General features: G+C 52.0%; 3 protein-coding genes across 5 annotated transcripts; 1 reads left to right on the forward strand and 2 right to left on the reverse strand.

Moving 5' to 3' along the window:
- Nucleotides 1-7,563: 7,563 nt before the first annotated feature.
- Nucleotides 7,564-23,592, forward strand: EXTL1 (exostosin like glycosyltransferase 1). Of its 2 annotated transcripts, XM_004741122.3 has the most exons (11): nucleotides 7,566-9,653; nucleotides 15,702-15,792; nucleotides 16,049-16,156; nucleotides 17,214-17,333; nucleotides 17,931-18,063; nucleotides 18,261-18,367; nucleotides 19,166-19,255; nucleotides 20,052-20,138; nucleotides 20,540-20,700; nucleotides 21,923-22,094; nucleotides 22,254-23,592. In XM_004741122.3, exons 1-11 carry the CDS (start codon nucleotides 8,881-8,883, stop codon nucleotides 22,422-22,424), a joined length of 2,013 nt encoding a protein of 670 aa, XP_004741179.1. In that variant the 5' UTR covers nucleotides 7,566-8,880; the 3' UTR covers nucleotides 22,425-23,592. The 2 variants fall into 2 exon arrangements, with proteins under 2 accessions (XP_012902858.1, XP_004741179.1); XM_013047404.2 differs by lacking the exon at nucleotides 21,923-22,094 and having other exon boundaries at nucleotides 7,564-9,653.
- A 1,153-nt stretch (nucleotides 23,593-24,745) lies between these two features.
- SLC30A2 (solute carrier family 30 member 2) lies at nucleotides 24,746-32,137 on the reverse strand. Of its 2 annotated transcripts, none has more exons than XM_013047408.2 (8): nucleotides 31,980-32,137; nucleotides 31,108-31,328; nucleotides 30,278-30,424; nucleotides 29,391-29,544; nucleotides 28,504-28,660; nucleotides 27,663-27,768; nucleotides 26,432-26,566; nucleotides 24,746-25,930 (listed from the first exon to the last, which is right to left on the reverse strand). In XM_013047408.2, exons 1-8 carry the CDS (start codon nucleotides 32,039-32,041, stop codon nucleotides 25,734-25,736), a joined length of 1,179 nt encoding a protein of 392 aa, XP_012902862.1. In that variant the 5' UTR covers nucleotides 32,042-32,137; the 3' UTR covers nucleotides 24,746-25,733. The 2 variants fall into 2 exon arrangements, with proteins under 2 accessions (XP_012902862.1, XP_004741181.1); XM_004741124.3 differs by having other exon boundaries at nucleotides 24,746-25,935.
- Nucleotides 32,138-38,053: 5,916 nt separating this feature from the next.
- Nucleotides 38,054-49,352, reverse strand: TRIM63 (tripartite motif containing 63). Its single transcript, XM_004741121.3, has 9 exons — nucleotides 48,954-49,352; nucleotides 47,949-48,121; nucleotides 45,696-45,864; nucleotides 44,844-44,939; nucleotides 43,433-43,666; nucleotides 42,653-42,675; nucleotides 42,209-42,333; nucleotides 39,922-39,996; nucleotides 38,054-38,660 (listed from the first exon to the last, which is right to left on the reverse strand). The coding sequence occupies exons 1-9, from the start codon at nucleotides 49,110-49,112 to the stop codon at nucleotides 38,650-38,652; spliced, it is 1,065 nt and encodes a 354-aa protein (XP_004741178.1). The 5' UTR covers nucleotides 49,113-49,352; the 3' UTR covers nucleotides 38,054-38,649.
- Between the last annotated feature and the right edge of the window lie 19,615 nt (nucleotides 49,353-68,967).

Consider the following 68,967-nt stretch of genomic DNA (forward strand, 5'->3'; position numbering starts at 1 on the left):
GGATGGAGGCCTGCTCAGTGGGGAGCCTGCTTCTCCCTCTCTCTCTGTACCTGGCCCACCTTGTGCTTTCTCTTACTCTCTCTCCTACTCTCTAAGTACATAAATAAAATCTTTACGGAGAGTTGCTGGGCGGGGGGGGGGGGGGGAGAGGGTGGTGGGGTTATGGACATTGGAGAGGGTATGTGCTATGGTGAGTGCTATGAAGTGTGTAAGCCTGACAATTCACAGACCTGTACCCCTGGGGCTAATAATAATACATTATATGTTAATAAAAAATTAAAAAAACTTTTTTGAAATCTTTAAAAAAATGCATACATTAAAAAAAGAAAAAGAAAATTGGAGCATAAAATTCAGCCTCTGTTAACAATGGCAACAATAACGAGTAATTACAAACTGACTCCACCCCAGGAAATAAGGTGCTGTGGTTCAGGGCACCAGAACTCTGGAAATGAGCTGCCACGTTCGGGTCCCAGCCCTCCTGCCTGTTAGTTGTGAGACTTGGGTCCTGTCACTTAACCTCTCTGAGCCTGTGACCTCACTTGCAAAATGGAAATAATAATAGCACCTCCCTTCAGAGGCTTGCCATGAGAATTCAAAGAGTGAAAACACGGGAAGTGTGAAATGGTATCTGGCATGTGGGAAACACCCAAGATGTGCTACTGTTATGATTCCGCGATGGTCAGGATTCAGAGAAGGCTTCTCCGTGAAGGCGACGTGTACACAGAGCCCTGGATGGGGGAGCCCCTGCTAAACCCTGGGAGAAGAATGTTCGAGGCAGAGAGAAGAGCGAAGGGAAGGTCCCAAGGTGGGAAGTGGCTTTGCTGGGTCTGAGAAGTAGCAATCAGGCCACGGGCTGGAATGCGATGAGTCCAAGATATGGGCCGGAGACAAGGTCCTGGAGGGTGGCAGTGACGACATCACACACGGCCTGTTCTAGGCCATGGAAGGAAGCTCTGATTTTATTCTGTGTGATGCGAACCACAGGGTGGTGGGGGGAGGGGTTGTTTTATTAAAAAAAAAAAAAAAAAGTTTTATTATTGAGGTATGGCAAAGCCTACAGATTCCCAGATCCCAAGAGGAGGGGCCATCCCATGCTCCAGGGGATCACGTGGGAAAGCACCAGCTCTGTCAGGAGGCAGAGGGAGCAAGGGGGAAAGCCTGGGCAAGAGCCTTTATTTCGGTTTCTGTGGGAGGAATGGATAAGGTAGGGGAAGGTGTGACTAACGTCAGCAGGCTCTGAGACAAAGGGGCGGTCCCCCCTGTTGTCTAGCACAGGCCTTGGGGTGAATAGGGCAGGGGGAGAGTGGCCCTGAGCCCTCCAGGAGGTGTTTGGGAGTATGGGCCCTGGACTGGTCGGCTTGCCTCAAGGCAAACTCAAGAGTCACTTGCTTATTATCTCCAGGAACCAGCTAGCCTTGGGAGGGGCAGTCCCTCCAGGGTCAGCAAGCCACCCCCTCCCCCATGTCAAAGCATCAAAATACAGAAAATAAAAAGACGTGGTTAATACAGAGTTACCAAGGAGGGATGGGGTTTATACTTTAACAAGATCCTCTGGCTGCTGTGAGAAAATAGAAAATGTGATCGCAGGGATTAAATGAGGCAATGTCTCCATGTCTGTAAGGGGCCCAGCCCTCACATGGGCTCCCATCAATTACAGCCATAATCGATTACAGCCATAATCATCGGGTCTTTAGGAATGTCAGCTGAGCCAGGCTTTGAGGTGGGGCCGAGACTCCCAGAGAGATGGGACTGAGCCCCCTTCATCTCCTCCTTGAAGCCCATCTCCCGCCTGATCCTGCCCCTAGCTCTCACTCCTCTGCTGGGCATCTCCTCAAAGAGCCAACAGAAAGCTGTGTTTACTCTGCCAAGTGGCATCCCTAGGGAGGGAGGAGAGGAGAAACAAATCTTCCTGCCTTGGCTTTGAAAAGCAGGCTGTTAATTACCTGGGGTTCCACTGCTATGTAAACACTTGCCAAACTGGCCTGTCAGTTAACCCCTTGGCACCCAGGACTGAGGTCGAGGAGTCTGGGTGTGAGCTGATCTGGGACCATCGAAGAACTTGAGGAGGCTGGGCCGGGCTTTGGAGCCTTCGGAGAGGGACTAATTGAAGGGAAACATTCAGGAGGAGGGAAGAGAATGACTCGGACCAGGGTTTGAAATTTACTTTATTTGACCAGTCTGGTCCTGCCGTCCTCCAGCGTCTACCCTGAGATCCCTGGAATACAGGCCCCAAAGGAGTAGCCAGGGCCGAAAGCTCAGCCTGCAGTTTCAGGCAAGGATGGTGCCCTGTGGGTAAGAGGTTGGCCCTGCTCACCCAAATCCCTTCTGGCTTTCTCCAGCTTCGAGACACCTACTGTGTAAGAAGCAGAGCCCCACCTCCCAGGGGTGGGGACCCAGGCCTGGGCTGTGTCTAGGTGTGGCTGGTTAGAAGGTAGCCTTGGCGGACAATAATTATTTACACGTGCGTGTGCCCGTCCAGTTGGCCAAGACCTTTCCCACGCGTTGTCTCCTTCAACCAGCTTTGTAATAAACCTCCCAAGCAGAAGGGAGCGGCTCAAATCTAGGCCCTGTTACTCACCAGCTGTGTAGCCCTGGGACAATCATGTCACCTCTCGGAACCTCACTAATCTCACCTGTTCGATGGTTGCAACAGATACTCATGTGGGTGATTTTACCGTGAGGCTTAAATGGAATCATGGATCCAAAGAGTTCTGTCCGTGCCTGGCACTGGGATCAAATGTCCTGGCCCCTCCCTTAAATTCCCTTGAATTCCTCTCTTGAATTTTACAGAAGAGGAAAATGAGGTTCACTGAGGTATCAAATTATAATCTTCCAAGTTTTCATTTTTTATTTTTTAAAATATTTTATTTATTTATTTGACAGATAGATCACAAGTAAGCAGAGAGGCAGGCAGAGAGAGAGGAGGAAGCAGGTTCCCTGCTGAGCAGAGATTCCCGATGCGGGGCTCCATCCCTGGACCCTGAGACCATGACCTGAGCTGAAGGCAGAGGCTTAACCCACTGAGCCACCCAGGTGCCCTCTTCCAAGTTTTTAAAGAAAATGATCATACAGCTGCATAGCGAGTGCCTGTGGAAGTTGTATTTCTCTCATTCATTAGGAAACTATAGGATGACAGAGCTGGTTCAGGGGACCAGCTCCTGACAAAGTCAAGTGCTCTCAGGATGAGAAAGGGAAGGATTGGGTTTCCAAACTGTCAGAATCACTTCTCAGTAAGAATTTCAGATCTTTTTGCTTGAAAACGCAGTCCTGCGACTATATTAGGGTGATGGAGAGAAACTGAAGGTCCAGGGAAAGGATGTGACTTGTCCAAGGTCACACAGCTATACCTAGGGGACTGGCAGAGGCCAGATCTGCATTCCCTGACTCCCATCCCCAGGGCCCCTGGGGGGCTTCCCTGGGTCTGCCCCAGGTCTGTGTTCCAGGTGCGAGTTCTCCGCTATGGCCAGAAATCACTCTGCATTGTGGTGGTGGTGGTGGGGGGGGCTCAGGAGGAAACTCACTTTGACTGGAGCTGGGTCGCTATCATACAGCCCTGTGGGGATGTGCTGCCGCTTGGGGGTCATCAGTGCTCAGGCAAGTGAGAGTTGAGACCCTGGAGCCTACCATGACCTCCAGCCCCCCACACGTGTGAATTCTGCAGTGAGACACCCAGGAAGCTCAGAGCTAGAGGAAAAAACAGCAGCAGATGAGAAGCAGCAGATGGTTGCCATGGTGATTACCTCCTGGAGCGCCAAGTGTCTTTCTTTCAGAACAGCAATGGAGGTGCAGCAGGAGGAACATGGGCACTGGGGAGAAAGTCCAAGTCTGCACCCCGATCTACCCCATATGGACAGCTTGGGGCAGGCCGGCTCATCTCCCCGGGGGTCCGAGGAGGACAGAGGATGCATTTATTAGGTGCTGGCTTTGTGCCAGGCATAGTATGTTGAAGGTTGTCCTTTGATGATCTCACTGAATCTTCTTCCCAGAAAGTGTTGCAGGAATGTGCTACACTCAGCATTTTGTAGAGGTGGAAACAGCAGCACAGAGAGGTGAAGTAACTTGCACAGGAACACACAGCTTTAAGAGCACCTGAGTTAATGCTCCAGGTCCCTTTCTCTTGGATACATTCCTTCTGGAAATTTCAGGCCCATTCCAGAGAAGGAAAGACAGGAGGGAGGCAGAACCAGGGTGCAAAGAGGGAACACTCCAGATCAAACACAGTGGTGTTAGTCCCCATTTTCTGCCTGGGCACCTTGCCAACACGAGACCTGGCACCTCAGGCAGGGAGTACCCCTGGCCCAGGCAGCCCCCCTGGCAGTGGGACACACCATAGCCCCGAAGCAGACACTGCAGCGCTCCAGCTCTGGGGATGCCATCCAGAGCACCTCCTGGTGTCCAGTCCACTCAGGGGCGGCTTCAACCCTGCCCTGCGGGAAACAAGAGGGCTGCCTTCTCCCAGAAGCCTCCCCGCTGTGAACCAGAGCCCTTGCCTTGGCCTTCTCCTCCTCCTCCTCCCTCTCCCTGCGGTCCTTTCCTCCCTGCCCTATCTCAACCTCCTCTCCCCAGAGTGTGGGTTACTGGGCTGGCCATTGATCCCAGCCCAGGCATAGCATAGGAGCTCGGGGAGGCTTTGATGAGCCCTGAAGAGCCCGGGAGCTTTTGGCAGAGCCTGGCGATGTATTTTAGAATGAGCCCTGCTCAGCCCTGACTGCCAGGACGGCCTGCCTTCTCTTCGTGCATCCAAGCCGCAGGGCAACCCTGACAGACCAGACAAACCCAGGGCCCAGGAGCCTCCCCAGGCAGGGCTGAAGGAAGGAGCTGGCTTGTGCGTATGCAAGTGTGGACACGGGCAGGAGCCATCCAGGGTGCCCAGGGCTGGGGGAGCAGGAGCAGGAGCCCCCTGCCAAGCCCCTCACCGGCTGGCCTTGGCCTCTTAGCCCTTCCAGCTTTGTCCACCAGTCGGCTCACTCACTCATTCAACAAGTATTTGTTGGCCATTTATTACCCTAGTGCTGGGATGAGAAGGGTGAATGAGACAAAATTCCTAGCCTCATAACCAGACCTCTGACCTCCCCCACCTCGGCTCCCCACCCCGGCTTCCCCATCTCGATTGATGCAGCGTCCTGTGGCTCAGGCCGAACTTCTCATCCAGTCCAGCAGCTAATCTGTCCTTTTGCCCTAGCTCAGAACATACCCACAATCCAATGACTTCTCACCCCTTTCGCCCCTGCCACCTGGTCCTAGACACCATCAGGGCTCCCATACATGGCTCCCCCGGGCCAACAGGGCTCCCCCCTTCTGTCTCTGCCCCTGCAACAACTTCTTCCCTGGAATCCGAGCCGAGCCTCAAAAACAAGTCAGGTCTTGTCTCCCATGTTGTCACACATCCACAGCCCCCCAGAACCTGTGCCCTGGCTTCTCCCCACCCGACTGAAGTGACCTGACCTTGCACACACACACACACACACACACACTCCCTCACCTCCAATGTCAGCTTCTCAGTGCGGCCCTCGGTGCGCCCCTCGTCCCTCCAGACTTGTCCCATCTAACACTGCAGCTCCTCCCCTTCTCCACAGCCTTTCTTGCCAAATAACACGAGATAATTTATTTACATTTTGCTCATTGCCCATGTCCCCGCCCAGGAATGTGAACTCCATGAGGGCAAGGTTTTGTCTGCTTTGTTTTCTTCCCTGAGAACCCACCTGGCCCACAGTACGGACTCAGGAAGGAGAGTCGTGGAATGAGGGAATGAATGACTTGTGGGGGCGACAGTCATTAAAAAAAGGCAGTCCTTGTCTCCACTTCTGCCATTTCCTGTCTGCTCCACGTAGGTAGCCAGTGGTTCTAAAAAACATACTGTGTCCTTCAAGTGTTAGGGCAGGTATGACTGCATGAGGCAGCCCCTTGGGGAACTCCCATCCTCCCCGCCCCCCTTGTCCTGTAATTGCCAGGATCCTGGTGTTCCTCAGGGATGCTGCCTTCTGTAAGAATGAGGGTGTACCTAAATAAAATTTTTTTTTTTTTAAAGAGGGTGCCTGGTGGCTCAGTTGGTTAAGCGACTGTCTTTGGCTCAGGTCATGATCCTGGAGTCCCAGGATCAAGTCCCGCATTGGGCTCCCAGCTCAGCAGGGAGTCTGCTTCTGCCTCTGGTCCTCTCCTCTCATTCTCTCTCTCAAATAAATTAAATTAAATTAAATTAAAAGAATGGGGTGTACGTGTCTCACTCAGGAGACAGGATGGTGCAATGGGTGACGGAATGGACTGCCCGGGTCCAAATCCTTGCTAATATTTGGGAATTTAGGCGACTTACCTAAATTGCCTGGACCTCTGTTTTCCTGTCTATAAGATGGGGATAATAACAATACCTTCCTCAGAGTCCCCCCAGGAGAGGACCCAATGAGCTAATACACTTGCACTTAGGAGTTGCATGTGGGACATAGTTAGTGTTAAAGGAAAGGTAGCTGTCATTGTTCTTCAGGGTCTATCTCCAGGGCCTGGCACAAAACCCGGCCCACACTGAGTACTTAGTAAGTACTTGTTGGATGAATGAATGAATGAATGAATGAGGACAGGGATAGAAGGATGAAGAAGTGGCATAAGAACCTAGGGGAGGGCCCAGCCCCAGCCCGAGGAGAGTCAGGAAGGCTTCTTGTAGGAGGGGAGCTGATTCCTGTCGGATGGCGGGGTGGGGAAGGGGAGGTTCACTGAGCAAGGTGAATGTCAGGAGCAGCAAACAGCAAGTGCAAAGGCCCCTCTCCCCTTGGGAAAGCCTTGTTCGTGCAGGGAAAGTCAGTCCAGGACTCAGTGATGGACACTGTAGGCGAAGAGGCCAGGTTTCCCCTGTGCTGGCCATTTTGAGGACATACTTGGGTGAATGAACTGTGCTTTTCCCTCAGACCTGCTGCCCATGGACGACAAAACATTCCCACAGAGGGCAAAACATTCTCCCTGGTCAGATCAGTGGCCCTCTGAGATCAGGGCAAGGCAAGCAAGGAAAAGAGGTTGCCACTTGTTGGGGGACCCCATGGGATAGGCCTGGATTTAACCTGACAACCTTCTCACGTAAAGATCTTCACCTCCATGTAGAGATGAGGGGACAGAGGTCCCACATCATCCAGCTGAGAGGAAGAGACAGAGTTTGCTCTCGTCAGCCTGGTCCAGTGTGGCCTCCCGCATCAGACTGGCACTCCTGGCGGCCAGGGATCTGTGCCTCAGCGATACTTCAGTGGGTGACATCCCCCATTCCTAACCCCCCCCCCCTTTCAGAGCACAGACCAAGGAACTAAGCAGGGGAAGCCCTCAACAGCCGTGGACTAATGGATAGCCAAGTGTCAGGCAGAACTCTCCATATGGACTGGAGGGTGAGCCTCAAGACCTTCCCTCTAGGGATCCTGATGAGGGCAGACCTCATCAGACACCTGACCAGCCAGTGACAGGAGTGGGGGTGACAGGAGTGGGCCTGAAAAGCCTGCCGCCAGAAGAGATTGGGGGGCGGTGCTGAAGGAGGAGGGGCTAATCCTGGGAATCAGTGGGAGCGTCTTACCCAATACCACCCACCCCATCCCGCTCCCACCTACCCCTCTCCCCACTCGACACTTCACTTTCCTCCTCTGTGGGCTTCCTCGTCCTCTGACTGACAGACTCCGCACACTCGCACCACCAGCTGCAGTGACCGGTGGGGAGCTCTAAGAAGAAGGGCCTGGAGTTCAAGGTTTAAGTCCCCGCCCTGCCGCATCTTTGTCATTTTAGGAAGATAACACCTCTCTCTGAGCTTTGCTTCTCTCCCTGTGAAGCATGACACGGCTAAACCTCTGCTTTGGAGCCTTGACGTGTGGATTCAGAGACGGGCTGGGATAGCTTGAGGTATCTGAGAGATTTGGGTCCCGCCGGTGAGAATTACTGACATTGGAGGAAACTGGTTTGGAAAGGGTTAAGTGGAGACCCCGCCTCCCAGGCAGGAACGAATCAGGGCTGGCAGGGGAGGAGCCAGGCTGGGAAAGATATCCAGTCCGGCCAGATGCTGCCCGGAGAGGGAACGGGAGAAGACGCCAGTTGGGCAGGGGGCGGTGGGACTGGGCGTGGGGCAGGGTCCTCGGTGTGTGCCCCGTGATAGCTCCAAGTCAGAGGGTGCAGGACCAGCTGCTAGGGGTGGGGGAGGAGGGGACCGAGCTGCCTGCGTAGGGGACAGCCGCGGAGTGGGAGAGGACTAGGACCCAGAGAACTCCCAGCCCCCCAGGCAGGGGGCACCGGCTGCACCCAGGCCTTGACCTCAGCCGACCCTGATAGCCCACATGGGGTGTGGGGTCTAATTTTAGCTCCAGCCGCAGGGCCCACAGCCCAGGAGTGCCAGCCAGTGGGCTACTCCGGAGCCGCTCAGGCAAGGGGAGAATTGGAGAGGTCAGCCCCCCTTCTGTCCAGCCCTGCACCCTGGCCAAGCCACCTCCTGCGAGAGCCCTGACGGGTTCCCCATGGCCTGGCAGACTGCCCACCTCTCTGCTGAGGCCAAGGTCAGGGGGTGCAGCCAGGAGGGCAGAAGGACGTGGCCTTGCAGTGTGGTCAGGGGATTGCATCAGCCTGAGCAGTGCCCAGGGGCAGGGGGCCCTGCTGCAGGGGCAAAGCCCAGCTTGGTTGTCCAAAGGCCAAGGAAGCAGATTCCTGACTGCAAGAAGGCAAGGCCACAAAGTCGGGTCCTACCTGGCTTCCCGGCACCTGGCTGGTGACTTGCGGTTTGACCTTATACAGGCCGCCCGTTCTCAATGGGCCTCAGTCTTCCCATCTGTGCAATGAAGGCGCTGAACTAGAAGGCAGAGCCCAGCTCCAGCGACTCACCCTCGAGCCCCTGCTCCTCCTGCTTCCCCAGCCCTGGCCACGGGTGGCCACATGCAGTCGTGGAGAAGAAAGTCCCTCTGGCTGGCACTGTCGGCCTCTTGGCTCCTCGTCCTTCTGAGAGTCTTCCCCCTCCTCCGCCTGGCAGTGCCTGCCAGACCCCGGGCGGGTGCCCCCCAAGGCTGGCCCCACTGGCTGGACAGAGAGCTCCTGCAGAGTTTCTCCCAGCCTGGGGAGCTCCCAGAAGATGATCCTCAACCTCTTCCAGCCCCCCATGGCGGCAGCTGCGACTGGGGAGCTTGCTTTGATGTCTCCAAGTGCAGGGGTGGTGGTCTCAAGGTGTTCGCGTACCCAGTGGCTGGACCGATCTCTGACACTCAGCGTGGGATCCTGGCTTCCATTGAGAGCTCCCGCTTCGGCTCCGTCAGCCCCGAGGAGGCCTGCCTCCTCCTCCTCCTCAGCCTGGAAGCCCCAGCTGGGGAGTGCAGCCCCTTGCCCCAGCAGTGGAACGGTGGAAGGAACCATCTGGTCCTCGGTCTCCACCCAAACTTCTGCCCCCAGACCTTCCAACTGGGACAGGCGATGGTGGCCAAGGCCAGCCCCACAGTGGACACCTTCCGGCCTGGCTTTGACGTGGCCCTCCCGCTTCTCCCCGAAGCCCACCCATGGCGAGGTGGGGCCCCTGGCCAGCTGGGACAGCACAGCCCCCACCCTGGGGTGCCCCTGCTAGCCCTGGCAGAGGAGAGGGGCGGGTGGCGCACGGCAGGCACTGAGTCCTCTGCCTGCCCCCGGGATGGGCACTGTGAGCAGGACCACGGACCTGAGCAGTAAGTGGACCTTTACCTCTGCCACCCCGGGGTGGGGGTGGGGGGTGGGTAAGGCGGGTGCTGGGTGGGAGGGATCTGCAGTGGGAGTGAGCCCAGAGGCCAGGGTAGAGGGCGGATGGAGATGGGACTGGAGAACCAGCTAGGCCTGACGAACTCTGGCCCCAGCTGCCCCAGGAGGGAGAATCAGGTTAGACCGAGAGAAACCCCACTCAGAAGGTCCTTTGTCACACGGGGTATCCAAAGTAGGTTTGGGGGTTCTCCCTTAGGGGTCCGTAAACACAAAAATATGACTCACTCCTACTTACTCTTTTTCTCTTGTTCCAATTCCTCCTTCCCTAATATTTTAACATACATGTCTGTTGGGCTTGGTCTGTGCTAAAGTATAAATAATCGTTATAATAAAATAATACTAACTGCTTTCATTTGTTTGTGTACCAGACACTAAGCTCAGAGAGGTTAAGTAATTTGTCTGAGGCCACCCAGACAGACAGGGCACAGTGCTGAAATCCAGAGTTGCCCGTTTCCAAAGCCTTCAGCATTAGAATTCTGAGTTTTAACCAAGGGTGTACGATCAACCCATCAAATGCCTCAGAGCCGTGGAGATTAAGGACTAGTCACAGATGGAAGCTGCTCCTGTGTCTAATTTGGGGAATTAATCTCTTAAGGAAACAGCAAATATGAATGAGGTCAGACCAGCAGAAGAACTTCCCACCAGCACGACTGCCTGGAGACATGTAAGGGGCGTGGTGGCCTGTGGGACATGGAGAGTTGTTCAGAAACTCCTGTCCCTGGGCTAGTTGGAGTGACAGGCCTCAGGTGATAAAGCAGTTAACCCCTAAGTATCCAAACCCCTCTGCGCCCCTGGGAGGCCGGCAGTGTCCGAAGAGTGGTTGTGCAGGCCTGTATTCCATTCCTTTTGAGGTTGTCCAGGCCCCGAGCAGCAGCAGGTTCCTTCTCCATGCGTGGGGCAGACCCGAGTTGGAACCTGTCACTCTGGTGTCCTTCCCTTGCTCCCTCCCTCAGGTATCTCCCTGTTCTCTGCTAGAACAACATGGGCTGTTCTCAGCTCACCACCCCTGTCCCCCACGGGAATTCTTCACGTGGCCAAGCTCCCTTTTTGCCTCTGCCTCTCAGGGGCTTCTCTCAGCCAGAGGGCTCTGCTGGGAATGCAATTCCTCTACCTCCTCAAGGCACAGGGCCTCCAGGGAGCCCCACAGCCAGAGGTAGGAATGCAATGGCCTCTTTAGCCCACAGGCCCTGCTACCCGGACCCATCCTCGGAGTGATCTGAAAGGTCGGGGATCACCCCCACCCCCAGGCCCCTGAAGCTCAGAGCTCAGACAGAGCTTACCTTCAGTGAACAAGTTTCTCTTGTTCACCATGGCCCCGCCTGACCTTCCTAATTAGACTTTTAGCTGTTCTTGCTTATAGAAGATTTTTTTTTTAAGATTTTATTTATTTGTTTGACAGACAGAGATCACAAGTAGGCAGAGAGGCAGGGGGATAGAGAGGAGGAAGCAGGCTCCCTGCCAAGCAGAGAGCCCCCATGTGGGGCTCGATCCCAGGATCCTGGGACCATGATCTAAGCCGAAGGCAGAGGCTTTAACCCACTGAGCCACCCAGGCACCCCTAGAAGTTCTTCTTTCGGCTGACTTTAATTACTGCACTGGTGAATCTGAAAGCTATTTCGGTCTGAACTTCTTTGCGAAACTGGAAATTAGGGAGCTTCACACAGGAAGCGAACTGCGGACTCGCTGAATGTGTTCTGATGGAACCCAAATTGGCCAGAACTGGCCAAGGCTTTCTCACCCGTGCGGGCCGCCCTCTGGGTAGCATGGTGGGTGAGTTTATTTCCAAGGGGTAATGCCTGGCAGACTCTGACTGTCCTCTGCAATTTCCCCAGTTCTGTCTTTGACCTCAGCTCCCACCCCCACCCCCTGCAGAGAACAGGCCTTGTAATCTCTGGAGTAACGTTAAGCCTCAGTTTCCCTGAGGTGTCAGGCAGCTGCCTGAAGCAGCCAGACAGTAAGGAGAGAGGGAGGCCACCAGCCACAGGGCAGCCCCCCGAAGGTGGCCTGAATAAACAAGCACTGGCCCGAGAAAGAGGCAATTCCCAGTCCCTGCCACTGTCCCACAGCCACTTTCCCACATTCACTGGGCAGGCAGGGAGGCCGAGGGGGAGGGGAGGAAGTGAACACGTGGAGCCCAGTGCTGTGCCAGCCCCTTTGCACAAGTCACACACCCTCAAGTACCCTGCAAGGGAAGCATTTTCATTCCCATTTCAGGGAACAGGAAACTGAGGTTCAGAGTGGTGGAGGGAGCCAGCCAAGGCCCTTGGGTGATGAACTCCTTGACTCATCACGGCCTCCCTCGAGTTTGTGATGGGGCGGCTACGGAGCTGGGCTTCAGCCCTACACTTCTGGCCCCAAAACCCGTATTTTTCCACCTCCGGTGAACAGTCTCCTATTGCTTTGGAATAAGCCTCCACCCTTTTAAATTGTTATTTATTTATTTTTATGAATAGGGAATTCATTCACAGGCTACAAAATTCCAAAGGCACAAAAAGGGTATACAGTAAATCTCCCTCCCACCCCTGACTCTGGCCACCCAGTTTTCCTTCCTGGAGCCAAACACCGTTTCTAGTTTCTTTTCTGAGGTACTCTGTGTGCACGAACAATGCATGTGTGTGCTCTCTCCCACTTAGGGTTTTTTTTTTTTTTTAACATAAATTCAATGCATGTTTTAAGGTCTCCTTTGGATCTAGGAGGCACAGTGCCTAGGTCCTGTGGTACTTTCAGGGACCCAAGAAAATTTTTATTTTGATGAAATGATTTTCATTTCTTTAAAAATCAGAAGAAAAAAACCATACATTTAAGTGGAAGAAAATGTTTTGATATATATGTTTTTTGTTTTTGTTTTTTTAAAGATTTATTTATTTATTTTAAAGATTTGTTTATTTATTTGATAGACAGAAATCACAAGGAGGCAGAGAGGCAGGCAGAGAGAGGAGGAAGCAGGCTCCCTGCTGAGCAGAGAGCCCGATGCGGGACTCAATCCCAGGACCCTGGGATCATGACCCGAGCCGAAGGCAGAGGCTTTAACCCACTGAGCCACCCAGGCGTTCCAAGATTTATTTATTTTTTTGACAGACAGAGATCACAAATAGGCAGAGAGGCAGGCAGAGAGAGGAGGAAGCAGGCTCCCTGCTGAGCAGAGAGCCCAGTGCAGGGCTCAATGCAGGGCTCAATCCCAAGACCCTGGGATCATGACCTGAGTCGAAGGCAGAGGCTTTAACCCGCTGAGCCACCCAGGTGCCCCTTGTTATATATGTTTTTAAAGATTTTATTTGACAGTGAGAGAGCACTAGCCAGGGGTAGGGGTGGGGCAGAGGGAGAAGGAGAAAGAGACTCCCTGCTGAGCTGGGACTGCCGCGCCCCCTGCCCTGTGCAGGACTCAATCCCAGGACCCTGAGATCCTGACCTGAGCTGAAGGCAGATGCTTAACTGACTAAGCCACCCAGATGCCCCTAATATATAATATTAATGTTTTCATTTATTTTTAAGTAATCTTGACCAAGAGTTGCACACCCCACCAAATGAGCCAGCCAGGCACCCCAGTGTTTTTGTTTTTATACCAATGAAATTATCAAATGTAATTTATATATAATATCTATGGCAGAGAGACCCCAAAGGCCAAAGAGCCTATGGCACATGGAAGTCACAGTGTGGCCCTGCCTATAGCCAGCCCGCAAGAGGGCCCAAGGGAGCCACACTGACTCCATCCTTGGGCACTGAGGCCCTGAGTCTGCAGCAAGTGCCTTATAGGGTCACAGAACCCTAAGATCTCGTTGGCAGTTTCCATGATGTCCCCTCCATAACATGCACACAGACACACCACACAGCGGCAGGTGCTCATCTAGCTCTGCTTAATTAGCTCTACCGACGGGGATCTCACCATTTCCCTAGGCCACCCCCCGGCTACTGTCAGCGAAATCCATTATTAGAATTTGTGCAGAAACTGACATCTTGGACACCTGGCTCCCGGCTCCTGGGTCTGTCAATTTATCACACATCCGTTCACTGAGCATCCGTTACGTGCCCAGTCTCGGCCAGGTGCTCTGCCAGGCTGTGCAGATGTGGGCCACGGCCCTCAGGCTGCTCCATCTTGTAGGAAAGGCAGGCAAGTTCCCAGTTAAGACCCACATCATTAAGCGGAGAGACGCTGTACAAGCTGCCTTGCTCACTGACTCCTTGACTTCCAAGCTGTGAAGCCCCTCCAGGCCTCCATTCCTTCATCTGTAAAGCAGGGGACTAGCAGCGCAGACCTCCCGTCTTTGAGGGAGTGCTGTGAGAATGAAGTGAGTTACTGCCCCAAAGTACTTCGTACAGGGCTCAGTCAAGGTCAGCTGGCTCATTACTACTGCGGGCACACAGGCTGTGAGAGCAGAGAGAAGGGAGCCATCTTTGGAAAGATCAAGGAGGGCTTCCCAGAGAAGGTGAGGTTTGAGTTTAGACCTTTAGATCGAGTAGGAGGAGGGGCACCCGGGTGGCTCAGTCAGTTAAGTGTCTGCCTTCGGCTCAGGGCATGACCCCAGGTCCCGCATCGGGCTCCTTCCTCCGTGGGGAGTCTGCTTCTGCCTCTCCCTCTGCTGCTCCCCCTGCTTCTGCTCTCTCTCCTATTCTCTCTCTCAAATAAATAAATAAAATCTTAAAACAAACAAACAAAATTATGAAAAAAAAAGATTGAGTACGAAGAATCCCTTGGGTTGTAAGGCAGAGAGGGATGCTCGAGGCTGAGCAAGGACGTATGGAGACACAGAGGAGGAAACAGCAGAGGTTAGTGAGGACTGGGAAGTACAGTTTATTCAGAAAGCTCTTTGGATTCTCGGAAGCCTTGAACTTAGGGCTTCTCAGTCCCTTAGGGCTTTGTTGGAGAGGGAGGAGGGCTGTAGCTGGCTGGTGCTGTGGCAGCTTCTGTTAGAGAATGTTCTGTTGTTTAGCGTGTGAGTTCTTCCAGGAGAAGCCCGGTGGATGCCTGAGCAGTAGAGACAGAAGGGCGGGGGGAGGCAGAAATAACCCAGGGACAGGAGTCAGCCTATTTGGTTCTACTTCCAGCCTTAACCCTGTCTGAGTCCCCAAACTAGTCCTTGGGTCTCTCTGAGACTCAGTCTCCCCATCTGTTCAGTGGTTCAGACTCAGACCAGACAGGATGTAGCTGAGGAGGGTCCTGGGACCTCTGGGCCCTATTCGTCAGTCCCACTCTGAGCAGGCCTGTGAGCTCAGAGGTCCTGCCCCTCCGCACCCTCCTCAAGCCTCCCAGTAGCTAGGTCATGGGCACGGCTTCCCTGGGTGGGCAGTCGCAGGGAGGTGGCTTTGGGGAGGCTGTAAATCAAGCCTCCCCCCCAAACACACACAGCCTGAGTGTGGTCCTGGGCTTGGGGGGAGAAGATGGGAGGAACAGAGGAGGCCTGTCCTCTGGGTGAGGGGGCCTCTGGGCAGCAGCTTCCTGTGCGGTTCCAGGCTGGGGGCCCAGCCCACCTCCTGACAGAGGAGCTTTTCATGGGCCTGGGCTCTCTGGATGGGGGGAAGGCAGGGCACGGAGGCCTCGCGCAGGTGAGGGCTGCCCCAGAATCTGCAGAGCGGTGGGAGGCAGGGGGAGGTGCAAACCTGTGCCTCTCCCAGTCAGACTAGGCCTTGGAAACAGCTGGTCCCGCCCCCTCCTGATTTGCAAATGAGGAAACTGAGGTCCAGAGATGAGAAGGGGGAGATGCCTGAGACCCCAAGGGCAGAGGCAGAACTAGAACCCAGGGCTCCTGCCTCCCACCCCACCATGGGTGAGGGGCGGGTGTGAAGCTTGTGTTCATGTCAGTGTTCATGTGTGGCTGTGCGTGTGCTTGAGTGTTTGTTAATATGTGAAGCACAGATGGTGGATTTGCACACTGTGAACTGGGGAGTGTTGAGGGGGTTGCGGGGGCATGGAGGGAGCCGGTGGGGTGAGGGGCTGGTGTCTCAGGCCTCACCTGTGCGGTACCCCTCCTGTACCTCCTTAGGACCCACCCTGGGGCAACGCTCCCCAATGCTACCTTCTGCCTCATCCCTGCCCACCAACCTGACGCCTTGCACTTCCTCCAAGCCCTGCAGGTACAACCCCAACCTGGGCATGCCCTGGCCCTGTCCTCCCACACTCCTGAGCTGGCAGGCTCTCTCGGCCCAGGCCCGGGGAAGGGACCGTGAGCTGCCCACACCCACACTCGTAGAACAATCGGCTACCCAAAAAACTGCCTTTCTCTCCTCTGGGTCCCTTGCCCCCAACGGAAGCAGCAGCTAATTTGGAACTGGGGGAGGGGAAGTGTGTGCAGGATGTGACTGGGCTCCCCAGTGCCTACCTTTCCCCCAGGCCGGCTGTATCCCTGTGCTTCTCAGCCCTCGGTGGGAGCTGCCCTTCTCCGAGGTCATCGATTGGACCAAGGCGGCCATCGTGGCTGATGAGAGGCTCCCATTTCAGGTAGCTCAGGGCCCTGCGCACAGGGTGGGGACTGAACCCAGGATGTGGGAGAAGCCTGGGATCTCAGCCTCCAGGCTGATCTCATCCCTCGTTCGTATCTCCCCGTATGTGTATATTCATGATTTTGCTCCAAGCCCCAAGCTTCTGGGGCTCCCACAGGATCAAAGAGAGGCAGAGACTCCTGACGGCTTGAGAGCAAGTCCTGAGCCTTTTCCAGCCTCAGTTTCCCCAATCTGTACAATGGGATAAGTTAGACCAGATGATCTCCACGGGCCCAGCCGAGATGACTCGACCAGTTTAAGGGAAAGCCATAAAAATCCAAAATCTGAGTGCCTCCAGGGAGGTTGGGGTGGGAAAGCAAAATGCCCGGTGACTTTCCCAGCTGATGAAACTACTTTTGCCCGACAATGAGAAAACTGCGTACGCCTTGAATCTCCTGAGAAGCGAGAACAGTACGGTAGTTAGTAACAGTAGCTGCCTGCACTGAGCTGCTACCATAGGCCAAGCACTTAACGTATATTGTCTTAGTTATTTATTTATTTTTAAGACGTTTAAAAAAAATTTATTTGAGAATGAGAGAGCACACAAGTAGGGGGAGGGGGAGAGGGAAAAGGAGAGGGAGAGGAAGAAGCAGACTCCTCGATGAGCAGAGAGCCTGAGGCAGGGCTCCATCCCAGGACCCCAGGATCATGACCTGTGCCGAAGGCAGACATTTGCTTAACCGACTGAGCTACCCGGGAGCCCCTGTATAATCTAGCTTAATTCCCACAGCCGCCCTATGAGGCAGGTGCTGTTATTATCCCCACTTTACAGATGAGGACACAGACTCAGAGAGGTTGAGTAGTTTGTCCACAGTCACACAGTTATTAAGTGGCATTTAGGCTCAACTCTGTGTGACCTTGATTATTACCTGGGACTTGGCCAAAGGTGGCTGCTTGGAAAACTGTGGGGAGAAGGCTTCTGGTTCCCAGACCTCCAACCTGGGTGGTCCCATCTCAGAGTCAGTCAGAGCCTGACAAGGCCCCATGCCTTCTCCTTTCCTCCTTCTGTACCTCAGGTCCTCGCTGCCCTCCAGAAGATGCCCCCCACCCGGGTCCTTGCCCTGCGTCAGCAGACCCAGTTTCTGTGGGATGCCTACTTCTCCTCAGTGGAGAAGGTCATCCATACCACTCTGGAGGTGAGGGAGACTTCCATGATGGGAGCCATGGTGCTTGGCTCCTGCCTCATCCCCATTCCCTCTCCACATCCCTCTCTCCAGACACATCTTCTACCCTGCTGTTTGGACTTCTCCCCTGCAGGGGCTTCTGGGATGAATCTGAGGCTTGACTCTGAGCTCTTGGACAAGTTCCTTCTCCAGTCTTGGCCTCGGTTTACCCCCATCTGTAGAGGGATAGCTCTGGCCAATAGATTTCGAAGCCTGTGCCAAGGTGTCAGCCCGGGTGATGGTCAGTGGCTGCCTTCAGTGCTGTGTTAAAGGGGAGTCTGGGTCCGGAAAGAATGTCGCACTCGCAACTCGTTAGCCACATCTGCCCTGAGTGAGGAAGGACTAGGAGGCAGCAAGTTCACCATCACTGGCCACTTCTGGACACCATCACTGAGTGCCCCCTACTCTGGACTTCTGCACCTGAGCCCTTCGGACAGTGATGCAGCTGTTGCCCTCCCAGGAACCTGAAGGGGAAGGGGCGGAGGGGCGGAGGGGCGTGGCTATGCCAGATCTGAACTTCCCCAGACCCTGCCCACGACCACACCCGCACAGCCCTCTCTCATTTCACAGATTATTCAGGACCGGATCTTTGGAGCACCTGCTCACCCCTCGCTCCTGTGGAACAGCCCTCCAGGCGCCCTCCTGGCCCTGCCCACTTTTTCTACAAGCCCCTCGGACTTCCCCTTCTACCACCTACAGCGGGGTATGCCTGGGGATGGGACAACTTGAAGTCCCCTCACCAACTGTTCCCAAGACTGTCCCAGCCTCAACCACAGAGCCCTGCCATGCCCTTCCCTGATTCACCCACATCTCTCCTGGCTCCTGGAGTCCCCAGCTCAGGCCACCCTTTAGGGGGTCCTGTCCCCTCCCACCCTAACAGCCTGTGTCTCATTTCCTTAGGCTCTCGGCCTGCCGGCAGGTTCAGTGCCCTGATTTGGGTGGGGGCCCCAGGCCAGCCCCCACTGAAGCTCATCCAGGCGGTGGCAGGCTCCCAGCATTGTGCCCAGGTCTGTCCCCTTTGCCAGTGGGGGCCCTGGGATCCAGGGCGGGGGCGAGGGAAAGGGCAGGGCCCTTGAAGACATCTAGACCCCAAGCGTAACTACATGTTTTGAGGGGAGGCACAGGAGGGGTTTTCAAGGGGTTTTCACTGCCCTCTTTTTTAAGTCCCAACATTCTTGTTCCTTTCCTTCTCCCCCCTCCCCCCTCAAAGGAAACTGATGAAATCATGTAAAAGGCAGGTACCCCTTGGGGCCACTGGAGAGGTAAACAGGCGATCACGCGTGTACTCACCCATCAGTCATTTTCTCAGCGCCAAGCCCGTGGGGGTGATGCTGAGGACTTCGAGAAAAAGCAGGAAAGGATTCTGCCCCGGATTCAGATTCAGTTAGCACTTTCCGGCACACGCTGTCAGGTGTCACTTCCAGAGAAGCCACATAGCCTCCTGAGGGGACTTAACAGGGGAAGCAAGCCCTTAGCTCGGCCAGGGACAGACAGAGCAGCTCCACAGAGGGGACATTTGAGCTGGGCAGCGAATGATAAAGGACCAGAAGTGATCAAAAGCCTCTGAGAGAAGATGGGGATGGGACGAGGGGCCAGGACCCAGGCTAGGGGCTACCACAACTGGCTGTCCCCAGTTCCGATGCTGAAGGTAGCTACCTTCGGGTCACACCAGAATTCCTGCCTTCCTGATGCCCAGAGGTAAAAACAGGGCAGCAAAGGACGGACCTTGGCTCCAAGTAAACTCTCCCAAACTCAGAAATACAGCTGTTCTCCCAGCCTTCAGGAACACCCCCTTTTCCTCCTAGATCCTGGTTCTCTGGAGCAGTGAGAAGCCACCCCCTTCCAGGTGGCCCAAGACAGCAGTGCCCTTGACAGTGCTGGCCGGGCAGAGGAAGGTGAGGAGTTGGGGGGAGGGGCGTGGGAGGGAGGGCTCCAGCCCCCGCATGCTGGGAACTGGGGAGGGCACACATGGCTGCTTTGCTTGAGCCCGAGCCAGATCTGGACTTCCAGTCGGGTCCGAAGCTGGTCAGGAAGTCGCGCCTCACTTGTCCCTTAAGGATCTCCCCAGGCGGACTGCTTGTGCCGTGTGGGTGCAGCAGAATTCCGTGGAGTGGACGGTGGGCTGTCTGACGTGGGTCTCAGCTGCGGGCCCGATAGAGAGGATCCTCTCCCATGCCTGGCCCTTGTGGGTTGTGCCTCCTCCAGAGAGCTGGGGTTTTATGTGATGAGGGAAGGCAGAGGGGATATGTTGGCTGCCATGGATGAGCCAGAGGAGAAACGTGGGGTCTTGAAGAAATGAGAACAGATGGCAGCAAACGGAGCCAGAGGAGGGTGGCTTCTGAGAACCCGGGATGCTGGGAGCCCCCTGCGTGCTGTGTGGCTCTGGGCAAGTCCCTTCATCTCTCTGGACCTGTTTCTTTCAAAGAGAGGATGTCTGACAGTCCCTCCCAGGGTTGAGGCGAGCATGTGATGTGATAAGAGGAATCCCAAAGGGTGGAAACTGGAGGGGCCCCTGGATACCTTCTGCCCCATCTGCTCCTGGTCCCAGGTCCAGGCGGCCCGGCTGTTGTCAAGTCCTGCCTTCTACACCTGCGTGCCGGGGCTCCTGCTTCGTGGCTGTGTAGACTGTCACGGTGGGAGCCCAGGGACGGTTGCCACGGCTGAGTCGGCCTCACCTCCCTCCCACTATAGGCCAGCGACCGCTTCTTCCCGCACCGAGCCCTCAGCACGGATGCCATCCTCAGCCTCGACGCACAGAGCAGTCTTACCACAAGCGAGGTGAGGTCACGGCCCGAGAGGAGCCCAGGGTGGAGGGGGGACAGAGACACCTCAGATTCCCAGAGCAGTGAGGAGCCTGGGACCAGCGCCCGGGTGCAGCCTCCTGCTTTTGAAACCACCCCCGAGAGCCTGTCGGCCTCCTCCTTAGTCATCTAGCAGAAGCTTTCAGCAAACTTTTAAAAACAGTTTTCAGCTCCCAGGGGGAAAAAGCACTGTTTCCAGCTCCCCGTTGGGAACCCCCACCCCACCCCACCCCACCCCAGCGCAGCAGTCCTGGGAACTTTCATGCACGCACGTCCTCTCCCGAGTCCCTCGGCCGGGCTGGCCTGGCCTCCATGTCTCTAGATGTTCCCGGCTGGTCGGGAAGTCCCTCCTCATACCTCACTTCAGTATCTCCCCAGGTGGACTTCGCTTTTGTGGTATGGCAGAGCTTCCCGGAGCGGATGGTGGGTTTCCTGACATGGAGCCACTTCTGGGATGAGGCCCGGGGTGGCTGGGGCCACACTGCCGAGAAGGCCAACGAGTTCTCCATGGTTCTCACATCAGCTGCCTTCTACCACAGGTACGGATGGCCGGCCTGGCACTGGGAGCCGAGGGCCAGAGCCCCCACTCCCCCCCACGGCCTTGATCCTGGGCAGGGCAGTGTGGGAGTGAGCGCATCAAGCTAGGGCCTAGAGACCCGGGTTCTGGACTCAGATCTACCACACCCGAGTCGTATGATGGGCAAATCTCCTCAGCTCTTGTGAGGCCTCAACTTTCTTTGTCACCTCACAGGGCTGATGTGATAATCTGATGAGAAAACCATATGAAGGCCTTGGCACACAGGTGGCCAACGAATGGTAGCTAGTGTCATTTTAAACAGAGCTAGGCAGAGGGTAGGGATTTGAATTTGGTGATGGTGATGGCAAGGGAATGGCCCTGAAGACATTTTTTTTTTAAAGATTTTATTTATTTGACAGACAGAGATCTCAAGTAGGCAGAGAGGCAGGCAGAGAGAGAGGAAGGGAGGCAGGCTCCCTGCTGAGCAGAGAGCCCAACGTGGGACTCAATCCCAGGACTAGGATCATGACCTAAGCCCAAGGCAGAGGCTTTCATCTACTGAGCCACCCAGGCTCCCTACCCTGAAGCTTTATAAATGTGTGTGTGGTGGGCTGGGGACTGCCCTAGGCCTTCCAGAAGCACCCATCTTTGGGGTAGGGACTGAATTCTGGAAGGCCCCTTTAGAAGGGTTCTGTAGATGTGTTTAAACCAAATATGTGTGACCTGGAACCTCTAGTAGGTTTACCCAGAAGCTCTGCGAGGGAGTCTCAGCAGAGTGAAGACTACCCCTAAGGTCTGCAGGGTGGGCCTAGGTTGTTCTAGAAGGCTGCGTGGAACAAGGCTCACCCTGAGCAGCATCAGTCTGGTTAATCCACAACCTTCCTGAAGCTGGTCTTTGGGGCTGCCATTTTTTATGGCCTTGGAACCAACTGACACCCCCCCCCCCCATTCTGTCTGAATTCAGTTCCATGGTGGCCCCATGGAACTGTAACAGAGGGGGCAGGGAGGACACCATGTGCTGCAGACAAACCCACACAGTGCAGGACAGCAGAGAGAGATGTGTATTTCCGGTGTGTGCTCTCTGAGGCCGCCAGGGCTTGGGTGGGGTTGGGGGCGAGCAGCATTTTCTAAGGAGGCATGGGGATTGAAGTTAAAGGGAGAGTGAGGTCAGGAGGAGAATGGGGCCTGGCAGGGAGAAGTAGTGGGTAAATTTGACGGCAGCCCCTCCCTCTCCCCTTGCCCAGATACTACCACACCCTCTTCACCCACTCCCTGCCCAAGGCTCTAAGAACCCTGGCAGATGAAGCACCCAGCTGTGTGGCCATCCTGATGAACTCCCTGGTAGCAGCAGTCACCAAGCTGCCCCCTATCAAGGTGCCCTATGGGAAGCAGCATCTGGAGGCCAGCCCTCCCCTGGTGAGGATCCAGGGGGACAGGTCGGAACTGGGAGGGTGCTGGCCGTGGAAGGGATTCCCTCTCACTAACCCCAATCTTTCTTTGCTGCAGGGTTCATGGGCATGGGGGGTGGGTTTAGAGGACAGAGAAGACCTCCAAAGCGTTTTTCCTCCCCCTTAGGCGCCTGGGGACCCAGACCCGCAGCCGCCGGCCCAGGACTGCATCAATCAGATGGTGGCCGAGTTTGGCTACATGCCTCTGGTCTCCTCTCGCCTTCGTCTGGACCCAGTACTGTTCAAGGACCCGGTCTCGGTGCTGCGCAAGAAGTACCGCAGCCTGGAGAAGCCCTAGCTTGGACCAGCAAAGCCCCCAGTCCGGCTCCTGGGGGGCGCTGCTCCTGCAGAGGGTTGGGGGGGGGCTCAGCCCCCTCCCTTGGGAGGTCTGAAGAGCAATCAAGGCTGCCAGTTAGCCAACACGTCGGGTCCCTATTAGCCAATCACCCCAATGCCCGGAGCTGTGGGGCATCGCCCCACCCTCCAGTCCCGCCGCTTGTGGCAGGTCACAAGTGCAGGGCCCTCGCTCTGGGACTGTGCCCTCAGCCATCGTGACCTTATGCCTGGAATGCCTTTCCCAGCTTCTCTGCAGGAGCTGACTTCTACTTGTCTTTCAGATCTCCGCCTCCTCCACAGACTTGCCTGAACCCCATCCCAGACCCAGTTCCTCTGCTCTTTTACAGCCGAGCGTTCCCCACTGTTCATGCTGCTTTGCAAAGTACACAGTCAAGCCCCAGGACCAGCCTGGAATCCCCGGGAAGGCAGGGCCATGTCCTCTTCTCTCTGGCCTGGCAGGTGCTTCACAAGTATTTGATGAACAGATAAGACCTCAACTGCGTGCCTGGCCCTGTGCCATAGTCGAGAGTGCGGACAGTGTGCCAAGTGAGACAAAACTCCGTCCCCCCCGCCCCTTTCAGGGTTCTCAGTCCGGCAGTAAGGCAGCCACCCGCAGATGCCTGGGTTGCCAGGCGCGATCTTCGTACAAAGAGGCGCCGAGAAGCCAGTTTCGGGCTTCCCTCCCGAATCTGGCAGAGCAGGGGCCGGTGGGGCAGACAGAGGGGAACGCCAGGGGGCCTGCCAGCCCAGCCCAGCCCAGCCCAGCCCAGGGTTCTGCATTACCGAACATGACCACTAGAGGTCAGCGCCGCCCCGCGCTCTCTCTTCCGGGAATGGGAACGGAGTTCTTGGCGCCCCTCCGGTCAAGGGGTGACCCGGCAAGGGGCTGTGGAGTGTTGATGGGGTGCAGCCCGAGGTCCGAAAACTGGGGGGAGGAATTCGAAAGAACAGTCCCACTCCTTTGGCCCACATACTCTGGACTAAAAAGCCATTTCTAGGTGGGCTGGTTGGGAGATGGGGTGGTCCAGAGCACCCTGGGCCGTGGTGGGGGGGGGGGGGGACGACTGTGGAGGGTTCATCCACCTGGAACTAGAATTATCACTTCCGAAATAAAGTGCATGTCCTTGCTCCCTCATGCTCAGGTTATAAATAACTCCTACAGTGGCTGTGTCAGGGTGGGGGACTCAGGGCTCACAGGGGAGTGGGGGTGCTGGGTCCAGCCCAGGTCCAGGGTGTCAGGTGTTTTCCTGCTTTGACGGCCTCACCGCTTTGGAAACTTTCCTGACTAGCTCACCCTGGCCAGCCAGAACATGCCGTCCCCCAGGGCTTCTCCAAGGCCTTCCACCCCCATCGTCCAGTTTGACCTCTCGCCCCTGGATGACTTGGGTCCTCCCTGCAACCAGTCACAGCTGGGGTGCAGAGAGGACTCTCCCTTGGAAAGCATGGGGTTGCTAGCTTATTAAGGTGGACGGGGGCCTGGGAGTTAAAAAGGAGGGAAGGCATTCTGGCCCAGGGTCAAGAGCAGCTGAAGGTGGGTGAGGAAGCACACAGCTGTGGCCCAGGCAGCCTTCCCAGGGCGGGGAGGGCTCTGAGTGCCAGGCCCAGCAAAGAGAAAGAGGCTTCCCCTTCCCACTCACAGCTTCGGCACCCAGGCTCTGAACTGCCTGGGCATGGCCTTACCCATGGAGGGCACTGCCAGGCCCAAGGGCTCACACTGTACCAACATGCAGCCCAGAAGGTTTTCAGCTCCTGCTGTAGAGGGAGGCAGAAACCCCAGACCTGCTTCACAGTGGCTATGTGACTTCAGAGACTCAACCCCTCTGAGCTTTGGTCTTTTCATCTGGAAAAGTAGACCCTCTTGAGAGGTACATAGCCTCTCAGGATCCAGGTTCCTGGGGCCTGGAGGGGAGAAGGGGTTTGATACCCCAGAGAATGGAGCAGAGCAGAACACAGCCATCAGCAACCCCCTGCCTCACACTTCCAGGCCCGATGACTTCCCACAGATTTTGAGGGGCTGAAGAAGCCACTGACCTTTATCACAGGTAAGCCTGGATGACAATGCCTGAAAGACATCAAGAGGTTATTTCGTAGATGGGAAAAGAGAAGCACAGAGGAAGGCCAAATGACCAAGCCTTCCTCATCCTGCCACGAATCAGGGCAGAGGCAAGACAAAATCAGTGCTGCCCCTGGGGAAGCTAGAAACCCACTTGGCTCTTTGGCAAGGTGGCCTCAGGCTGCTACCTTTCCAGCATGATGGTCAAAGTATGCACTCTTCAGACAACACCAGGTGCTTAACAGACTTTGGTTCCAGTCCTCACAACAACCCTGTGAGGTAGGTTCACTCTTAGTCTCTCATTCTCTGAGACCTAAGAGCCACCTAATGAGTCAGGTGGCTGCTTTCTCTGTGAGACTAGGGACAAGTCTCCCCTCTGTATCTTGCCAACGCAAGCGGCCCCTAATTCAGGAATCTACATACGCCTCAGGAAGCCAGTGCCTCCCATCCGTTGTGCCACCAATGGAGCAGGTCAGGCCACACCAGCCACAGCGCTGGCCCACGGAAGTCAGGCTCTGAGATCCCTGAGACTCTTATCAGGACAAGAGAAGTGGGCCAGGGGCTGTGGGGCTGCCACCCACCCCCCAACCAACCGGGGCAAGGCTTCCTGGGCTGGGGGAATAAGGAAAGAAGAAGCCGGCCAGGTCCTGACATGGTCAGAAGCCTCCTCCCTCCAGGAAAGGGAAATGTGGCTCAGAGCTGAAATGACTAAGGCCCAGGCAGGCCTCAGGTGCCCACTGGTTTCCCATCTCAGGGGGACAGGTCGGAGAGTGCAGGGTCTTCACAACTCCCAACCCCCAAGGCCTAATCACACCACAGTGTCAGAGGCAGAGGGAGAAGGGCTTCTTCACAGATTCATAAGGCAAAGGCCAGACTGACATGAGGAATAAGGCAGGCGGGCAAGGGGACGTTGGAGCCAGTCTCCCCTCTGTTCCCCCTCACTGTGCTTCCCTGCCTTTCCAGAAGCTGGTGTAGGAAGGCATTAGATGTGGATGGGGCCCAAACCCAGCCCTGCCAGGCACCAACCCAGAAGCTGGAGGAGCAGGGTCATACTAGCTTTACACTTGCCACGTCTCCATCCTTAAACTGGCTATCTAGTCAGATGGGGGAGGCAGGGGATGGGTTCCTTCACACTCGACACAGAGCAGAGGTCAGGAGAGGGACCCGCTTTATAATACATCCAGGGGAGCCCGAGTCCCAGCTGGGCCTGGGGGACACTCAGCCCCAGCGGCTGCAGGTCCTGTCCATGCCTCCGCTGGCACCTGGCCAGGCAGTCAGTCCGAGGGGCCTTGGCATGCCTGACAGTCCTTCATGTCCTCGGAGTAGTCTTCGATCTGGATGGTCATGGTGTGGAAGTGGAACTTGCCCTGCAGGCGGGTGCTGGCTGCCTTCAGCACAGCCTGGCCATCTGCATTCTGAGCTAGGGGCAGAGAGGACACACCAGGGGAGGCACTGGACAATGATTTACTCACTCGGGCCCTGAGGAACGATCAGGAGCCTGGCTCATTCCCTACCCACAGCAGGACATGGTACAGGCATCAGAGAGCACCCCTCCCCTCCGCCCAGTCCCATCCCTGCACTGGGCCACCCTCCAGTTCCCACACCTGGTACCATCCCTCCAGAGCAGGGGCCGCCCTGGCTTTAAGGCTGGGAATCTTGGCCCTGCCACCTAGGCACTGTCAGAGCCTGGGCAAGTGACCTGACCCCCCCACCCAAGCCCCAGTCTCCGTTTCTTCATCTATAAGCATGACTGGGATGACCAAATGAACAAGGTCTATAAAGTACTCCGCGTGGGGCCAAGTTCAAAACCAGCCGCATTGCTGCAGATTTGTGAGGCCCTCGGGCGCTTCAGGGATGGCCCCAGGCCTCCGGCAGCCTCTGTCCCTCACCCCGCCCTGAGGATCCTGGCCACTCACCGATGGCGATGTGGACAGACAGCACAGGCTGGGCCACGGTCAGGGCCCAAATGTGCAGGCTGTGCAAGGCTTCCACCCCTTCCACCGACAGCAGCAGGTCCCGGACAGCCGTGAAGTCCACACCCTTGGGGGTCCCTGAGGGGGGCGGGGATAGGAGCTGAAGGAGCCTGCTCCCTCCTGCCCCTGCTGGTTTCTGCTGAGCACCCTGGCCAGCAAATCTGATGTTGCCCCCACACCCCAGATGATCTCCATCATACTACCCTTCTGTATTTTCCTCCTCATGCCTGACACTGTCTGAAATGACCTTGTCAGTCCCTTCCTCATGTCCCCCTCTAAAACGGAAACTCCACGAGCACGGGATGGTCTGCTTTGTTTACTGCTGTATCCTCAGTGCCTAGAACAGTACCTGGCCCAGAGCAAGTGCCCAATGACTGTTTTCCCGAACAGAAAGGAGAAGGAAAGACGGGCATCAGGGGACCCCCGCGCCCACACGGGCCATCAGCATCATCACTTTTATCTAGGGCTGGGGGAAAATGCTCTGAATCACAGCCAAACACTCCGGCTGACTCCACATCAGCACCCAACTTTGGACGGCACCCTGGCCACACATAGCCCCAGGGTCCCGTGACCCTGGGGCACAAGAAAGCTGGTGACTGTGGCAACTCAGGGTGGACCATTTGCCAGTGCAGAAGAAGACCCCCTGCCCCCAGCTGAGCCAAGTGCTCCTGAGCAGAGGCCTCAGAAAAGAAGTCAACGAGCTGGAGGGGTTTGGGGAGTTTTGTCCAACACCCACCATCCTTTTTTTCTGAGCCTCAGTCTGCCACCTGTGCAACGGGAGGCAGAATCCTCGTCCCTCTCTGCCCAAGGGGAGGCAGCTAGAGACTGCAGAGATGTATGGGGGAGGGGCGGAGCAGCTGTTGGTATACACCACCTAGAAGTTAATCTGACTAGACAGGGAGGACACACCCCAGCAGGGAGGGGGACACCTTGGGGCTAGAGGGAAGGGAAGGTTCGGTCAGGGTCATATTTCCAGGAACAGTCACACCTGAGGGCTCCAGTTGATGCCAAGACTGGCCTGGGGCCCCAGGAGGTTTTCCAGCCTATGCAAGGCTCCAGACCATGGCTCCCTGCCAATGTGCTAGGACTCTCCTGCTCCCCCCACCCTGATCCCCACCAAACTTGTTAGTACTGGAGAGCCCAGAGCAAAAAGAGAGCCCCAAGCCCAGGTTACCTTCCATCAGCACCAGGATCACATCTCTCAGAATGGTCAAGGTTGTCCCCAAGACCAGGATGGAGAAGAGGAAGGTACAGATGGGGTCTACGTACTTGTACTCTGGCTACAGAAAAAGGGGAAGACAGAGCAGCGGCTCACCACCCAACACCTCAGCCTCTCTCTTCCTTCCCACCCAGCGCTGCGGTGGGGAGAGGAGCCCTCTGCGGGGTGGGTACAGGCCTCACCCCGGGCTCTGCCTCCCAGTTCTCTGCCTTTTATCCTGTGCTCACAGGAACAGGCAGGAGAGATCACAGCTCAGGATAAGACAGGCCCTTCCCACCCCTCCTTGCCCAAGGGACTGAAGTGTGAACAAAACTAAAAGGAATCCTAGATACCAGTGGTCCACCATCTCATTCTATAGGTGGAGAAACAGGATCAGTGAGTGTAAGGGACTATCCATCATGTCGCTCGCAGGGGCTGGAGCCAGGCCTCAATCCCAACGCCTGGCTCTTTCCACTACACCACTCTTCCTCTGTGCGGTGGGCAATGCATCAGCAGCCTGCAGGCCTGGGGGTCTGAATCTGACTCCACAATTTCCCAGCTGTGTGACACCATCCAAGTCACTGAACCTTTCTGAGCTGCAGAAACACCACCAGCTGCTCTTCAGGATTACTGTGAAGATCGGAGGTGCTGACACTTGGTAGGCACTGGGTAAAAATGTTCCTTCCTCTCCCCATATAGCGGGGAGGGAGCTAGAACCTGGGAAGGGCCATGTGTAGAGAGGAGCCCCCACTTGATCTATACTCTCCTGCCCACTCCCCCCACCCCCAGCCTACCTCCCTTTGTCCCCAGCTCTGACCTTGAAGTATAAAATATAGGCTGCCACCAAGATGCCTATGCTCTGCAGAAAGTCTCCAATCACGTGGATAAAGGCAGCTCGGACACTGGGGTTCTCTTGCTGCTGGCTGGGGTCGTGGCTGTGCCAGTGGCCAGACGGGTGAAGAGTCAACCCCATTCTGCAGAAACAGAGACAAAGCCAAGGGTTCACTGACGTAGCAGGGAGAGGCCCCCCAGTAGGGCTGGCCTCCCTATGGGACAAAAATCCTAATCTTCAAACTGCCTGTTCCCTGTGCCTGGTGAGGATCCCAACCACCATGGCCTTCATTCCAGAGCACCATGGGAGAATGGGCTCAGTTCCAATGCCAGCCTAAATCCGGGCACACAGATGCTAACTCTCAGGACAGGAGGGCACCATGGAGGTCATTTTGTTCCCCCCATCCTTTCACAGAAGGGGAAACGGAGGCCTAGGGAGGGAAGTGACTTGCCCAAGACCACTGAGCCAGGAGAGGAAGCCCAAACAAGACACCCATGTTCCACCATACTCTGCCTCTCACTGACACCACTTTTAGGGCCAGCGGCTTGAAAAAGAACTTGGATTCTGCCCTTACAGACATCTGCTCCTGTAAGAGCTAGACCCCTTCCCATTTGAGGTATGAAGGCTCCCTGTTTATTCCCGCACACATATGGTGGGAAGGTGGCCGAGCTGATGCCACCCCAGACTCCCAGCTCTCAACGGCTCCAGCCTAGGCCTAAGGCAGAACTGAGGTATTCTAGAAACTAGAGCTCAGATTAGGGAAATTCTCATCCTGTGGCCTGTGCATGGCCTCCCTCTGCTGAGAGCAGGCACGCAGACATGTGTGTGAAAAGTGGGAAGGAGGACTCACAGGGAACAGAAGCGACACTCACATGATATTCACTGCCACAGCACAGCCCGATGTGATCAGCATGGTCCCCCCTTTGATCTCATAGTCCCCAGAGATTAGCCTCTCCACCGCCAGGAACACCAGCACTCCAGTCACGACCCAGATGGACAGTACAGAGAGCAGGGCTCCCAGGATCTCTGAGGAAGAACCCAACACCCATCTTAGCATGCGGCCCTAAGACTGAGGCGGCCTCCCCAGCCCTCCACGATCCTCCTGCCCCATCCCTGTAAAGTCAGGGTCTGGAGCCACCTGGGCTCTGCCGAAGGTATGGCTGGCATGGTCACGCCTTACAACCTCACCACTCATCCCTCAGAGGACGTCAGAGCTAGAAGGAACTTAAGTCACCCAGGTCAACCCTTTTTGTTTTACTTGTGAAGAAACTGACTTACTAAAATATGTACCTATTGCTCAGCTGAAGAACTGAGGCTTCTGAGGAGAGACTGGGGCATCTCCCACCAAGAAGAAAATGATAGTGTGGCCCAGAGATGAACTAAAGGGGGCTTAAAGCCTTTATCTTCCAGTAGGCTTTGCTGACCCTTTCCCTGCCCCGGAAATTATTCCACATGCAATTATGTACAGAGTTAATGCCATAGTCATTTGTTCTTGAAGTCTGGCCATTTCATTTCTTAGAAAGGTGAACTCTCCTTCCCTGTAGGTTCCCTCCGGAGGTTCCCAGAGAACAGGGGACCAGGGCTCTCCCATCAGACTGGGAGCTACCAAACGACAGAAGCTAAAACTGACATTCTCTTCCCCACCCCAAGTCACCCTCCCGGCCTCACTCAGGGATCTACCTGCTGTAGCCACGAAAGAACCCACATCTTGACCTGCCCCCTCTTCCAACCCCATTCCCACCCCAACAGGGGTCCTCACCAGCTCGCTGCCAGCCGAAGTTCATCGTCTTGGTGGCTGGTCGGGAGGACATCCAGAGAGAAAAGAGGCTGACCAGCATGCTGGCAAAGTCAGTGAGCAAGTGGGCTGCATCAGTCATGACCGCCAAGCTGTGAGCTAGGTACCCACCTGCAGGGGCAGGACCCGAGACGGAGGGGCCTTATCAGCAACCCATGGAGCCAACTTCTCAGACTGTGTGTGCAGCAGGCAAACCATGGGGTCTGGAGAAAAATCATGTGTTTGGGACCTCTCCACCCATGAGCTGTGTAACCATGCACAAGTCACTAACTTCCTGTGAGCCTCAACTTCTATCTGTGAAATGGGACTGACACGATCTACTGAGAGGGGAATTGTGAAAATCAAGTTCAAATAGGGCCTGTAAAGCCTAGGAGGCACTCAGTAAATGCTCTTTCCTTCTCGGCATCCAGGCCATCCCTTACACACTGGTTGTGCATAATCTTGGGCAGATTACTTAATCCTAACTGCCTCCGTTTCATCAACTATAAAATAAGACCACCACCCATGATAGTATTAGTGTGTCATGAGAACTGGATGAGATAACCTGCATGTAAAAGACTCAGCATAGTGAATGTTCAATAAATGGGGCTATTCGTAGGTTCTTTTTAATTAAGTAGGCCCCACACCCAATGTGGGGCATGAACTCACGACCCTGCATGCTCTGGGCTGAGCCAGACAGATGCCCCAAGGCTATTAGTTAATTAATATTACTGGGAACATCCTGGAGAAAAAACTTTTAGATCATGAGACTATCCATGCACCCAATTTCGTTTAATTAGCACAAAAGTTCTTACCAACGACTTCCCCAATCATGAACACCAAGCAGATGGCAGAAGCCACATAAAGCTGTCGCCGGGCCCGCTCCTTCTTGGGGTCGAAGTGATTGCCAGGACCCTTCTGGGCATGACAGTAATGATTACTCTCAGTGACTAGATCAATGGCCTGCAAGTCCAGGCCAGATGGGGACAGAGGGATCCAGCCAGTCCCCTCCTGCCACAGAGATCCCGTGTAAGACCTGGCCAGAGAGGATGGGAGAGGCCCGACTCAGCTCTGAGTTGGGGGCAAGGAGGCCAGACTCCAGTCCCATCTCTCTTTGGGGTCTTGGCAAACGTTCCCACGCGTCCAATTCAGGGAATATCTAAGGGCACTCCAAGCTGAGGAGTGACCAAAAACTCGTGTTTGGAGTGGGGTGCTGGGGAAATGACCAGTCCAGGGGTCTTGAGGTCTTGGCCCAGGGTGTTCCTTCCTCCCCCACCCCACCCGGGTCAAAGACGGAGAAGGAAAAGACCTTGGGACGCGGCCAAGGGGCAGGGCCAGTGCAGCCAAGCACGGAGAAGGAACAGAACTCAAGCTCTAGGAGAGCAGACGCCCCTCTTGCGCACTTGGGGACACAGGGCCTCCCAGGGCAGAGCTGCCCCGGGGGCAAAGTGTCGGGCCAAGGGCGGGGCTCCAAGCATGCGACTGCCCACTAGTGGTCAGGATCCGTGCTCAGCCGCGGGGGCGGGGGAGCTCCCCCCCGCCCCGCGTCCAGGTTCGATTCCCTCTTTTCCCTCTCCTTCCCCGTCCCAGTTCAAGCCTCCGGCAAAACCGTCCACTGTAAACCGCAAACCAGGAGATGCGTCCGGAGCCGCTGAAATCCCCGCCGCTCCGCAGACTCTCGCCTTACCGGGCTCCCACCCTGGCGTCCACCAGATGCTGCCTCTCCGTGGGCTCCATGAGGCCCCACATGCCCCGCGCGGGGTCCGGGAAGGCGCGCGGCCGCCGTGCCCAGTGCGCCCTGGAAGTTGCGCGCGGGACGCTGCGCCGCGCGCCGTTCCCCGCGCCCCTGCGCCCGCGCCTCCCGCCCGCCTGCTGCTCCGCGCTGCAACTCCCGCCCGGACCACGCTGGGGGCCGTCCCGCTGCCGCTCGGGCCGTTCCGGCCGCTCCAGACAGTCCGCGCCCACAGCTGCGCCCAGCGCCCGCCCGCTTTATCCTGCCCCGGCCACCCCGTGTGAAGCCGCTCGCTGCGCGTCGTGTGCAAAAGCCCGCCGGGAAGGGGGAGGGGAGGCCGGCTGCGCAGGTTTTCCCGGCGCTGCCCCCGAGCACCCAGTCTTCAGCGCCCCTGGGGCCCGAGGAGCCCACCCCACGTGACTAGGACTAGGCGACGGCTGCGCGCACTGTCCCCTGCGCTCGGCTGGCCACAGCCCGCCGAGGCGCTCTCGGATCTCGGTTTGTTGAAATCCGCTTTCAGTCCCCTGAGAGCAGGAATGTGGCTCCTGAAGTTAGGTGTGTTGTCCCCTCAGGCTGAAGGCTCCTGGGGTTGGCTGCTCAGACTAGGGGGGGGGGGTCTCCTGGGGGCGGGGTATGCGGACCCTCGGGCTGGGGCAGGAGCCCTCCTTAGGACTGGCTGTGACCCACGGGCCCATCCCAGCCACCGCAGCTGCGCCTCTTCCTCCCCTCCCGCGCGCTCGCGCTCCGATTAGATTACTATCTGGAGTAGCTTTATCTCCACCCCTACGTAGAGCAGAGTAGCCTTCAGCAGCAGTCCCCATCTGCAGAAAACCGACACCACCAACCCCCTCCCTTCCCCGCCCTTCCGCCGCTCACGGAAGCCCCTGGAAGGTGCTGTACGCGGTGTTCCACCAGAGAAGCTGGCCCAACTGGGTTGGCTTGGTGCCCTACCCACTTTAAGCTTTGTCTTCTCGCTGGGGCTCGGCGCGGGTGTCGGGACCTTATGGCCTAGCCTTATGGGTGGACTCTGATAGGGACCTATTATATAGAAAACTCTGGACTGCTGACCTCTCAGCCCAGTTACTTCATCATCCCCAGTACGCTTGGTCTAGGGGACCATGGCTCGGCTACGTCCCTTCAGGTAGACAAGTGTTTAAGTTGCAAGCTACTTGCCCACACCATTGGGGATAAACAGGTTCCTTCAGTCTTTCCTGGACAAGAGTCACTTTATTTGGAGACCAGGTGTGCGGAGTGAGGGTGGCAGCAGCATGCCTACCCAGACTGGGTACCCACTGAGTGCCTTTCCACCTTCTGTGGTCAGTGAGTGTGAGAAAGGTCTACCTTAAGCTTTGTGGTTTTCCTGGTATAATCTAAGAACCAGAAGATCCAGCATTACCTGGAAAAGGTGTTAAAATGCAGGTTCCCAAAAGGCTGCATCAAACTAACTCAATCAGAATCTTAAAACTTGGGGCACCTGGGTGGCTCAGTGGGTAAAGTGTCTGCCTTCGGCTGGGGTCATGATCCCAGGGTCCTGGGATCCAGCCTCAGAATGAGCCAGGAATCACATGGGGCTCCTGCTCAGTGGGGGGGTGGGGGGGTGGGGAGTGGAATCTGTTTGTCCCTCTTGCTCTGCTGCTTCCCCCCACTTATCCACTCTCTCAAATGAATAAGTGAAATCTTAAAAAAAAAAAAAAAAAAGAATCTTATGACTTATTTGATGGCAAATGTTTACGGTTTAAAAAGCATATTTTGGGGGCGCCTGGGTGGCTCAGTGGGTTAAAGCCTCTGTCTTTGGCTCAGGTCATGCTCCCAGGGTCCTGGGATTAAGCCCTGCATCGGGCTCTCTGTTCAGTGGGGAGCCTGCTCCCCCCACCCCTTGCCTGCCTCTCTGCCTACTTGCCATCTCTCTGTCAAATAAATAAATAAAATCTTTTAAAAAAAAACAAAAACATATTTTTTGTGTCCCTCGTTCCCTTCAATTCAGAGCACATTGTAAGTCTTAATAGATGCAGATTTATAAGTTGGATTCAGATGTATGTATTCATTTTGTAAAAACCTTTTATGGCAATTTTCCTTTAAATTAATACTTTCCAAGATGTACTTTAATTGATTTGCAAGAGTATGACCAGTCAAGACTTTGATACAGTGAAAAAGTGCTAGGTCCCCTTATTTTATGCCAGGAGGCCTAAGGGAATGACCTAGCAATTCCTAGACCTCAACCTAAGGAATTTTATTTTTAAAAATAGAGATTCCAGGGGCACCTGGGTGGCTCAGTCTGCTAAGTGTCTGACTTTTGATTTGGCTGAGGTCATGATCTTAAGCTTGTGGGATTGAGCCCTGTGCCAGGCTCCACACTCAGCAAGGTCTGCTTGAGATTCTCTCTCCCCACTCCCCCTGCCCATCCCCCCTCCAGCACCTGTGCTTGCTCTCTCCCCTCTGTCTCTCTCAAATAAATAAAGCTTTAATAATTAAAAAAAAAAGTACCTTTACCTAAAGTATTGAAAGATAAAATGATTTGATATTTGGGATTTACACCCCAATAATCTCAGTGCTAGGAATGGGTAATGATAGAGATGAAACAAATGTGTCAAAAACTGTTGAAACTGACTGATGGGTACTTTATACTATTCCCTTTACCTTTCCATATGCTCGAAATTTTCCCAAATTAAAGGTTTAGGGAAAAATAAACTTTTTCTGGGGCACCTGGGTGGCTCAGTGGGTTAAGCCTCCGCCTTCAGCTCAAGTCATGATCTCAGGGTCCTGGGATGGAGCCCCGCATCGGGCTCTCTGCTCAGCTGGGAGCCTGCTTCCCTATCTCTCTCTGCTTGCCTCTCTGCCTACTTGGGATCTCTCTCTCTCTCAAATACATAAATAAAATCTTTTAAAAAATAAAAAATAAACATTAAAAAAATTTAACTTTTTCTGGTGATTCAAATGCAGCAGGCTATGGAACCATATTGAAGATTCACTGGCATAACCCCTTTGAAGCTTTCCTTTCTTACAGCAATGATCTTAAAGGAAGTTTGTTTGTTTGTTTGTTTGTTTGTTTGTTTTAAAGATCTTATTTATTTATTTGACAAAGAGATCACAAATAGGCAGGGAGGCAGGTGGGGGGTAGGGGGAAGTAGGCTACGGCTGAGCAGAAAGCCTGACGCAGGACTCTATCCCAGGACCTTGGGATCATGACCTGAGCCGAAGGCAGAGGCTTTAAACCCACTGAGTCACCCAGGGGCCCCTTAAAGGAAGTTTTTGATCAAGAGCCTTTCGTACTATCCTTAAGTGTTCTGGTTTTCAAGAATAAGCAGAGCCCTTTGTGTGGCCAAATAGAGACCTTCCCATTTGCAATCAAGAGATACTTCCCTGGAACTAAAACATTGTCTACTAGCTTTGACTGCCTTCTCTGTTCTTTCCGATAAGAGATCAGTCCAGAAGATAGTGGACTGTTACGCCTTTTCTCACGTAATCAGCAACCTGGAGTCAGAATGTGGACACGTTGTAATACTGATTCTTGTGATTTCAAAATGATGGAGACCTTTCTCTTTCTGTCCGGAAATTCCATCGGTCATGGCCTATCAGAAGATATTTCAGGACTATAAAGAAAAGCAAGTGTGTGATTACCTAAAAAAGGCACGACAGTGGCTACCTCCAAAGAGGGGGCCGCCTGGGCTTCCAGGGGCTGGCAGTGTTCTCTTCCTTGCCTTGCACAGTCCCAACTCAGAATAGCATTATGCAGCAGTTTCTTAAATCTATAGCCCGTTTTGTTTACTTGTTTACTTTGTGTTGGGGCCGCTTTTAGGCAAACGGGGATCCCCCCTCAAAATATCCATAGGCCTGAAGTAACCAATGGGCTACTTATTATACGGCACAAGTACCAAAAAGGGGGAAGGTTCCATGCCTCACCACACTGCCTCACCTTCCTCCTTTATAAACAGCGGCGACCCCTGCCTCCTTGCAGACAGCCTGGCCTCTGCTGTCCTGCCCTCTGCTCCCTTCCAGGTATATTCAGTAAACTTCTATCTCCTTTATTCTGCCTCAGGTGATTTTTTTTTCTTTTTTAAAGTAGGCTCCATGCCCAGTGTGGGACTTGAACTCATGACCCTGAGATCAAGAGTCACATGCTTAGGGTGCCTGTGTGATTTAGTAGGTTAAGAGTCTGCCTTCAGGGGCGCCTGGGTAGCTCAGTGGGTTAAAGCCTCTGCCTTCGGCTCAGGTCATGATCCCAGGGTCCTGGGATGGAGCCCTGCATAGGGCTCTCTGCTCAGCAGGGAGCCTGCTTCCTCCTCTCTCTCTCTGCCTGCCTCTCTGCCTACTTGTCATCTCTCTCTCTCTGTCAAATAAATAAATAAAATCTTAAAAAAAAAAAAAAAAAGCTGACCTGCTTTCAGCTCAGGTCATGACCTTGTGGTTCTGGGATGGAAACGGCGGCGTCAACGGCAGGCTCCCTGCTCAGCAGGGAGTCTGCTTCTCCCTCTCTCCCTCTGTCACTCACCCCTGCTTGTGCTCGCTCACTCTCTCTCTCAAATAAGTACATAAAATCTGAAGAAGAAGAAGAAGAAGAAGAAGAAGAAAAAGAAGAAGAGGAGGAGGAAGAAGAGTCACATGCTCTATCAGCTGAGCCAGCCAGATGTCCCGCCTCAGGTGAATTCTTGTCACGGCCTGCACCACTGACTTCCACACAATGTCACCCCACATATGGGGGCCCTCATCCTCTCAGGAGATACACCCCATTTAGACACCATAACTGGTTAAAAAAAAATAGTAACTTGAGAAAGGATTAGAAATGAGAGAAAATTTTAAAAATTCAAAGTTAGGGACTGAGTGAGCCTTGGTCCCAGAATAAGAATGGACAAAGGTGTGATGGGTTTAAAGCACTTTTGTAAAGTGAACTGCACAGGATACTAGTTCTGGATGACATCCCGTGAATGAATAAGCTGGGAAATGTTGGGTTAAATACTCAATCCACCAGGAAATATCAAGCGGTGGTATTTCAAACACCATGAACTAGATGGACCAATCACTGTCTAAGGTTAAATCGCCTTCTTTATGGCAGGACTGCTCAGAGCTCTTACCTTGCTGCTGTGTTCTCAATGTTGAAAACATGGGACAGACTCTGCAGTGTTTCTCAAATGCCTAAGTTTGCAGCATCTCAGACCCAGTAAGTCCCTCCTTGGATCCGCTCAGCCTCACCTCTCTACTGGCCCCTTGGCTCCTTGATCCTGGAGACCCTGGATGCTATTTCAGCCTTGGTCTCTGCCTCATCCATCCCCTAGCTCTGGTGGCTGGCTCGGCCTTCCCTGCATTAGGCTGGGCTCCCACAGAGCCGCTCTTGGGCCGCCTGTGGTGAGAGTAGCAGCCGCGCCAGCAACCATGTCAAGCCAGCACCCATGTCCAACCTAACCGGGGCCCGGAGGCTCTGCTCATCCCAACACCTGCAGTCAGGTGTGCCTTTTAGCCTACCCCTCCCCCCCCTGCAGCTGCCCCAAGGTGGAGGGAACCGGAAGTGAAACCCAGAAGTGCAAGGGAATTAACACTCTGGGAGGCAGACTTATATCCTGAGACAGAGACAGAATTCCCTCCCTCCTTCCTTCTGATGAACTGATTTGAGCAGTGCTGTGTTCTTTATGACCTGCTAGAAACATCTCATGGAACTGAGCAAGTAGCAGGGGGTCTCTTGGTGATGCTGTGGCTGGCTCAGTGATGCCCCACATCCCATGTCACATTTGCTTCCCTGCTTTCTTGTCCCGCTGCCACTTCCTGCTCCTCTGGCTGCCCTGGGATCGCACCGAGGCTACAGCATTGAGGCTTTGCTTCCGTCCCAGTGTTTGGGAGAACCAGAGAACAAGGCACTAAACCTGTTTCTTGGGGACCCCCTCTCAGGGTCAGTTTTCCGTGCCCCTCCCATTGGGAAATGCTATTTTAAAGAATTTCTTCTTTGGTGGGGCAGAAACCAAGTCCACAGCACACTTCTCATCAGGCCATCTGTCCATCCGCTCTGAGCTCATCTCTCCAGAACAACAGGCTGAATGAAACCCCAGCTCTTTGATAATAACAGAAAGAGTGCGCTGTGCATTTATTGAACAACATGTAACACAAACTCAGGTGCCATCCCCTACTTCATCGATGGGCTTTGACACCTGTTCCGGTACAGTATCCCTTTCTAGGCCTGTGAGTGATCCCCAGCCCTCCCTCCCGGGAAAGGAAAAGGGCAGCTTTGTCAGCCTGACTTCCCTCCCCTCTTTCTAACAATAGCTGGTCACACAATGACCAGGCATTATCATACAAAAGTTCCTTTACAAAAAGCACCAATTGGCATACATATACAAGTATATACAAAAAAATCACATTTAAAAAATGTACAAAATATTCCATTTTGCACCAACGTAGAAAAGTGTCCTGTGTGGTTGTTTCAAGCACGTTTCCAATTCTGGTTCAGTGGCTGCTGGACACAGCAGTGGGAGTCCTACTGCTAGTCCCTGCTCTCTGAGTGGAGAGAAGACACACCTTCCCATTGCCCCTCCAGGGGCCCCGACCCCTCCCACCCTGGGCCTGTCACCAAGGTGGCTGGGCCCCTCCCCACCCTCCCCGGCATCTCTGCATCCAGAAGGTCTCTCCCTCATCCAGTTCCTTACTGGTGTCCTGCAAGAAAAAGACAAAGAAACACAAGGTGAACCAGGGCACGGGGGATCTGGAGTTTACCAAACTCCAGTGACAAAATTATCAGACTCCAATTCCTGCCTGGCCTCTGCCTTCTTAAAGAAAAATAGAATTTAGTCGTCAAAACATGATGGATTGCACATCCAACACAAAACTCCGAAATTCGGAGTACCTGTATTTTTCAACTGGATTGGAATTGAGTTCCAATAGTAACTTGGCTTGAAAAATTCTATTAGCAAACATGTGCTAATTAGCAAACGCGTCCTTTCTATGCGCCACTGTGTTAAATGATCACATCTACTCTTCACCAGAACCTTTTGAGGTCAGTAGTATCGCTCCCCCGTGCACAGATAGGTAGCCTGAGACTCTGAAAAGTTGTGAGCAGCCCAAGATTATACCATTCGTTTCTGGGAAAGCTGCCATTCAGAACCCAGGCACTTAACCACGCTCTGCAGCCCAGAGAGTTTTCTAAATGACTTGCGGGAGGGCACGTGGGTGATCAGATGCTCCCGGGCCAGCGGAGGACTAGACTGAGTGGCAGACTGACAGTGGTGGGCGGAGCAAACTGGCAGAGGGGGCGGTCCCTACCCAGCGCCCGCTCTCTGGGATTGGTGGGGCGGGTGGGGGCAAGCATTGTTAGCTCTTCCCAAAATTTTACAAGAAGGTAGAGATCCAGATTCTTAGTTGAAAGTTCCTTAAAACAAAAAACAGGGGCGCCTGGTTAAGCCTCCAACTCTTGATTTTGGCTCACGTCACAATCTCAGGGTCGTGAGACTGGGCATGGAGCCGGCTTGGAATCCTCTCTCTCCCTCTCCTCTCTCTCTCTCCCTCTCTTAAAAAACAAAAAACCCTCCCCCCATTTCCTAATTTTTTAAATGTTGGCAACTAATTTTTAAAAATTTAAACATTGTGCTAGCCAGACAAAAGTTAGCCCAACCTGGCTCATAACTCCCTTGTCTTTTACGTTTTTTTTATGTTACCCTGTATTGCTTTCCACTCAGGAAGATCATTTAGATATAAAATGAGAGCTTTTTATTGTGAATCATTTTTTGGTGGTTTTTTTTTTTTTTTTCCTCTCAGGGTAAAGAGAACAGGACTTTACCCTCAGAAGGGATAAAACACATATCAGGGCCATCACCACATACTGGCCTCATCCGCCGGGGTCCAGCATAGGACTTTGCACACAGTCAGGATTTCGTGGTGTTGAATGACTGAACAAACAAACAAACGATGAATTTCTTACCTTCTTCCTTTCTCTCTGTGGACTCTTCCCCTTCCTGATCTTCTTCTTCTTCAATGAACTCTTCCTCTTCCTCATCTGTGTGTGACAAAGAACCACTGTATTAGGATGGGGCCAGCTCCTCAGAAGAGCTGCTCAAAGGGGCACCAGGCTGGAGACAGCACTTATCCAAACCCCTGCTGACCCCCAGTTGGGACCCCATTGCCATGTGGCGACATGAGTGGCCCCGGAGGTGACGAGCTTGCCGAACCTAAGCTACACGGAGACCTGCTTCCTCCTCCCCCTGGCGCCCTCCTTCCTTCTCACACCCCTCCAAAGTAGCAACAGCAGCTCCTATCGCTTGAGCTGCCAGTGTCCAGAGAGGACTTTGCGGGGAGCACGCTTTGTGCTTCTGCACGCCTCCCAGTTAGACAGAGACACACCACCTGAGGAGACCCGACTCCCTCAGGGATCAGAGTCCTTGTCTTGAAGGAATGTGCCCAGACTTTGAAATCTGCTTGCCTACCACTCCTTGTCCGGTTTTCCTCATTCCACAGCCTACAAAGGGGTGGCTGTGGGGTGGGGGATACTCCTGGGCCATCTCCTTGATAGTTCTCTGAAGCTGAACCCCAGACAGACAGACGGCGACCTATGTCCCCGCCTTCCCATCCCGGGATGTCACTGTCAAGCTTCGCTAACAGGGAATGTGCCTGTTCTCCACCCCACCCTCTCCCAAGCCACTTCCTTAATGCTTCAGGGCCGTGCGGGAATCACCAGAGAGCAGGGCATTTGTCAAGAGTGTGTAGGGAGAGGTTTGAGAGAGATCATGCCTCCAAAACATCAGTCCAGTTTCTAGCTACATAGCCGGGACCTGTGCATAACCCAGGGGGTTTTGTTGTTGTTTTTGAATTATTATCATAATTAAGTGCTCTTAGCGGCATCTACTGAGCACTTACTATGTGCCAAATGTGCCAAGCATTGTGTGTGTGTGTGTGTGTGTGTGTGCACGCACACACGCGCGCACCAAACACTTTACACATATCGTCTCATAGAATCCTCCCTAGGGTTTTGGGAGCCAAATTCCTTGGTGGAGTCTGCTTAGGCTACTTACTCGCTGTGTGGCCTCCAGCAAATTATGGACCCTCTCTTAGCTTTCTTTCCTTAACTACAAAATGGAGACAACAATAGAAACTATCTCATTAAGTTAAATGACAGAATTTAACAAGTGGGGTATTTTGGAATTCTGAGTATAGCTTCAACATCAGATTCTGAAAGCCAGTGTGGGACACAGCCCAGGAGAGTTCAGCTCTGGCTTTCCCAGCGGGTCATTGGAGCATCGCCTCTCAAATCAGTACAACACTTAGCAAAATTGGATCCACTCTCTCTTTCTAAATAGCTACCTTGCAACTGTGTGACCTTGGGCAAATCATTAAATCTTTGCTCTTCATCTGGCTTCCTCATTTCCCCTTATTACTTTCTCCTAATTATTGTTATGGTTATGTTGTTATAATTACTATAGGTACTCTGTGGTAGAGTAATTACAAACAGAAATGAGGACATAAAAACAGGTAAATTAAGGTGCCCAAGTATCAGAGATGGGAGAATTAAGAAGCGGAAGCTAAGCCCAGCCTTAGGCAGTAACTACTTTTTATCTAGTACATGGCAAACTCCCCTGCATCACTATCTTATCTGTTGCAAGAGCACCCTGGTGTGGTCATGACCAGTAGGCCCATGTTTTAACTTATTTTTTAAAGTTAGAAAATGCAGTTCAGGGGCGACTGGCAGACGCAGGCAGAGGAGCACGTGACTCTTGATCTCAGGGTCATGACTTCGAGCCCCATGGTGGGTGTAGAGATTACTTAAAATAAATAAAAATTGAAAAAGAAAATGCAGCTCGGAGAAGGAGAGGGGTTCACCAAAGGTCACACAGATAGCAACTGGCAGAACGTACATTTGAACTTAATCTGCCTGACTACAGTTGCCGTGTGCCTCCCAGCAGCGGGTCCATCTGTAATTGACTGAGTGATGACTATGTGCCAGGTGCTGTGCTAGGCTCTGGGCTCTTGAAGAACTTGGCTGTCGAAGTTTGGCTGTTTACTAGTGTACCTGCGTCCAGGTGGGGCTCAGTGGAAGGGAAGCAGATTACCAGGGGTGAAATAGACATGTTATCGGGGAAATATTATTAATATTATAATATTATTTTATAATATATAATATATTATTATTTTATAAAATATATTCTATTAATATTATAATTAATATTATTAATGTTATCGAGGAAATAGACATGTGGCACTGCCACCTCCTTTACCTGTCCCAAAGTCGATGGCCCTAAGGGCGTCTGCTATGTGATCCAAGTCCAAAGTAAAGTAGTCCATGTTTTCAAAGCCCTGTTCTGTCTTCCCCAGCTGGCAACCCTTGGAAGCTTCCACAATGCTGTGGGGGTGGGAGAGAGAGAAAGGAGGGGCAGGGTGAGATTTCTGGGCCTCAGTGAGAGAAGGGGGTATCTTAGCTCCACTTCACATCAGTGCATGTATCTACGCCCACACCCAGGCCTTGCACCTAGAGGCTCCCCCTGGAGGGTGGGGTATTTCTCTCCTGTCACAAAAAGGCAGGGGATGCAAAGGCCAGGAAAGCTAGATTGGGCTGAGACCTTCCCAGCCGACCTCATGCACAGGGGGAGGTCCACTGGACAGAGGTCAAAGGCCTTGGTGGGAGCTGGGGCCTTGGATCATAGTCCTGGAGAGATACTGACCTTTTGATGAGTTGCTTTGCACTCTGTGGGGGGAAAGAGAGAGAGAGCGCAGGGTTAGGAATACAGAAGAAGTGGCCCCAAGAAATCAGCAAAAACAGTGACTGGGCCACAGGTGGGCCCTTGGTGCCATTCCGTAGCCTCAGTGGGACCTGCTCCCTGCTCTGACTTGAACAGCATTTGGGTTTTTTCCTTCTGTTCATGGTCTACACGGGTTTTGGTCATCACTCTAGGACCTTTCCACGGTCATGGCAGGAAGCTTGGATTTTCAGGGTATCATTCTAAACACTCTTAAACCCCCAAGTCTCCAAGATGAGAATCATACCCTAATCACCTTTTTATGCCCAATGTCTAGCCCAAACCCTGGTCCACAGTATGTGCTTGGGAAATTTTTATTGAGCTGTGAAATCTTATCGCTGATCCTTTTCTGTGCTCCCCCAACAAGCTTTTCTAGGGCAGGGCTGTGTCTTGTTCATCTCTGTTGTCTCTGCTTCTGTGGTTGACCCATAGAATGTTCTTGATGAACAGTCTCTACATGGACACTGTATTTTGCAGTTTACAATGCCATTTCACAAACATCCTCGTATTTGATCCTCACAAAATCAGTTAAGAGGAAAGAAGTTAGGAATCATTGTGCGCCCATTTTACAGACGAGGACACTGAGGCTTAGTGCCTTAAATGGCTTTCCCAGGAGCACATGGGTGACCAGTGACGGAGCATGACTTGCACTTTAGTCAGACCCGTTGGTTGAAGTGACCGCCCACCCCCTCCTGTTCTGCTCACCAAGAGGAAGATGGCCCCACCAGTCTCGTCCAGGGACTGGATGGCCGTCTCCACCAGCTTAGTGGACTTGTCCAGCTGTTCTCGGTACTGCTGGATGAGAGCCTCAATGAAGCTGAGCTTCTCCTCCTGCTCCCGTGTGATCCGCTGTAGCAGCTCGCTCTTCTTCTCGTCCAAGATGGCGTACAGTACGTCAAACTTCTGGCTCAGCTCTTCCTTCACCTGGTGACTGTTTTCCTGGGGACAGAATTCTCCGAGTCGCACCCTGTGGGGTCCTCCTCCCTATTTCCGGCACTGGGATGGGTGTGTTAGGAATCAGAGGTCTGAAGCTGGGAGAGATCTGACTATGTCCCCATTTTGCAGAAGACAAATGAAGGCTTAGCAAAAAGAAAGCACTTACTGAGATCTCATAGCTACTTAGCAGACCATTTGGAGGCTGGTGTCATGGAGAAAGCTAGCCCCTTCCTCAAAAATAGAGACTCCAGGGCCCTCTGTGTGCACCTAAGTCCCTCTCTCCCTCCCCACAACCCCATTTGAGGATCATGACTGGATTCAGGAAGCTCTGCCTCAGTTGGTCCTAGCAGGGCCTCTTCTAGGCCTCCTCATTGAGGCTCCCTTCTCTCCAACATAGATGCTACCTCTTGGTTTGCTTACTTATAAAATAGGAATAATAATAGTATCTCCTCAGACTGGGGGCCTCTATTACCCTCTCTCAGACTGGGAGCATCTCATGAGTAGTAGCAATGCACCCCTCTTTCTCTTGAAGCCTCCCTTCCCACAACTCTTCGCCCACCAGGAGTAAGATGATCCTTCTCCCCACCTCCTCTCTAGCTCCCCTACCTCAAGTGGAGATGGAAAATCATGGCTGCTTTTGCAGAGATAGAAAATTTTCCTTCTGCTTCTATAGTCTTGCTACTCACAGTGTGGGCCATGGACCCACAAGCTGGGCAACACCCCAGGAGTTTGTTAGGAATGCAGAACCTCATGCCTCTCTCCAGACCTACTGAATCAGAACTTGAATTTTAACAGGATCCCAGGGTGATCTGAACCGCTTTTAAGTTTGAGAAGCTTTAGTCTACCACACATTGAAGACAACACTCTGGAAACTATTAGTGCTGAAGAAATATTGATAATTATTGCTGGGATGCTCCCTGGGGTCAGGGATCAGGTCTGTCTTGGTCACCACCCCATTCCCAGTGCCTTTGGCAGGGCCCGGCCCACAGCTGTGTTCCAGAAGCCTTTGGTGAATGAGTGGATGAATGGAACAGTTAGTCCCCACCCCACCAACCCCGCTTGAACACCCCAGCCTCTAGGCCCCAACCAGCAGCCACTACCCCCAGGTGAACCTTCACCTCAGAAACCAGGTTGCCCCGAGAGGCGTCGGACCCCTAGACAGAACTCCCTTCCTTCTCACCTTGGTCACTCGACAAGAGTCTTCCAGCTGAGTGATGATGGTCTGCACGCGGTCGTTCCCCGCCACCAGCATGGAGATACAGTTACTCAGCTCAGTCTAGTGGCAGGACCGGCGGAGGGGGAATCAGGAGAGGAGAGACAGAAATAGTCTCAGAGCCTGTCTTCTCGGGGGTGGCACCCGCCCTCCCCTCTCTGCCAGAAAGAGCCTCTTTCTGAGCTGCCGTTCGGGGCCAGAGCAGAGAACATCAGAGAGATACTGCGTCCCTGATGTTATAAATGAGGCCCAGAAAAGAGGACATGACCAAAATACGACAGCAATGTACTATCAGAGGAAGGGTCTGTTTCTAGGAAAGAAGGGACACAGAAAAGAAATAGAGTTGGAAAGTTCTAGAAGAGAGAGATCAAGACAAGAGTGGGAGGCAAGGAACAAGTGTCCAGAAAGAGGGGCCACAGCTTAGTGCATGGGAAGGATGATGGGACTCCCGCAGGCCTGGGGACCCCGGCAGGGGGTGGTGGTGGGTTCTGGGCCACTTTCTGCCACAGGAGAGGTAATGAGCACAGCACAGAGGTATCTGGGACCCAAAGCACCCTGGGATTTAGAAGTCGTGGCCTGAGAGGACCCTGGTGGCCTGACCCAGGGGTCTGGTCGCTCCCCTGTGGCCACACCCAGGTGCTCTCAAGTGGCTCTAAGTATAACCCATGAGCTCAGCCACCTCCTCCTGTGGCCTGGGAAGTCCCTCCAGAGGGACTATTCCTGAAAGGCCGGCTCAGCAGATCGACAGGGATCAAATCCACATCCTGAATCCTCCAGTCATGCCCCGCAGGCCCAGGTGGAGGCCACCCTGGCCAGTACCTTCTGTCCCTGGAAGACACTCTGCAGCGGGGCCACCTCGCAGGCCTTGTGAGCCCCAAACACCTTGCACATGGAGCACGTGGGCATCTCACACGTGAGGCAGTAGATGTTGATTTTCTCGTCCTCATGCTCCTTGCACATGGGGTGGCTGCCCTTCTGCAGGGGCCGACTGCAGTGGAGAAGAAGCGCAAGTCAGATGGGGGGAGGCCCTGTCTCCTGCCCAGCTCCAGCACCCCCTCACCCCTGATCTAGGGCCTGAGCTCTCAGTGACTGGCTGTCTCCAGTCCTCTTCATTTTCTGGAGACCCAGAAACAGGAAAGCCAGTGACACCAAGGCTGTCCTCATATCCTGGGACTCTGACGCTGGTGGTGGGCCGTAGGCCCCGCCAGTGCTGAACATGGGAAAGGCTGTAGAATCCCAGGGTTGGAACTGGACAGAAAGGTGAACTGACTTGCCCAAGGTCACCCATCTGGTCAGGGCAGGGGAGACAAGAGTGCACTTGCTCTAATTATAGCCCCTGTAGCTCTTGGTGAATGTGGGCCGGACTCTGAGCAAAGCAATTTATACTCATAGCCTCACTGAATTCTATATTTAATCCACCAGACTGTAACGGCCATCAGAGCAAGGAGACTTGCCTCTCCTCATCTCTGCAGCGTGAAGCGCGTGGCGTGGAGGCGAGCGTGACTCGGGGCAGGTGGCGGAACACATCAGTAAACACGTTGGGAGGGTGGCCCCAGGTTCAGCAACGGAGGCAATGTGTGGGTCCCAAGTCACACAGCCAGAACACGGCAGCCCAGGGATGGCTAACAGGTCAGCCTAAGCCTCGACTTCAAGTCCAGAAAGGTTTTTCCTTCCCAAACACACATTCTTCAAATGCTTTTCTCCCTCGGTGGTGTTCTCTCCTTTGGGACTCTGGCATGTTATTTGTGTTTCTCTTGGGGCATCAGTTTCTTCCCATCTGAGGCTCAGTTTTTGGGCCTCAGTCCTACCTCCCCAGCTAGACTATACGCTCATTTAGAGCCAACCCCGTGTCTACACTGCCGCTGCTTTCCCAGCCCCTAACACAGCGAGGATCTCACAAGTGTCAGCTGATGACTGTCCCCCACCCATGGCAATGCCTCGCCTCCGAACAGCCATGCACAACTGGTCACACACCAGGCATTATTATCTCCCCGTTCTTAAATAAGTTCCTTTCCAGACTCACCAGACTTACCTTCCTTTCATCCTTTAGCCCAGGGCCCCCCATCCTGGCAGGGGTCTCCCTTTGCCACCTGGCTCTACCCCCACCCTCTGACCCTCTCTGAGCCTCCATTTCTTCACTGGAGAACAAGGGTAAGAATGCTGCATGGATTACCGTCAGAATTAAACCAGAGTCACACACTGAAAATGCTTAGTATGGTGGGTACACACAGGAGGTCCTCCACAAATATTTGATACTTTTAACATTTCCCATCAAAACCCTATTTGAGAGTCACAAAAACAAGCCCTACCGTCCTCTTCTGCAGACAGGGAAAATGACTCACCCAAGTTCCCACAGTGCCTTAGTAACAGTCAGACTCGCCAATGGTTCGCCCAGTCAGGGCTTTTTCTCACGAAGATTGGACTGTCCCCTGTATTTGGGAAGGACACTGCCTGCAGGCAGCCACTGAGTGACGGTTTGGGACCAAAAGGCCTGAGGGCAGCAGCCTGGAAGACTTGTCGGAGCTGCTTCCGGCCACTTCTCTTCCCAGCTGGGAAAACTTGGGCAATTGACATCATCTCTTTAAGCCTCAGCTTCCTCATCCATGAAATGGGGCTGATGAAAGTCATGCCTGATCCACAGGATTGTGGTGGGGCAGCAAGAGGAAGCTTCCCCAGGGCCCGCAGTGATAGCGGTCACCTTCACCATAGAGAGTCCGGCTGTGTTCTCTCTGGGCACTTTTCTTTGCCTGTCGCAGCCACTTAGGTGGCCCCAGTGCATCCCTCTCCCTGTCACATCTTGCCCTTCCCCTGGTTCCTATCTCAGTCTCTGCTAGGAGGGCAGCCTAATGTCTGGGCTCTTCCTATTCCCTGAGTGACACTGAGAGCCAGGGCTGGGGGATAGAGATGAGCCTCCGCTCTACTTGAGGAAGAGGGAGATGGCTCTCTGGACTAGAGAGTCTAGCTGCTCCAGCCAGGGCACTGGACCCCAGGCAGATGGGAAGGAGCCTGGGAGAGCCAGGCACAGACCAGCTGGGGAGGAAGGATGGGCTCCTGGCTGCCAGATGGACTGACCTGGAACATTCCTGCTTGTAGATATCAATGATGTTCTCCACCAGCAGATTCCTCTGCAGGCCATACACTCCATGACGATCCATGATCACCTCGTGGCGGCAGGAGGGGCAGCGGAAACGGCCACCAGACATGGACACGGAGCCAACCCGGTTGGTCCAGAAGGGATTTGCAGCCTGCAGGTGACAAGGACAGAGGTGAAGCCTGGGACAATCTCTGATTGTCCTTCTTCCTGTTCCCCCCAACCATTCTTGTCAAACCATTTGACCTGGAGCTCCCCACCCTGAGATGAGAGCCAGCCCACTCACAGCAGGGAGCACCTGAAACAGCTAAGCAAGTCTGGGATCAGCAGACCTAGGTTCAAGTCACAGTCATCCTCTGAATGACTTTGGGCAAGCAACCTTCTCTCCCCAAGCCTCCAACCCATTCATGCAAGGGGCATGATTATTAGACCCAGCTGGGAAGGCTGCTAATTCAAAGACGAAATTGTGAGAGAATATTTTGTAAAGTGCTTCTGGAAACCTTGAGTCCTGCCTCTTCCCATTCCCTTGTGAAGCCCATATTATATGGAACCAGCCTCAAGAAGGAAGATGCCTCTACTGCCCAGTGTCTCCTGGCCACCTTCCTCCTCCCAAAGCTCTGGGCCCCTTGCCACCAGGGAGCTGGCTCCAGCCCCTGAGGTCTGGTTTCTCTCTCCTCTCCGCCTGCCTCTCCCACTTATCGCTTGAGGCATTTGACTCCTGATTGGAGAGTCAACTGCAAGCTCAGGCAGCGGTGGGGGAGCTGGGGGCAGGGTGGGGACGGGAAACACACGTCATGGAGAAGGAATGGGGCAGCCAGAGCTGCCCCTGAGCCTCCTTCAGCCCCTAGGTCTCCTCCAGGATTTTCTCTGTCCGGGAGAAAGCCAGCCCTTGTTTAGAAGCCCTTGACCAAGAGAGAATGGCTTTCCACCACAGGAATGCTGAGCCGCCACCTGGGGCCCGGGACTCAGCCCCGCCCGGCACTGACCTGGAAGATGTCATTGGCACACTTCCGGCAGAGGTTGTGTTGACAAGGCAAGATGACCACCGGCTTGGTAAACATCTCAAGGCAGATAGGACAGATCAGCTGCTTCTCCAGGTTCTCCATGGGGTTCCCATCCTGGATCAGGCTTGATTTATAATCCATATTGTTGGGAGCTGTGGGGGTTCACCTGGCTGCCTCCTTCACCGGCTTTGCTCTACGCAGACCTGGGGTTTTGCCTTTGTCACAAAATACCCACACAGAGCCTCTTTGCCTTCTTCTCCTGGTGCCCGAATTCTGTCTTGGTCTGAGGCCCCTCTGATATTTATAGCTGGGTCCCGGTCACATGAGCCCCAAGAGGGGACCAGCTGAGCATTCCAGTGCCAAGTGGCTGGCTGGGGCTTGAGTTTCCTCCAGGCCTGAAAGACCGGCCCTCTCAAATCACATGGAGGGATGAGCAATCGCTGTTCTCCTGGGAGGAGGGTCGTAAACAAGAACAGCCTGTTCGTGGGCTGGCGTGGGGGGAGGAAAGGCTACCAGAGTTTCCTCCAGAGACTAGTCTCCCAGAGCAGGCAGGTAAGCTAGCAAGGGGACCCAAGGAATGGGGCCACTGAGATTTGCAGGATTAATTGCCAGAAGTCCCTCACTGCCCTCAACCTCCTCCTCTAGAGTACCGAGTAGCTCCTGAGAAGAGGGGTGAGGGCAGCCCTTCTCTCTGAGCCCATCTCTGAGCCCAGAATATTGCTAGACATCTCGCGACCCCACTCCAGCGAGCCCATCCCTCCTGCATCCATTGGCCACTAACTTCACTCTAATGTTGGAAGGGCTTCCTTGAGACATAGTCCAGTGCCCCGGTGGGGACCCTGAGGTCCAGAGAAAGGAACTTATTCATAGTCATTTAGTAAGTCAGTGGCAAAGCCAGGAATCTTTTTCATTCATCAGACATTTCTCTGAGTACTAACTATACATCAGGCACCAGGGTGACAGCTAAATGAGTAATCCCTCTCCCTTCCCTGAGAATCTCACAGCCCAGGGAGGGAGGCAAACAGAAATTGCTCTCATGGGTGCCATGAAGCCCTACCTGGATACTTAGAGGTTATCCAGATGTTCCCCTTTGCTCTCTGCACAAATTTAAATTTTTCTCTACGTTCTTCTGGACATCTTCTGCGTTGGCAGGTAGAAGTTATTAGAGTATTTCCAATGGCTATTTTTAAGGTAGAATCTCACACAAAGGGAAATAGGGCCAGCCAGTGTCAGGTACTGGGACAGGAGTGGGGTCAGTGACAGTGGGCCTCAAGGATGAGCCTAAGAGACCATAGAACATACAGGAGTGTCCAGGGTCTCATGAAAGAAGGGTGGTAGGAGAGGAGGTTGGGTCCCCTCTGCCTGAAGAAGAGTTGATGGTTAGAGCCCTGAGAGAAGACATAGAGGAGCCAACTGTGGGGTGAGGGGAAGAAGTGAGAGCAAGAACCAGTCACAGAAAGAGCAGGAGGCCCAGAGGACAAGAGGCTAGGGAATTTTTTTTTACAATTTTATTTTTTTAGTAATCTCTGTACCCAATGAGGGGCTTGAACTCACAACCCCGAGATCAAGAGTCCCATGCTCCACGAACTAAGCCAGCCTGGCACCCCATGAGACTGCAGAACTTTAAGGAAGGGGTGGTCCCCACCAAAATGTTAATGGCTAGTTTTTGCTGAACACTTGCTGAGTGCCAGGCACCATGCTAAGCGCTTCGTAAGTGTTATTTCATTTTATCACCCCAAGAGCCAGCACATAAGACCTGTTCCATCCCCATTCCACAGATGAGGAAACTGCAGTACAGAGCATAACACAGCTGCCATGAAGTAACACAGCTTGCAAGAAAATGGCTCTAGGACACAAATGCAGGCATGCTTGACTCAGGAGCCCAAACTCCCTTTGTTATTTATTTATTTACTTACTTACTTATTTTTAGAGAGAGTGCACATGCTTGAGCAGAGGAAGGGGCAGAGGAAGAAGGAGAGAGAGAAAAAAACCCAGATTCCTCACTGATCGCGGAGCCCAATGGGATGGGGCTTGATACCATGACCCTGAGATCATGATCTGAGCCAAAATCAAAAGTCAAAAGCTCTACCCACTGAAGCATGCAAGTGTCCCCCAACCCCACCCCAAGCTCCTTCTATCTTCCTTCTCTATCTACTGAATGCAGGTCAACACTGCCAGGCCAGCTACGGGTCGGAAGATGGGGAGGGTTGGAAAGAGGCCATCCCTTCTTCCTTGCTCATATCTCAGTTTTGTTCAGATATCAGACAGCACTGTTCTCCAGGAAGGTGGACCTCTCCAAGGCCACGGGAGACTAAGGCTTAAAGCTATCATGCTAATCCCATTCTCCTTTGCCTTGGTGATATAGCTGTGGCCTAGGAGACCCAAAGGGCTCGAGGAAGTAGGGGAAGGATAAAGTGAAGGGCAAAAGGAAAGCTTCATTCTTGCCTTTGAATGGGGCTGTGAGAAGGTGGGGCAGCAAGCTTACAGCCAAGATGGGAGACAAGTCTCAGGGACACGTCCACTCTCTGAAAACAACAAGAAGGTTCCGTAGAAAGCACAGGGAACATTGATGCCATCACTGTGCTGCCAATTCACCCATCCCTGGAACTGCCCCCCACCTGACTATTTAAGATCTGAGAGAACAAATGTGATCATAGTGGAATTACTCTGTTACTTGCAGCAGAGAACATTCTGTGTACATTCAAGTCTCTACCTCCCATATGCCAACAATTCTCACATCTCTTGTTCCAATTCAGACCTCTCTTTTCCTTAAGTTGAAGATTTGTTGGAGATCTCTACTGGGATGTCCCAACAGCCCCTCAACTCCTCATACCCCCCAAACAGACCACACCATCTTCCCCCACATCTAGCTCCTCCTTGCATTTTCCTTGTCTCGTGTCACAGTGAACACCACCACCATTCACCCATTTGCACAGACCAAAAAGCTGAGAGCTGGCTTAGGGCTCCCTATCCCCTCATTGCACACCTGGTCAATCTCTACATCAAGCATGGGCCTATCTTTGCTTCCCACCTGTCATCTTACCATCATCTGTTTGTGAGTCTGATTCTCCCTCTGGACCTTGAAGACTTTGAGGGTAAAGGCTGCCTCTGTTGATTCTGTACCCCCAGTACCTGGCACACAGTAGGTACTCAACAAATACTTCTTAAATGAATGGAGAGTGAATGAGTGAGTTCAGCAAAAGGGCAACAGGGTCACTGTCAGACTAGGGAAAGATTAAGGTACTTGAGCAAGTTTTTTCAGCGGGCATGTTGGAGAGAAAGTACTGGAAGATTGGGAGGGGAGGAATGGAGTAAATGATCCAGGCTCAGAAAGGAGGAGACTCTGTGTCTTAAGTTGGGAGGACAGAAAAGAGAAGAAGGAGGTGAGAATCAAATGCTGGGAAGGGGAGAGAAAGGTGGTCCTATCATGATCTCAGTCAAGAATGAATTGAGGCCAACTTCCGAGGCTTACCCGGGGGAAGCGGAGCGTGGGTGGGCAGACCAGCCAATGCGGGCCTGCAGGAGGAAGTCCCCTAGAGAGGGCTGAAAGGGCTGTGCGAGGGCAGAGGAGCCTCGCTGGTGTTTCATAACCATAGTTTTCTATTTGCGAGCGGCCATTCACATGGTTCCGTTGACTTTGTCCAGGACATTTGGCAGTCCAGGTGCAAAAGTCACGCAAATGGACAGTGGGATCCACTCCAGCCTGGGCCTGGGCCAGGCCAGCGCTGCTGAAAGTCAAGAGGTGAGGAAGGGGAATTCCCACGTGGGCCATGCTGGGCATCAAAACATGTCTTGTCACTTAATCCTCCCAACAGCTCTGCAAGGGGGTTATTATGATCTCCGTTTTATTTCCCAGGAGGAAACAAGGCTAAGAGAGTTAATTGGTCAAAGTCACAGAGCCACAAGTGGCAGCGCAGAGCTGGATTTCACATCTAAGATGGACCGACTCCTTACCCAGTGCTCTTCATGCTGAAGCATTTACCGAGTGCTTCTTGCGTGCTGGGCATTGGGTTAAGTCCTTCCCGTCCATGCTCTCTTTTTCAGTCCTCAATATAACTCAGTGAGGCACGGATCATGATTTTCCCTGTTTTGCAGCTGAGCAAGGAGGCTCAGAGAGGTTAAGTCACTTGGCAAAGTACCCCAGCCAGTAAGTGGCAGAGCCAGGATCAAAACCAAGATGTTACAAACGAGTATCATTACCAGCTGCTGGAACATACTGGAAAGCTATGGGCTGACAGATGAAGAGACAAACAAGGAGTATCAGTGTTGCGTCTGAGTCCGAGCTTTCGACCACTGTTTTACTGTCTCCCTCTTTGCACATCTCCTTGCTTATTTATTTTTAAGCTTTAATTTATTTATTTGAGAGAGAGAAAGTGAGTGAGAGAGAGAAAAAGCATGAGCAGGGGAAGGAGCAGACACAGAGGGAGAAGCAGACTCCCCTCCGAGCAAGGAACCCGACATGGGGCTCAATCCAAGGACCCTGGGATCATGACCTGAGCTGAAGGCATGCCCAGTCTACTGAGCCACCCAGGCGCCCCAAATTTTACTGTTTATTAATGAAAAATTCAAACCCACAGAAGTAGAGAGAAGAGTATAATGAACTCATGTAACCAAATCCAGCTTCATCTGCTACCAATAGTTCCCCAATCTTATTTCATCTACACCCACACACACTTCTTTTGTCTGAAACATTTTTTTAAAGATTCTTTTATTTATTTGACAGAGAGATAGAGTGTCACCGAGCACAAGTGGGGTGAGGGGCAGAGAGAGAAGGAGAAGCAGACACCCCGCTGAGCAACTTCCTGCTATGTGGGGCTCAATCCCAGGACTCTGGGATCATGACCTGAGCTCAAGTCAGACTCTTAACTGACTGAGCCACCCAGGCCCTGAGTCTGATATATTTTAAAACAAATCTTAGACATCAAGTAATTTCATCCATAAATACTTGAGTAAGCATTTCTAACCAATAAGGATTTTTTTTTACATAATCACAATGCCATTATCATATCTAAACAAAAATAACAAGAATTTCTTGATATTATCTAGTTTCCAAGCCATTTTCAGAGGACACAGATTGCCTCAAATGTCTTCTTACAGTTCACTTGTACAAATGAGATCCAAATAAGGTCTTACACACGGCATTTTGGTGATTTTGTCTCATTGATCACTTTTAATCTATAGTAATTGCCTTTCCTCCCATTCTTCTGTGCCATTGACTTGTCAGGAAATGATTCAGGGTATTATGATTCTCACTTGGACTTATTCGGAACTGAAGTCCAGGGAAGTCAAGTGACTTGCAGAATATCACCTAGCTAAGAGACAGACTTCATTTGGGACTGCCCCAAAGTCTGTTACCCATGGGAGGAGGTACCCATGGGAAACCAAGGGGTTCCCAGCTGGGTAGGAGTTAGGCAAAGCAGTGGGGGGAGATGGTCTGGACCTGACAAGGAAAAAGAGAGTTGGAAGGTAATAATAATTAAAACACTATTATTTTTGATTGACGGCTTCCAAGTGGCTGGACATCTACTAAGAGCTTCATGGCACTATTTCATTCACGCCTCACATCAGTAGGTCATACTTATGCCCATTTTGCAGATAAGGAAACCGAGGCACAGACTGGCATATGGAGTTGCACCAAGTCCCACGACTAGCGTAGGCAGAGCTGAAAGTGGTCAACTTAACCCCAAATTCTGTGCTGTTTTTGATTGTTACCAGAGAGGGGACTTTTGGAAACCTGAGATTTTGAGGTTGGATGGAGAAAACCCTGCCAGAGACCAGTAATGTGATGCCCAACAGTCACACCCACCTTCAGTTTCTTGTTTGCCAAAGGCAGCGACCATGAAGAAATGCTCCTCGAGGGTCCCTCCATGTCCTCAGTGGCTGGATTCTTGGAGGAGCTCTTGCAGGGATGGATGACTGGCTGACGCAGGCCTGGGGGCGGTGATGCTGGAAAGGAAAGTACCCGCCATCTCCGCTTTCATTTCCGCATAGCTTGGGGCTTGCTTAAATGTTTCCTTGGTACATTGTGGATCGGATGCCCTCCACGTGTGTGTTGTTCTCTCCCCTGCCCCCATGACCTCCCCAGGAGGATGGGGGCAGCCCTGCCTCTTCCTGTGGATTTCCCCTCAGGCCTCCGTGGTGCCTGAGCACCCTCAGATGAGGGTGGGGAGGACAAAATCTGTTTTTCTTACAGCTTGAGATCTCTGTCACATGCTTCAGGGTCATCCTCAACAAAGAATCATCCCAAATCACAAGATCAAACTGGTAGGTACTTAACCCAGAGGCTAAAGACAGACCAGCTGTCAGAGGCAGGTCAATGGGGTCTTGGCTATGATGCAGTGCCCCAGGTGCAATGCCTACTGGGCCTGGCCCACATGCCATGGAAGGGGACCAGAGTGTTCTGGGCTCTCAACACTTAGGGCTCCAAGCATCTCTTCCACTGGCCTTGGGTCCAGACATCCGTTGTGGGCAGCTATGAGAGCTCTGAGCCACGGATGGCCTTTAGAGAGAAGGACTGCTCAAGGGGATATGGGACACCTAGAGGATCTGGAGGGGATTCTGCACTAATGATCCCAAAATAAAGTATGGAAAGCACTCCATGCACAGTGAGAAGCAATCGTCCCTCATTATAAGGTCTTTGAGAGCAGAGCAACTACAAAGAGGCCGCCCAGGCACCGGCAGATCTGAGTTCTGTCACCTTGAGTGGATTGCATAACCCCTGTGTCTCAGTTTGCTCAACTGTAAAACGAGAGTTGGGTCAAGTAATGGTATCTCCAGTCTTTTAAGCCCAAGAGTCTAGGATTCTAGGTGACTGTCTGCCCCCAACACTCTATGGGCTGAAAATCGATGGCACAGAGGTAGGAGTCCATTTGCCCAGCATGTGGCACATACTTGGCGCATGACAGACACTTGAAAAACACTGTTGCTAATATTTTCACAGTCAGGGCAATAATATGGGCTGGCATTTACTGAACGGTTACTATGAATAACCCCATGGTCTGTGTATCATTTATTGCTGCAGAACAGAATTTCCCCAAATGTAGCACCTTACAACGATAATAAACATTGATTATCTCAAGTAGTTTCTGTGGGTTGGGAATTCAAGGGCAGCTAAGCTGGGTGCTCCTGGCTCGGTGCGTCTAAGGACCTGGTAGTAAGGACGCTGGCTGGGGCTGCAGTGTGATTTATCTCAAGATCTGCCTGGAGTTGGAGGATCCACTTCCAAGATGGCTGACTCATGTGGTTGGCAAGTTGGCGAGAAGCCTCCATTCCTTAGCACGGGAACCTCTCCACAGGGTTGTTTGAGCATCCTCAGAGCATGGTGGCTGATTTCCCCAGACAGAGAGATCCAGAAGAGCAAACAGCCTATTATGACCTAGCCCCAGACACAACACACTATCATTTCCATCATATTCTACTGGTCAGGCAGACCAACCACAATGGAGTGTAGGAGGAGACCACACAGGGGCATGAATACCAAGAGACGAGAACTATTGGGAACCATCTTGGAGGCTATCGCGGTCTGCTTTTCGTGTTTTATAGCTATTAATTTATTTATTAATTCATGAAGTTGATACTATTATCATTCCCATGTTATAGAAAAGGAAACGGAGTCAGGGAGAGATTTAGGTAACTTGCCTAAGGTTATACTTCTAGGAAATGGCTTGGGGCATTGTTGTTGATTTAATACCCATGTCTTTCCAAAATTCGTATATTGAAGTGCAGACGCCCATTGTGATGGTATTTGGAGATGGGGCCTTTGGGCGATATGGATGAGTGCCCTTAGGGACACAAGGGAGGCTGCTCCCTATCTCTCTCCTCACACTCATGTCCGGAGGAAAGGCCATGTGAGCATGCAGCAAACTGGCAGCCATCTACAAGCCAAGAGAAGAGGCCTCCGAACGGAGCCCACCTTCACCACACCTCCTTCTAGCACCCCCAGAACTGTGAGAAATAAATCACTGTGTGTAAGTCCCTCAGCCCATGGTATTTTGTTATGGCAACCTGAGCAGACCAAAACAGGACTCGAACTCAGAGGCCTGGCTTCTCAGCCCTTGCTCTCAAACTTTCCCTCCCTCTACTGCCCAGTTAACACTGGCCATGACTTGCTCTGTTCCCTGCCTGGCCCCGGCGCTGTGCAGAGAGAGAGACTCTCCTCTGACAGTGGGGTCCGATGGCGCTGGGAAGACTGGCAAGGGGACTGGAGGAAGCCTCGTGGCAAACTCAAGGTCTAGGGCTCAGTGCTGGCCCAGATGTTCTGGCACTTGTATCCTCAGAGAGACAGTCCTGGGGGTCAGCTGCCCACCCAATCTGGCCCGCTGCTCCCCCTGACACAGCTTGAATCTGGGGTTTGCCACACACACCCTCGGGGCAATCCAGATCATAAACAGTAAGCGGGAGGAAAACAAACTATATTTAAACCAGCAGTTGCTCCATAAACAAAGCTAAAAGACAAGTGACGGTCGGGAACAGTAGAAACACTTGGGAACACCAAGTATCAATGCTCATAATACATTAAAGTTTTAGAAACAAGCGAAGGGTACAAAAAGGCAATTCACAAAACAGTAAGTGCCAATACCTCCTCCCCCAAAACAAAAACAAACAAGAGGCTTATCCTCACTAATTTTTAAAATCTCATTAAAACCACAATAAAATCTGATTTTTCCTCTATCAGATTGGCAAAAAACTCTTAAAGATTAATAATATACAAGTTTGGTGGGCATGAAGGGCAATGGACACTGGCACTACCCTTGACCTTGGGGGCGGGTGTACAGTTTTACAAAATCAAAATGTGGAGTATGTTCACATGTGACTCAGCAGTTATATTCTGAGGCATCTGTCTTATCCAAAAACTAGAAAGATAACAACCAAAAGATATATTTAGCTGTAGCTAGACAGAGAGATAGAAAACCAGCTATATAGATCCATTTAAATACAAAGATGTTTTTTGCAATCTGGCTTATAGTAGCAAAACTTTGGAAACAACCCAGCGTCCCTCAATGAAACAAATAAATAGTTTTCTGGTCATATAATGAAGACTGCACAGAGGCAACAGTGAACAATTATTGCCATGGGCAATGACGTAGATGAATCTCAAAGACTGTTGAGCAAAAGAACACATACATAATGGTTCTGTCTGTATAAAGTTCCAAAAGCCCAAACTAATCTAAGCTGGTAGAAATCAAGATTGTGCGGCCCTTGGTCTGGGGTGGGGAGGGTGGGGAGTGGTGGGGGGGGTGCGTAAGCCAGAAGCTAGGCTCTGGATGTGTTGGTCAAGGTCTGGTTCTTGATCTGCGTGGGTTATTCAAGCACACCCGCTTTGTGAGGGTGCTTTGAACTGTACCCTTCCCTTGTGGACTGTGCCCTTTTCTGAATGCATATTATACTGAAAGGAAAAGTTTATTTAAAAATAAAACAAAGCAGGGGCACCTGGGTGGCTCAGTCGGTTAAGTGACCGGCTCTTGATTTTGGCTCATGTCATGATCTCAGGGTTGTGAAATCGAGCCCGGTGTTGGGCTCTGCGCTAGGCATAGCGCCTGCTTAAGATTCTCTAGTGCCCCACCACCACCAACAAAAGATTCTCTTTCTCCCTTTCCCTCTGCCCCTCCCCCCCAAGAAAGCAAAACAAAAAACAAAGCATATTTGATGTATGCATATGTAAGCATTCCTCTAATTTAAAAAATGACATTGAGCTTTCTATAGTGAATACCAATATGAAAAGACGTTAACAATGTATTGTTAGCAACAAGCAGAAGAACAGATGCCATTTGTATGTACTCTGATTCTTTTTGGTTAAAATTATATATATGTTTACATAAATATACTTACATATGAGAAATATTGTACAGGCATAGAAATGGCTGGAAAGAGATCCCCCTGTTAAAAAGTCATTGTTCCTGTGACTTTTTAGGTTTTTAGGTCTCAAAGAGCAGAGGCTTCTTACTGAGGCTCTCTGAGGAGGCCCAGCAGGAAATCAGGGTTGGAGCTGAGTGACCTGGGCCCTCACCTCTGTCAGAGCTGGTCCCTGGCCAGCAGGCCAGAGAGGACTTAGAAGTAGGGTTTCTGGAAGCACAGTAAAAGGTGGGCAGCCTGGGACCCCTGGAACAGTCAGGTCAAGGCCTGGGATAAGGCATTTAAGAGCTCCTGCCGGGCAGGGGGAGGACAAGAGAACCAGCCCTGCCCAAGGGGCCCTAGTGGTGGTGCGGGAGGGGAAGAAAGGAGGGGACCCCATTTAATCATCACAGCCCTAGGAAGGATGTATGATTATCTCCATTTGTAGATCAGGACACCAAGGTTGAGTACCTTGCCAAAGGTCACACAGGTAGGAAATGGAATAGCCAGGCCCTAAACCCAGATCTGTCTGAACCTGGAGTTAGAGACTGTGCATGGGGCTGGGGAGGGAGGTGCCCAAGATAGCAGATATGAGCTGAGTGCTTTCAGCAAAGACTCAGAAACCCAGCCCACAGGTCTTAACAAAAGTGGGTCCTGTCTAGTACCTGCAGCCATGCCACCCATCTAGGGTCAGGGCTCAACCACTAAATCTGGCCCCAGGGGCTGCCGTGTTAATTCAGCCTTAATAACCTCCAGCTCTGGCTGCCAGCAGCCTAGAGGCTGGCTCCACCCAAAATAGATCCCAGGTGTGAGAGCGTGGTCAATCCACTGTGCCCCTGCCCACAGCCACCTGGTGAGGTCCCAATGCCCCTTCTACCCCCCTCATTCCTCTGCCCCTACTCTTGGGAAGAAACAAGGTTGGGGCAATGGGCAGTGGTAACTAGAACAGCCTAGGTCTTGGATTCAAGTCCCTGAAGAAGTCTGAGTCCAATGTCACCTGCCTAGTTGAGTAGCTTAGAAGAAGGTATTTACGGATTGCTGGGGGTAAGGGATGGGGGACAGCAGCCAGTGGTTAGGAGCCTTGTACGTAGTAGTTTTATTCAGTCCTTAGGACTGCAAGAGGTAGGTATTAGTATCTTCATTTTACAGATTAAAAAAAACTGAGGCTCAGAGGAGAAGCCATTTGCCCGAGGTCACCCACAGCTTTGGCTCTGGAACCAAGGAAGACCTAGATTTTGAGCCTGGTTCCGCTACTTGGTGGTCCTGGGCAAGTTACTTGACCTCTCTGAGCCTCAATTGCCTCATTTATAAAGATGATATAAATTAATATCCGACTTGTAAAATTATTGTAAGGCTTTTAAAAAGTAATGCTAAAATTTTTAAAAATAAAAAGTAATGTTAAAACTCTAAGCATGGTATTCAGTACAGAGAAGGTCCTCTGTCAACATTATGATGATGACCAATGCCAGGTTTCATTCTCCAAGAGTTCCACTACTCTAGGGCTAGGGAAAATTTTTAACCTTCCCAGATCAATCTGAGAGGTCTTCCTGAGAGAAGCAGCATTTCTGTCCCAGTTTACCCTGAGACCGTAAGTTCACTGGGCCTGAGTATGGCTGCGGTGGGGCTGGGGCTGGGGGTTTTTGGGAGAAGGTAGAACAGCTGAGGTAGAGAGAATTACCTCCGTGTGGTGTGTGGGGGTCAGGTCAGGTCTAAACATGGGCAGGCCACCAGACCTCGTTCTCGGAGGATGTCCCAACTGCCTGCTTGGGCACCTTGGATGATAAACAGGTTGTCACCCTCCGAGCCCCAAGTGAAACTGATAAATGCTGGCAGAGCTGAAGCGAAGAGTGGAAGCCCTTCTATAAATACTCCTGACTCGAGCTCAGTGTCCTGTTGAAAGAGCCGCTTGTGTTTATGACTCTGTCACCCTGGGGAGGCGTTCCAGCCCAGGGAGGAAAGTCTCGGCCCCCCTGAGGTCTTAGACCACCCAGTTTGCTCTCCGGGGGCAGATACGGGTCTGTGGCTTAGTGCCCAGTCCCTTTCTGGATTTGGGAAATAATTCACCTCTGAGCCTTCTTTTCTTTTTTTTTTTTTTTTAATTTAAAATTTATCTGTTTATTTTAGAGGGGGATGGGCAGAGGGAGAGGGAGAGAGAGAACCTCAAGCAGACTCCCTGCTGAACATGGAGCCCAACAACAGGGGGCTCAATTCCACGACCCCATGATCATGATCCAAGCTGAAACCAAGAGTCAGACACCCAATCAACTGAGCCACTCAGGGGCCCCCACCTCTGGCCCTTCTGTCACCTAGGAAATGAAACATGGGCTATTGGGCAGGATCATCTAGTGGTTGGGCACATAGGGTTTCGTTTTGTTTTTTAATTATTTATTTTTTGTTAATTTAAGTTCAATTAATTAACATACAGTGTATTAGTTTAAGAGGTGGAGGTCAGTGATTCACCAGTCTTATAGAATACCAAGTGCTCATTATATCACGTGCCCTCCTTAATGTCCATCACCCAGTTACCCCATCCCCCCACTCTCCTCCCCTTCAGCCACCTTCAGTTTGTTTCCTATGATTAAGAGTCTCTTATTGGGGGACGCCTGGGTGGCTCACTCAGTTAAGCGTCTGCCTTCAGCTCAGGTCTTGATCTGAGGGTCCTAAGATCGGGCCCCACATCAGGCTCTTTGCTCGGCCCGGAACCTGCTTCTCTCTCTCCCTCTGCCTGCTGCTTCACCTGCTGTGCTCTCCCTTTCTCCCTGTAAAAAAAAAGAAAAAGAAAAAGTCTCTTAGGGTTTATCTCTCTCTCTGACTTCTTCTTGTTTTATTTTTCCTTCTCTTCCCCTGTGATCCTCTGTTTTGTTTCTTAAATTCCACATATCAGTGAGCTCATATGATAATTGTCATTCTCTCTTACTTTGTTTAGCGTAATACCCACAAATTCCACCCATGTTGTTGCAAATGGCAAGATTTCATTTTTTTGATGATTGAGAAGTACTCCATTGTATATATATATACACCACATCTTCTTTATTCATTCATCTGTTGATGGACATCGGGGCTCTCTCCATAGTTCGGCTATTGTGGACATTGCTGCTACAACACTGGGGTGCAGGTGCCCCTTCGGATCACTACATTTGTATCTTTGGGGTGAATACATAGTAGTGCGATTGCTGGGTCGTAGGGTAGCTCTATTTTCAACTTTTTGATGAAACTCCATACTGTTTTCCAGAGTGGCTACACCAGGTTGCGTTCCCACCAACAGGGGCACACAAGTTTTTATGGTGCCAGAAAACCATGGGCTCAAGTCCCAGTTTCATCCCTCAACTAGCTATGTGACCTTAAACCAGTGACTTTACTTCTCTGCATCTCAGTTTCCTGAACTATAAAATGGGGATAGTAATGGAAATCCCTTCATAGATTTGTCGTGATGATGAGAAAAGAGGGTCTATAAGGCATTTAACATGGTAACCAGCATGCAGCAAACCTTCAGTTAATAGTAGGTATTATACTGGGGCACCTGGGGCTGCTGTTAGTTGAGTGCCTAACTCTTGGTTTCAGCTCAGGTGGTGATCTCAAGGTCACGAAATTGAACCCTCATCAGGCTCCATGCTCTGCATGGAGTCTGCTTGGGATTCTCTCTCCTTTCCCTCTACCCCTTTCTTCCCAATATACATAGATAAATCTTTTCATTTTAAAAAGTAGGTAGTAGGGGCACCTGGGTGGCTCAGTTGGTTAAGCGACCACCTTCAGCTCAGGTCATTATCCCAGAGTCCTGGGATCAAGCCCCGTGTGGTGGTCCCTGCTCAGCAGGGATCCTGCTTCTCCTTTTCCCACTCCCCATGCTTGTGTTCCCTCTCTCTCTGTGACTCTCTCTCTGTCAAATAAATAAGCATGTGGAAAAGCATGCATAAAATCTCAAAAAATGGAACAAACAGAATATTAAGCAGCCATTCTAAAATATCATTCTGAAAACTAAAGCCTGGAAAAGTAAAATAAAAAGGCAACCAAGATGATCACTATGACAGTTCATGTGCACACCTCATCCCAAATTTGCTAGACAGATAAAAATGGTCAGAAAAGAGAAACAATTGGTTTATTGAGTGGCATGACTGTGGGTGGCTTTTTAAATTTTTTCCTTTTTGAAAAATACCTTCTATTGTCACATCACTATTTATCTCATTTTTTTCTTTAAATCAAGAAAAAAGAAGCATCATTCCAGGCATCTCACACGGACCAAATAAGACGGTTCTCTGGTACCGTGAAGGCTAAGTGCATGAGATGGATATATCATCAGAGGGAATTGCTATGCAGTCTCAAGCAAGTTATACTCCCTCCCTGGACCACAATACTGAATACACAGGTTGCTACATTGTCTGGAACATCTGTCAAAGTGGGGTCTCTCCTAGATGAAGGCATTGGCCAAACCAAGCCACATGCTATTCATGTAACACACATTTATAAGACTACTTGTTTTTAATGGCAAGAAAAAAATGGAATCATTAATAAAAATTAGTCAGGAGAATGAGAAAACCAGTCACAGACAGGAAGAAATATTCGCAAAAGACATAGTTGATAAAGCCACTGGATGGCTCCTTGGGCTTCTGCCTTTGACTCAGGTCATGATCTCATGGTCTCAGGGTCCTGGGATGGAGCCCCGCATCGGGCTCTCTGTTCAGCAGGGAGCCTGCTTCCTCCTCTCTCTCTGCCTGCCTCTCTACCTACTTGTGATCTGTCTGTCAAATAAATAAGGAAAATCTTAAAAAAAAAAAAAAGACATTAAAAAAATAATAATAACTGTGGTCCACCATCTACCGAGAACTTTTAAAAGTCAACAATAAGAAAATGAACAACTTGATTAAAACCCAGGCAAAAGATCTGAAGAGCTCACTGAAGAAGATATCCAAATGGCAAATAAGCATGTGGAAAGATGCTCAATTTCATATGCCATCCGGGACTTGCAAGTTAAAGCCAAAATGAGAGACTGCAACATACTCGTCAGAGTGACCCAAATTCCAAACACCGACAACATCAATCGCGGGCAAGGATATAGAGCAACAGGAACTTTCATTCATTCTACGGGGAAAAGTAAAATGGCCTAGCCACTTTGGAATACGGTCTGACAGTTTCTTACAAAACTAAACATACTCTTACCATAAGATTCAACAATCGTACTCTTTGGTATTTGCTTAAATGACTTAAAAACTTAGGTCCATGTCGCTCTCACCATCAAGAACGACCAGGAGACACGAAGCAACAAGCTTGCGCCTTACCCGGATGTTTACCCCTATTTATATCCCCTCTCCTCCAATCAGCAGGCTGCACACGTGAAAGGGAGCGAGATCAACATTTAGCATGATAAAAGGCACGCAGTGTCCACGGGCTTCCTGTTCTGGGCATAGCCAATCATTTTTCAGGTGGTGCGCAAGTCCTCTGTTTAGCCGCAGGCGCAAGCGCCATGTTGCATATTATGTACGTAGCTGCCCCCGACAGGTCCACACAAAAAGCTGCATGTCGATGTCAGAGTAGCTTTACTCATCATTGCCAAAACTTGGAAGCAACCAAGATGTCCTTTGGTAAGTGAACGGGTTAATAAACTATGGTACAGCCATACACTGGAATAGTAACCTGCACAAAAATAGAGCTAGAGGGAGCGAGCTATCAAACCACATACAGACATGGTAAAAATTAAAAGGCATATTACTAACTGAAAGAAGCCAACGCTATATACCATATGATTCCAACCATATGCCATTCTGAAAAAGGAGTATGGAGACAGTAAAAAGTTCAGTGGTTGTCTGGGATTTGGGGGGAGGAAGAGATTAGTAGGTGAAGTATAGAATTTTTAGGACAGTGAAAATATTCTATATGATACTGTAATGGTAAGATACATGTTATATACATCTGTCAAAACTCATACACACCAAAAATGAACTCAGATGTAAGCTATGGGTTTCAGGCAATAGACATGTCAATGACAGTTCATTGATTGTCATAAATGTATCACACTGGCTTCATGCTGATGGCGGAGGATGCTGAGAGTGGGGGAAACAGAGGGTGTATAGGGACTGTCTGTACCTTCTGCTTAATTTTGCTGTGAACATAAAACTGCTCTAAAAAAAGGTTATTAATTTTCCAAAAATCAGTATAAGGAAACAAAGAAGACTTCATTGATCTAATCGTTAGCTCAGGTGGAGGAACGGGAAATTCCTCAAAGATCTTTGCTCCTTGAGGTCTGCCACCGCTCGCACAGGAAGGAACGAGAAGTCATGTAGAAGATGAAGGGACTGGGCTCCCGACATCTGCTCTTTCGCTGGACACTTAATGCGCACTCAGCCCCGTGATGACATGAATCATTTCAACTGTTCTTTCAACAGCTAAGAGAAAATGTTTCTATTACGTGAAAGGGTTGAAAATTATTATTTTTCCCAGAAAACAGCTAAGGATGTAGATTTTCCCTCATCACCCAACTCTGTCAGAGAGGCTGAGCTCTAAGCCAGTAGGGGAGATTGGGGGAGCCCTTGACCCCATCCACCGTCAGCATTCCACAGTTCCATGAGTGGGTCTGTCTCTTCCGGGGGCCCATTTGGGGGACCCTGCTCTCTCGATGCTAGATTCCTGGAAGGACAGCTCTGTGCCCTTAGGGGACTGAGTCTGACTGCCTGGAGCGCAGCTTCAGGCCGGAATTTCGCACCTTCCCAGACCCTAGACCACAGGTGGAGGATGTCTGGGGGATGGGTCAAGTCTGCCTGCAAGGCTAGGAAAGGTTGTTCCCACGGAGAGAGGGCTCCTTCTCTAACCCTCAGCCACCTGTTCCCCAGACCCACCCTCCCCACCGCTGCACCTCCTCTCCGGAATGCCAAATCCAAGAGCTGGTGGGGCCGGCAGGGTATTAATAACCGGAGTCTGACGTTTGTGCTGATTAGAAAGGCATTCCCTCCTGGCAGCCAAGACGTCTGAATACCTTTCAGCCCATCTCTCCAAGCCTTCCATGACCCTGAAGAGGAGGAGGGCCGCGGGGTAATAATAATAATAACAACCACCTTGGTTTGAATATCGCGCTGCCAAACCCATCACCAAACTTCGCCTTCAGTCCCTTCAGGTACTTTCGTCAGATTCCTATACAGAGACACTGAGGCTGATGAGAGAGAGGTCAAGTAACTTGCCCCAGGCCACACAGCAGGGGAGCTGCTGGGCAGGAACTCAAATCTGTCTGCCAGCAGTGGCGGAGCCAAGGACAGGTGTCCCGCTCAGGTGCCAGTAAACACTGTAGCCCAGTTTCCTTAACTTCCAGGAGCAGAGTGGACTGGTACAGTGGGGCGGGGCGGAGGGGTGGGGCGGGGAGCAGGGGTGAGTTTCCAGGAAGCCATCTTTTTGATGGACTGGAGGACCAGGCCTGTTGGCCCATGCCTCAAGACAGCCCCAAGGGGCAGGGCCAGTCTGGAAGAGGGGCCCTCCCCCCCCTTCTGGCATGGGGAGTCAGGTGACCGGAACATCCTCTCCAGCCCCGCCCCCACCCCCATGCACCCCCCCCCCCAAGAAAACTGGGCTCAGCTCACCCCTGAGCTCACCATTTCTGCTTCTGGTCTTCCAGATCGTTCTCACTTCTTCACACCTTTGAGGTGTTTGACTATTTGGGAGGGACAGGTTCCCAGGGAGAGGAAAGCAAAGAAGCCCGTTTGTCCAGGGACTCATAGTCACAAAGGTCTCGAGTCTGGGCTTTTGACATTAGCTTTCCAGGGGCAGTGTGGCATTGCGGTGGCTTAACCACTGGAGCCAGACTGCTGCTGGGCTTCCCTCCCAAGTCTGCCTACTTAGGACTGTGTAGCTTCAGTAAGGTTCTTGAACTGCTCTGTGCCTCAGTTTCCCCATCTGTAAAATAGGGATAAATAGTACCTACTTTATAGGGTTGTTGTGAAAATTAACTGAGTTAATAAATGTGAAGTGTGGGGGTGCCTGGGTGGCTCAGTGGGTTAAAGCCTCTGCCTTCGGCTTGGGTCATGATCCCAGGGTCCTGGGATGGAGCCCCGCATCAGGCTCTCTGCTCAGCTTCATCCTCTCTCTCTCTGCCTGCCTCTCTGCCTACTTGTGATCTCTATCTGTCAAATAAATAAATAAATAACCTTAAAAAAATTAAAAAAATAAATGTGAGGTGTACTTTTCTCTCAGCATAAAAGCCTGGCACAGTATAAACACTTAATCAGTGTTAGCACTCCATCATTTACTATTTCCAAACAAGTTCCATGCAGAATAACAGAAAGGAAAGGAGACATACATCAAGGAAATTTTTAAAAATCATCTCCCATATCCCGCCATTCAACACAACCACCGACACCATTTCACTGCGTTTCCTTCCAATTATTTTCTTGCCTGTCCTTTCTACAACTCTATAATTATGGAGTACTGAAAATTTTTGCAACCTTGTGACTTTTCTTTTCTTTTCCTTCTTTCTTTCTTTCTTTCTTTTTTTTTTTTTTCTTAAAGACATTACTTATTTCTTAGGGAGAGAGAGAGAGAGCCCGTGAGCAGAGAGAACAGCAGAGGGAAAGGGAGAAGCAGGCTCCCCATCGAGGAGGGAGCTGGATGTGGGGCTCAATCCCAGGACCCCAGGATCATGACCTGAGCCGAAGCCAGATGCTTAACTGACTGAGCCACCCAGGTGCCCTGGGACTTGTTTTACATTTAAGATTTTATCCTAAATATTTTCAACAATCATTCAGTAGGATTTTACTAAGGGTCTGCTTTGTGCTGTGCAGTAATCTGAGCTCTGGGCATACAGCAACCAGCAGGAGCACACAAACTCCTCCTCTCCAGGAACTTACATTCTAGTGGACGATGCTACATTGCCTTCAGAACCCGTGCTTTCGGGGCATCTGGGTGGCTCACTTGGTTGAGCATCTGCCTTCAGCTTAAGTCATGATCTCGGGGTCCTGGGATCAAACCCTGCATCAGGTTCCCTCCTCAGCAGAGAAACTGCTTCTCCCTCTCCCTCTGCCACTCTCTTGCTCACTCTCTCGCTTTCAAATAAATAAAATCTTAAAAAAAAAAAAAAGAATGTGTGTTTTTACATGGATGTCTCATCACATACAGTAGAGAACTCAAATAGGAAGCATGAAGTTCAATGAATTTTTACACATATCTTCATCCATGTAACCGCCACCCAGATGAAGATCCAGAACACTTCCATCCAGAAGATTCCCTCCCCTTCCCCATCAATAGCCACCCCACCTCTACATAGACTACTTTCACCTGTTTAAGAAGAGAATCCATTCTTTCTGAGAAGGCCGGTTTTCTAATGGCAGAACATTCGATATATTATTGGACACATATTTTGCATTTAGTTTCTCGCTGTTATCAATGGTGCTACAGGGAATGCCACAATTTTAATTATCTTCTTAGCCCAGACTCTGAAAAGCGGGATTGATTTTGGAAAGGGTTATTTAGTAAAGACGGACAGACTGCTTCCCTACAAGGTTGTACAGCTCCATCAGCAGTAGGAAGAGCAAGGCACACGGCGCTGGCGGAGTCCCGCTTCTCTCCTGCCTTCTCGGCTTGACTCACCTAGAGTTTTAGCTAGAATTCTCAGCTTATGATACGGAAGGGTGTCTTCACGACAAGTCTAAATGGCATGAGAAGGACTCACAGGACAGGATCTCTCTTGGTCCTGAGTTTGGGACTGAGCTTTACAATGTCAGAACCCCAGCTTCTCACAGCACACTAAAAAGGGATTCAGGAGATTCTTTTTTTTTTTGAGCTTGAACTCAGACCCTGAGATCAGGACCTGAGCTGAGATGAAGAATTAGACCCTTAACCGACTGAACCACCCAGGTGCTCCAGGGATTCATCTTTCATTGGTGGATTAACAAGAACCAAGAACCAGAGTCGGATTCAATCATTAAAGCAGCTATCACTCTAGGAATTTACAAAGATACATGGAACAGTCAAGGAAACCAGAATATGCATGCCATCCCTCTGATAGATGGCCACAGAGAAAGCCAAATTACAAGGAAGTTCCTTGGTGGCTGAGTCTATGTTCCCAGAAGGCAGAGCTGGTGAGACTGAGCTGTGAAAACAGGACACTTCATCTGCAGCTCAATGGACTTCCTCAGATCAGAGTCCTTAAGGAAAAGTGAGGTCAGCCCAGCATTCCTTGATGCCTCCTCCT

Source organism: Mustela putorius, unplaced genomic scaffold (genome assembly GCF_011764305.1).
Source record: "Mustela putorius furo isolate JIRA1106 unplaced genomic scaffold, ASM1176430v1.1 tig00003853_pilon_pilon_pilon, whole genome shotgun sequence".
Classification (NCBI taxonomy): Eukaryota; Metazoa; Chordata; class Mammalia; order Carnivora; family Mustelidae; genus Mustela; species Mustela putorius.

Bases quoted from the DNA above. Each gene is read 5' to 3' on its own strand.
- TRIM63 (XM_004741121.3), bottom strand. From the start codon at position 49,112: ATGGATTATAAATCAAGCCTGATCCAGGATGGGAACCCCATGGAGAAC. The intron at 44,940-45,695 runs GTACTGGCCAGG...TCCTGCCACTAG, and splicing joins GTGTCTTCCAGGGACAGAAG to ACTGAGCTGAGTAACTGTAT. The intron at 42,676-43,432 runs GTGAGCAGAACA...TTCCCCCCACAG, and splicing joins GTGGGGCCATCTTCCTCTTG to AGTGCAAAGCAACTCATCAA.
- SLC30A2 (XM_013047408.2), bottom strand. From the start codon at position 32,041: ATGTGGGGCCTCATGGAGCCCACGGAGAGGCAGCATCTGGTGGACGCC. The intron at 31,329-31,979 runs GTAAGGCGAGAG...CTCTCTGGCCAG, and splicing joins GACGCCAGGGTGGGAGCCCG to GTCTTACACGGGATCTCTGT. The intron at 27,769-28,503 runs GTCAGAGCTGGG...CTTTTTCTGTAG, and splicing joins CCTATATTTTATACTTCAAG to CCAGAGTACAAGTACGTAGA.
- EXTL1 (XM_004741122.3), top strand. From the start codon at position 8,881: ATGCAGTCGTGGAGAAGAAAGTCCCTCTGGCTGGCACTGTCGGCCTCT. The intron at 18,368-19,165 runs GTCTGTCCCCTT...TTTTCCTCCTAG, and splicing joins GCTCCCAGCATTGTGCCCAG to ATCCTGGTTCTCTGGAGCAG. The intron at 20,701-21,922 runs GTACGGATGGCC...CCCCTTGCCCAG, and splicing joins TCAGCTGCCTTCTACCACAG to ATACTACCACACCCTCTTCA.